This window comes from Lycium ferocissimum, chromosome 5 (genome assembly GCF_029784015.1).
Source record: "Lycium ferocissimum isolate CSIRO_LF1 chromosome 5, AGI_CSIRO_Lferr_CH_V1, whole genome shotgun sequence".
NCBI classification, from domain to species: Eukaryota; Viridiplantae; Streptophyta; class Magnoliopsida; order Solanales; family Solanaceae; genus Lycium; species Lycium ferocissimum.
Genome location: NC_081346.1, coordinates 41,740,235 through 41,812,323, shown reverse-complemented (window position 1 = coordinate 41,812,323; position 72,089 = coordinate 41,740,235).

Genomic DNA, 72,089 nt, shown 5'->3' with positions numbered 1-72,089 from the left:
TGAACCGGGTGATTGGGTTTGGGTACATTTCCGGAAAGAGAGGTTTTCCAACAAGAGAAAGACCAAGTTGATGCCTAGAGGAGATGGTCCATTTGAAGTACTTGAATGGCTCAATGATAATGCATACAAAATTGATCTTCCACCCGAATTCCAAGTTCATAATACCTTCAATGTGTATGACCTCTCTCCTATGGTGGTGCAAGATAATGATCCCTTAAATTCCGAGGACAAATTTCTCTTCAAGAAGGGGAGAATGATACAACCCGAGTGGCATCAAGGCCTTTTACAAGGAGCCAAGCGAGGGAACTTCAAGCTATGCAAGCATTGTTCATGAGGAGGGACGTCTTGAATACATTCTAGAACCTTCCCGGCGATTTCAAGTGTTCATGATAGCATGGGAGGATGATTTGGATAAGAGGGTCGAAGATGGTCATGCTTGCAATATGGCTATTACTTGAAGATTTGCAATTTTGAGTTCTTTCCCAAAAGAAGACACTCAAACAAGGCCGTTACTTCATTAAGGGTAAAAATGTAATAATGTAGTTGTCTTCTTTTGAGCTTTAGTATAAATAGTAGTTTCTTTCATTTGGAAGACTTAGACTATTTTGATTATTGATATTTTGATATTGTAAACACTTTGAGTGTGAGAGCTTGTTTAGCCTTGGATTGAATTCTTGTTGAGAGGATTGGTTATTAGGGGTTCCAAATCCCTCTTGGTCATCCTAAGAATTTGGTGTTCCTTTCGATTCTAATTTAGAGGTCTTAGTTTTCTATAACTTGGGTTGCTAAATTGAGTCTTAAGTTGTGTCAAATTGTCTATCTCTTAATTTTCTTGTATTTCTTGTTGTTTCGTTCTTAATCTTGTATCACCAGAGGATTATGTTGCTCTTAAATCAAGTGTGTAAGATTTACAGCTCAGGGGGAGAATATGCCCCTTTGAGGTTTTTACGGTGGGATCCATGGTTCAATCCTGAGAAGAAACCAGTATTTCGCTTTCGCACGGATCTCTTTCCCTGGACTAACCACAAAACTTTTTGATATGGAATCATTATTTTCAATGGCACAGGCAGTGGGAACTCCTTAGGTAATTGACAAGGCAACAAACAATCAAACTAGACCAAGTTGTGCTCGGGTGAAGGTGGAAATAGATTTACTGACTAAACTACCTAAAAAAATTCACATAAGGTGTGCGGATGAGGATACAGGGGAGGTGAAAGCAAAGTGGCAAAAATGACAACACGATTATCTTCCAAAATATTGCATTCAATGATTGCAGGGTCATGATATACACAATTGCTGGGTAGTTCACCCAGAGTACAGGCCCAAAAAGGAGGAGGAATCCAAAGCTGATGCAACTGGTGATCCAAATGAGAAAGCAGAACCAAAGTTATTTCACCTACCAAACCAAAACACAAATAGCATAATAAGGAAACAAAAAAATAGGTTGCAGACAAATCACATAATACAAAAGGCAAAGGAACAAGTTGTTAGGTTGCACGACCTATTTCCTATCCTATGCAGTATCCAATTTTCGCCTATAGGATGAAACACGTTACTCTACCTGTTCTATGCTAGCGCCTTGCAGAATATAAATTGCAGGTAAGTAAAGAACACAATCATTTTTATGTGGAAACCACCCGACTCACAAGGGCAATAAAAACCACGACCTACACCTCTGCAGGATTTACCCCTAACTCCACTAAAACGGTGAGCCTTTGCAAATTCAAGTTACAGACTCTGTAACCTAGAAACTAACCTCTAATCCCTATCTCACTAATCTCCCTAGACTAGCAAGCAACTTTCAAGTAGATCCCCAACTTGAAGTTGAATTTACAACGTTTTTGTTTCCAAATGTAATGCTTCTAATAAAATGGATAAAGATACAACTCGATAAACAACCTAATACAAAAGTCTAGACTTAAGAACTGGAAAACATTATACCTTGTCAATTATCATATGTGCTGCTTGCTTTTTCAGGCCTTTTACATTGTCTGGAACCTCTGCTTCATCTCAACCAACTATCTAGCATTGTTCAATTACCTTGTCAATTATCATTATATCTAGACTTGGTTTCTTTGCATTGTAGGTTCGCTTTGTCAATCATCAAAACTTCACACATGGCTTTATGCCAATCAATTTCCCCTTTTTGATGATGATAAACACCTGTCTTACACTTATCTTATAAGCAACTGTGTAACCTATTCCAACTATCGCATAACCCAGTATTTAAGCATTACACTTATAGCAAACCAGGTTAGCAATTGAGTGAAAAAGCATAAGCACACAGTTAATTAATCTTCCCCTTTTGGCATCATTAAAATTTCATCCAGAAGCAATTAAGCACTTTTTAATATTAAACTCATGGTCACTGGGGCTATCGTATATACACAAGATAATAACAGTCACTCATTTAAGTCAAAACATTCAAGTCACATGAATGAGGCACAGATTTGTAAGGTATGCAACAGTTAATCAAATCATTTTTATTAACATCAAAAAGTACAACTCTAGTCCCTTGATTACAATTATTTACATCAGATCATTTTGACCAGACATTTTGACCAGACATGGAACTTAGATGCGAAGAATTATTACAAGAAAAGTAATTTTCTAGGCCAAATTCTAGGAAGTCTTATCTAGGAGATGTGGAGGGGTTTTGGCTATACGGATAGTGCCATTGGCAGAACAAGAGCTCATCTCACTTGAGTAACGATTAATTCTAACGCAATTATCATCAAAATCAGTGGAAGGAATGTCATCAATATTTTTTCATGGATCAGAATCAACCAAACTTGCATCTGTTTCTGATAAGATATTGAAATTTATGACCCTCAGAATACCTTCTGGAACTTGCAGCTCAATTTTCAGATCATGCTCCATTCTTTACCCCAAGAATATCCACCATCTTTTTCCACCGATTTTGCCCATGAGGGCCAAGATCTGAAGTTTTCCTTTTTCGTAAATGGTTCTTATTTGTTTCATCCTTCCTTATTTCTCCATTAACCCTTATGTCTTCATCGCTCGTTCTTCCATTAGGCTAACGGTGTCAACCTGAACCGAGCTTGCAATATCAAACAACTCATTTTCTTGAAGAGTTGTTGCTTTACAGATTTTAAGCTTAATCTCCCCTGTTTCAGAGATTTTAGCACATTCCCTCTCTCTATATGCTCCAACTAATTTTATTCCTTCTTTCACCTTCTCTGTGGGTATACTCATGTGTATAATCGGAAGAGGTGGATTAAGGAGAGAGAAGTGGATAGTATATTCTAAGGTTGAGGAGTTTTGTGAGTGTGTGGGAGAAAAGGGTTTATCGGAACTAGAAGAGAATTTCGACATTTTAACATTTTTGATTTGGTTCCGAGGTAAAGGAATAGTGTGAGTGAGATTCAGGCAATTTGAGGTTGGTTTAAGTAGCCGTGATAATGGAGACTAAAGTAATGTGAACGGGCATTTGAAGAGTCTTATTGGGAAGAGCTGATGACTCGATTGTGATATTTTTTTTCCACACGGTCATCATGACTTAATTTTCACTTCTAAACACACACTTAATGACGGCTATAGTTGGCTATGGTAATGACAACAGGTTGTTTGAGTTGTTCCATGATCTAATTATTTAATTGACTACAAGAGAAAGAACACATACCTGAAGTGTTGATGACTAGCCATATGCAATCTTTAATATTAATGTCAGTTCTGTGAAAGTCATTATGTTAGACCCTTTTAGGAGATCATGAACATATTATGGTATAGGACATACAACTAAATGTACAAGACTGAGTAAAATATTTTAATTACTTTGAAAAACCACACAGTCTGAGACAACCTTTCTAGCCAATTTTTAGGGAAGATTTGTGCAGCTTCAGTTATTCTCAATACTAACATATTATACACCACAATTCTTCCTTTTCAATCCTTTTGGTCAATACATTAACTTAATCGACTAAAGAACCTTTTTGCATATTATTACCATCTGTGTACACTACATAACCTGTTGTAGTCCTGTGATGTCCTTCTTTGTTGATGTTCCAGTGGGGATTTGAACATTTTAGCACTTCGCTCGATCAGGTTGAACTACTAGTTCGAGTTGACTGCCTTTGTTCTACTTGATAGAACACGTTATTCAACTTGTTTCATGGCCACATGAGTACTTACCATTTGGATGTGTTCTTCTCTTCCAAGCAGTTTTTTATGCATAAGTGTTCTCTCTGGCTAACTTGGAAGACTGCGAGTATGTTCCTAGGTGTCGACAGTCCTTCCACTATCTCAATCTTGATTGAAGCTCAAGAAGCGGCGAATGCAGAGATTCGACAGCTTAAGGCATAGAATGCCCTTCTGAAAGCTCAATTGGCTGAACAAAAGAGAGAACCAGGTTCCCGTACGGAAGCAGCAGAGGAAATTGAAAGACTGCGGGCAAAGAGGGATCAGTTAAGGGTCAGAGTGGATGTACTTCGATACCAAATGATAAAGGATCAACGCCAATAGTGATAGAGTTGATAAAATCCTTCAAGCATTAAACCGTCCCAGCAATCCTCCCTAGTCCCTATCCTCCCAAACCTGTCATCTTTTCCTCTAAACCCTATTATTGATAACCTTTTTGAGTTTTCCCCTGACTTGTGGCACAATTGCAGTTTAATTATCATATTTCTGCACTGAATTGATTGCTATATGCTTTTATGTTAATCTTTATTAGGCAATCACTCTATTTTATTGCTTTAATTCTGGCTTGCTCACCTCTATTCTGTTCATGTTTTGTTGCCTCAGTGGCTCCGAGTTAATATAAGTGAACTTATTACTAGTTGTACTTTAATTACTTTTCGATGATGCCAAAAAGGGGAAATTTGTTAAATGTAAGGTAAATGGGGGGATGAGCGATGTTGTGATTAAGGGGGAAGGACTGAAAGATTACAGGGGAAGGAATGGTTGGTTTTTGTTTGTGCACTAAGGGGTAACCTGGTCCTCCAGTCTGTATATGAATCATATTGGTAATATGTTGTTATGCTTTAAAACTATTCTATTTCGTAATGGGAATAAGTGGGATTTGGTTCTCAGGAGGAACATTGTTTCTAAGTTTGTCATTATCAAAAAGGGGAAAATTGATAGGACTAGGGGCATTCTACGTTTTGATGATTGTCAAACTGCCGGACAAACAGAGAGAGACTCGTTTGCGATACGTTTTCTCCAGACGCTGTACAAATAACAAGAACAACCGTAAAGTCAGACCGCCTTTGCATCGCACAATGTACAATAGTGTTGGGCCCATGCTTTAAGTCAAACATGGGATGAGTGGTCTCTATCACACCCACATGCTCCTCAATATATATACAACATGTTCCAACATATTGGGTATCACTTGAAAACCTAAACTATTTTGTGCAAACCTTGCCTCCACTAGTTCTCAAGTGCTCTCAAGAACAAAGTCACTTACAAGCTGAAGGACCTAATCCAGACACCAAATTATGTCTATGTTCTTTAAGTTGTTGTGAGTCTTTGTTTTAACTTTAAACCGTAAACCTACTCTTCTCTTTTAAGAAGCTATTTGTAGGTATTTTGAATTCTTAAAGGTTGCTTGTTAGAAGTTTATCTTCACAAGCTTTTGACTGGTACACTAGGCTAGAGTTAGTCTAGGTGTATTAGAGTGTCTTTGACTAGAGTTAGTCAAGTGTTGCTTACAATAGGGGTATTGTAAGGGTTAAGGGATTAAGTGTGTTAATTCCTAGATTGCAAGAGTTGTAATCTGAAGTTGCTCAGTGTAGTGGAGTTGGAAATCCTACGAGGTAGGTCATGATTTTTAATCCCTTGAGCAAGGAATTTTTCACGATAATATCTTGTCTATTTACAGATTGTACTGTTTCAGAGAAATAGTAGATAACCAGGTCCCTCATATACTGTTTGGTGGATGCATAGCCTACATCAAGAATGTTTTCTCCCATAAGTTGGTGCGTGCATGTGAGTGGGTCGTTGGGTGTGTCTTTTATTAGATCAATGATTCGAGCCCTACTGTTTGTCATAGCACGCTCCCTTCTCTTTACTACGTGAATATCAAATTTGTTTTAGTTGAACCGAAACCACCCCAAAAGAGGGGATCTGCCCACTCACATGATTACTTTATTCTTATTTGCATTAGGGAGCTCGTATCTGGTGTCTTGTGATAAGAAGGTGCCATCAAAACTTAAAGGTAAGTTCTATAGAGTAGTCGTTAGACCGTCGTTGTTGTATGAGGTGGAGTGTTGACCAGTGAAGAACTCTCATTTCCAGAAGATGAAAGTTGCGGAAATGAGAATGTTGAGATGGATGTGTGGGCTTACTAGGAGAGATACGATCAGGAATGAAGATATCCTGGATAAAGTAGGAGTGGCCTCCGTGGAGGATAAGATATGGGAGGCAAGGCTGAGATGGTTCGGCCATGTCTAGCGAAGAGACACAGAGGCGTCAGTGAGGAGGTGTGAGAGGTTGGTGATGCAGGGCTGGAGGATAGGTAGAGGTAGGTCGAAGAAGTATTGGGGAGAGATGATTAGGCAAGACATGGCAAGTCTTCAGCTTACCTAGGACATGACCTTAGATAGCAGGATGTGGAGAGATATGAGGGTGTAGAGGTCAAGGATTAGGGTAGAAGGCTAGTAGTGAGTGTTACGATCCGTTTTTAACCTTATGGTAAGAACATCTCATAATTTGGCTATTTGTGTGAAAACAGATTTGACACCCAATTTTTACAGATTAGGAAACCATTTTAAAAAGGTATTACGAAACCTTATTTTTGAAAACCAGAGAAAGGGTAAGGGTTCTGATGATTCCTCAGGGAATGTATTAAGCACCCCAAGAAATCCGCAAATGCGGTTACCAGCGGGTTTAAACATTTTTGTGGCTAAAAGAACAACTTATGTGCAAGAATAAAAGAATAATTTTTAAAAATATTATTTATGTAGTAACAAATACAGATATCGGTATACGTATATGAAAGTATATGCAATTAATTGTTAGTATAAAATGATAAGAAAATAATGCTAAATAGAATAGTGTCAAGTGTAAAATAAAGAAAGAGATGGTGTTAGTATGAATAATGTCAGTATAAAAATAATGCTAGTGTACCATAAAAGTAGTGTTACTATAATCAGTAAAATAATGTTAATATAATTAACAAGATAATGTTAATATAAATAAAAGTAATGATATTAATAAATAAGAATATGTTATTGCAAATAGTAAAGTTGCTTTAGCATATTTGAGCTATCGTGTTAGTATCAATAACATAAGTAAAATGACATTATAAATATTTAATAAATATAAAATAAAGGAATAATAGAGTGTATATAAAATGTATATTGGTGTATATAGAGTAAAGAATGTATAAAAAAGTGTGTAAAAATGTATATCAATATGTATTTGATAAAATAATCTTCAAGAAAAGGGATAGAAGTTAATTTGACTTGTAAAAAATATACCGTTTGTTTTATTTGAAAAGTAATTCAAGAGTGGAGAAAACATTACTTGTACAATAATTAATTTAACAAATGCCCAAATGAATTGTAGCAAAGAGTTGATATAATAGTTATGTATAGAAAAATGAGAGAAAACGTGGTGAGTTTAAAAGAACAAAAATGAATATCTACTTCGAATTGAGAGATGGCCTAATGTTTTGCCTAGCGTCAAAGATGTAAATTTAATCAGGTGTGTATTTAGTTAATCTGGCAATAAAAACATGTTTACGGCCTACGTTTTGCCTAAACGAGTAGTGAACTTGAAATAAACACAAGTAATATGTCACGACCCAACCGGAGGGCCATGACGGGCATCCAAAGCTAACCTACCGAGCACCTCTTGATATACATCTCATAATCATATCTAGGTGGACCACAAAGATAACTCATAAATATCATAATCTGTAAGGGCATGATTCCAAGAGATAAATGCACATCTATATGATCACCATCAACTATGCCCATATATACAAGCCGACAAGGCTGCTAAAATGATGTACAAAATATGAATCGATGAGGTTATGGAACATCTAACTATATACATTTTGTCTACGAGCCTCTATATAGATTGAATAATATCATTAGGACGGGACAGGACCCCATCATGCCTATATATACACAAAAGAATAGTATCAGCTGAACTGTAGCTCCGAAACAAGCGAAGCACTCCTGCACAATCGCTGATGAAGCAGCCTAGGGGTCTGGTCCGTCTCCCTGTCTACCTACGGGCCTGAACGCAATGTCCACAACAGAAAAGGACGTCAGTACGAATAGTGTACCGAGTATGTAAGGCATGAGTAACAAAATAATGGAAAGATAAAGATAGCATAAGATAAAGAGACCACTCTGTGCCTCTGAATGCCTATTAAGGCGGATATCATGCATGCTTAGCTTTAAAAAAAATATTTTCATACATACATATATAATACCGTACCCGGCCATATAGGCTCGGTGTTATCATCATCAGCCCGCGTTCGGGGTAACATCATAACGTACCCACTGCAGTGGTGTGCACATCTACGTGCCGTACTCGGCCGACTATAGCGCGGCTCGGTGTGAGAAAATAGCTACATATATATAAAGCATGCATGAGAGCCCAAATAAAAGCTATAACTCCATCGGAGTGACGTAAGGTCGTTAAACCTCCGATTTTCATTATAGAACTATCATCATCATCGTATCTCACCTTGAAAGAACAATTACCATAAGATGAGATCAACAACAATGAACAAGATCAATAATCATGAAACAAAGTTTAATAATATCATAAGAACATCAAGAACTACAAGCTTTAGTATTTCTAGAAATGGAGTCATCAGGGAGGACATTTGTATATATGTTCATATCGAAGTGATCATGCCATAAGAGAGAAAGGGTTAGCCTTAACATACCTCTTTGTCTCCTGAACTACTTAACGTTTTTCCTCCCAAGCTCGTAAATCTATATTCAAGAGGATTCATACTAGAGTTAAGTCTTGCAAACACTCATAAGTTCAAACTAGAGTAATTAGTGAGCCAGCGGAATTTGGGCAGCACTTCCCCTATTTTATCTGCTTCCACCAAATTTCCAAAAAACTCCCAAACGACAATAACAACATCAACAATACCATAATCAAAAGATTTCATTCAAACTAAACTCAATTCAATCCCAAAACTTCTTTTCATAATCAATCCATAACAACAACTTCAACACAACCCCTTATACACTTGTATACGACGCTTCTTTAACATCATTATTATCCCTCATAACAAGATTATGCTCAACACATGCTAGTAACTATAGCTCAAGTTAATTGACAACTTAAAATATCATCAATTTTATATTTGAACTTTTCCTCTAATTTCTTTTCTTCAAATCTTGACATAATTACCAAATAAACTCGCAAGCATGAAACTAAGACGAAATCTTACCTCAAAATTCCAGAACACTTCAATTCCAAGGTTACTCCACCTTACAAACACTCACCCAAGCACCGTCAAGAAGAGGAGACAAGTGTAAACCTCACTTGGAAACCCTAAACAATTTAATCTTCACCTTGATCTTTGATTTAGGCTTAGAAATATGTTTGAATGTGTTTGGAGAGGTCTCTAGGACTTCGGGTTATGTCTAAAATGATTAAAATGAAAAGGGGTCATCATACTTAAATTCTGAAAATTTCCACCGACTTTGTATTATACGATTCATATAACTTGGTCGTATAACATTATACGGTTCATATAACTTGGTCGTATAATATTATATGGTTTGTCAAATTTGCAATCTGTCAGTTGCATTGGAAAGAAAACTCTTTGAACTTGAATTTACATAGGTTATGCATTCCGTAAATCCTCATATGCTAAGAGATATACCTCCCTCAAGTTGGACCGAAAATCCTCTCTAAAATTCTGTCAAGTTTTCCCAAAGTTTCGACAAACTTATTTTCTTCGATTCGCTTGATCCCGAAACCTTTAGATACTTAGTTAACGCTTGTTAAAAGTCTTCCTTAACCTTATAAAGGTTCCATGGCCTCTTGATGTGGCGTGATTTCACGCCACAATTGATGCTTTCCGGCTGTAAGTTTTACTTGTTTTTAAGCAAGTCTACGTGATTTTACGTGGTTTTTGTTATGTTTCAGGTAATACGAGGTCCCTAGAGCCTAAGTGTGGAAAACAAGCAAAAAAAGGGGAAAAAAAAGTTGATCACCGGAAAGAACCGGGAGATTCTGAAATTTTGTTGGAAAATTACTCTGCGCGTTCGCGCAGGTAAACCACGCGTTCGCGCCCACGCGCGCCAGTGACACTGCGCGTTCGCGCCAGTAGTCCATGCGTTCGCGCTGAAGTAAGAAGGGTGATGCTGACGTCATCCACGCATTCGCGCAGAAACATGGCGCGTTCGCGCTGAAGGTTTTCCGGCCCGGTCCGATAAGTAACTTGGATTTTGACGATTTTTTCTACTACGGTTCATTTAAAAAGCCAACTCGGGAAGATTGTAAAATTATCTTTGGCATAAAACACAAGTTTGGAGGCTAGGGTTCCTACTATATTTTCTTTCTTTTATTCAATCCTTGTTTATGGGAATTTCTCGGTGACAATTAAGATTGAAACTCTTGTTGTGCTTATTTATTGATCGACATTACTCTTAATCAAGTAAGTTCTTGTTATTTTAATTATTCTTGATCTTGAACGTTTCTCAAGGGAGTAGCTAACCCTAGGACTCGCCCATTTACTTCGTTTGAAATTCGGAAGAGGAAGAACGGGGTTGGGATAGAATAATTAACATGAATTTGGGGCGTTAACCCCCATCTAATGGAAATTGACCTAGGAATAGGCGATACCACTTGTAGCCACATTCGGGTGTTCTTAATGCTCCTAATTGCTTGAGGGATCTTCAATTGGGTAGTCTAGTTAATCTTCGGGAGAAGTTAATTTAGAGTCATTATCCGAGGCTAATTAACATAAGCTTGCTATTATTTATACTTCGTAAAATATATTGGATCGTTACTTGAGAAGTAGTTTCCTTTATTCCATTCTTGTGGCCATTGATCAATTTACTTGCTTTTTAGATTATAATTTATATTTTCGTATTTTATCAAAACCTTATCAAAAACCACCATTGATGCGTTCGGTCTAGCTATTGTTAGTGACAATTCCTGATCTGCTTAAATTGCCTAGATATTGTTCTCTGTGAGATTCGACCCCAACCTTGTTGGGTTACTATATTTGACAACGTCCGCGTTATACCATTAATAGGTGTAATTTGAGCTTATCAAATTTTGACGCCGTTCCCGGGGAACAATTAACATATTTTGGCTAATTTAGGAAATAAGCTATCTTGCTTTGAACCGAACTTGTGAATATTTTGTATAGTTGTTTTCTGTGTTTTATTTTATTTTTAGAAAAAAAAAATGGCATCTTTCCATGAAAACTTGTTTAGTAGTGACTTTTATTGTGAGCATGGCCAAATTGGTGAGTTCAAACTCATGATGGAGTGTCTGCTAGGTGAGGGTAATGAAAATCAAAAAGCCTTGGAAGAATACTTGGAAACTAGTCTCCAACTTGGTTTGATGACAAACGAAGAAAATCCTCCATGGGCAAATCATTATGAACTCCCCAATGCTCAAGATGAAAAGGTAAATCATGAAGACGAGTTTATTGGGAATGCCAAAGAAAAAAATAAATTGGAGTCGACCATTGTTCTGAAAAAGATGGTTGGTGTTGACTCCAATCCGGGGGAAAAAGAGGATGTCGTGATTCAAGAAGTTCAAGAGACTTATATTTTGCAATTTGAAAATTTAAGAAGGCCTCACTTGAAAGCCAAGAAATGTAAGATGAAAAATATTTTGCTTGGCTTGTTCATCTACTTACCACCTCCTGCTGCTCGTGGTCACAAACTTGAATCCAAGTTGGGTGCCCAATTCATAAGCTCCAAATGGCGAGAAAAGTGGTAAAGTTGGTAACCGTCGTGCCGCGACGTTAAATTAAGCGCTTGGTGGGAGGCAACCCATCAGTTATAAATTTTTAGAATAGTTTCTTCCATTATATATTTTTTTTTACTGCACTATATGTGACAAAAAAAAAAAAAAGGAGGCTTCATATACCTCTACGCGAACGCGTATCATCATACGCGAACGCGCTGAACAAAAGGAAATAAAAAAAAGTTGTTCAGCGCGAACGCGCTACATGTACACGCGAACGCGCCAATACGTTAGTCCCCGGTAACGAAACGTTTAAAACAGAATCCAAGGGGGTATAACCCCCCATTTCCCTCCCTTTCCTCCCATCCTTCTCTCAAACTCAACTTCAAATCTTAAAGATTTCTTCAAGTTGCAACCACAAGGTATGTGATTCTCTCATTCTCTTGTTCATAGGGTTGATTTTATCATCTTTTCATGTTAGAATTTGTGAAAGAAAAGTTTACTTTCACTTATTTAAGCATTAAAGTTTGATGACATTGTTGAATTTCTTGTCATGTATCCGCATCAGATTCGACTGAGGGGGCGCCTGCTCCTGCTCCAGCTATACCACTCTTGCCACCGCTGCAAGAGGCCGCCAGGCCTTTTCAGTATATCTCCACCCAGGTCCATGGGATGGACACTCGGATTCAGCAGCTAGTGACTAGTCTCCCTGCTGGCCCATATGGAGAGGGCACGTCTACAGCTCCTTCTGGTTCTGATGGTCCGACATTAGCAGGTGTAGTGGAGGAGCTGAAGCATATAAAGGAAAAACAGGGTAAGATAGAGAGGCGGCAGAAAAAGGCAAGAGAGCACGCCAAAAAGCAAAGCAAGTTTTTGAACAAGATGATGAGTATTCTGAGGAGTGTATGCGGAGCACAGAATGAGGAGGAGGAAAATGAGGAAGAGTTTGTCCTGCCAGAGCCCAGCAGCTCCAGCTCCGAGGGTGAGCAGAGGTGACTATAGCACTCAGTGCTAGCAGGTATGCCTCAGATTTTTTTTGTATGCTTATGTGATGCAGTGAGGACACTGCAAAAAAAATTTTTTAGTTGGGGGTGGCTATCTGGTATTGTTGTATTGTAAATATGTGTTTAGGACCCCCTCGCTTTTCTTTGCCAGAGTTCTTTTCCTGAGGGGTGTTATTTTTGTTGAAACTGGTATGTTTAGGATGTTGCTTAGGTTGAATAGAGTAGCTTTGACTTATTTGGTGTTACTCTGAATCGATGGCATGTTGCTATGGTTTGTTGGAAATTTTGAACCCCTCGAAATTTGAAAAATGCATACTTAAGATAGTCATTGGTTGACATATTTGATTCTTTATATGACATTATGATTATTAGGGTATTGTGTGTGAGGAATGACTACTTAGGAGGTCACAAGTGTAAAAATAATTGTCCTGATGCCAATGTGTGTGTGAGTTGTTAGTTTGGCTCTGTTTATGCATGTTTAATCTAGAACTTGCCCGGTTGGTCTTGTTTGAAATCCGAAGGTTAGTTTGGGTGTGAGATGATCTTAGGCTTTCCTTGCGTAAAAAGTCTCTTTGCCTAAATACGCCACTACCAAAAGTAAAAGTATCACTAGTTTCCTTTTTGAGCCTTTTGACTTTTTCTTGGCTAGCCAAGTATGAAACCTTACCCTTTGTACAATTAATCCATCTTCGCACCCGTTCCCTCCTTGATACTGCTAGATAAGATAAGGCAAAATGCCTAACGTTGGGGGTGAATTAACTGTGAAGTAGATGTTAAAAACATAAGTTGGGGGTGGTGGAGTTTGCTAGTGGAGATTCGATGTGGTAGTTGCATATATATCTGGAAAAAAAAAACATAAAATTGTAACACAAAAAGATTTGTAAGTCGGTTAGGAATAAAATCACATCGAGGCCGAAAACTTGAAAGGAAATAAAGGGGTTGGAAAGAAAAGAGGTGAATTAAGGTGAAGAGATGTGTAGTGTTCAAGGAGGGTGAGTCACTAATATCCAAGAAGTATCCTACCCGTCCCTAAGCCTACATTACAAGCCAAAACTAGCCCTAATGAGATCACAATCGAGCGAGCCTAGGATGAAGACATAGAAAATAAGGGCAAGCCTATGGTATTTGCATGCGTAGATATGAATTTCTTTGTGAGTGTGAGTATTGTTCTTGTCTCTTTCTGTCTTCGTCCCATTCGTTGTATATATGTGTCTTTCGGGACACTCTTTTGATGTATGTGAGGGCATAAGGATAAGAATTGAGCAAAATAGAGTGACCACCTAAAGTAGCGTTTGTGCGCATCATGATATGTTCGATAATGTAATGTCATGCATTGAAGCTTCAGTGTTAGTCATAGCGTTCTTGAGCTGTGTATGTTGCTTTATACGAGAAAATTGGGGTGGTCATTGGAAGAAAAACATGCATGCCGGTAGTTCAGAGTTAACACCAATGTAGACATTGTTATTCTGTGATATCTAGGTGTTAGATTGAGTCGTTGTGTTGTATGGCTTGCTTGAGGACAAGCAAATACTTTAAGTTGGGGGTGTTGATGTGGCGTGATTTTACGCCACAATTGATGCTTTCCGGCTGTAAGTTTTACTTGTTTTTAAGCAAGTCTACGTGATTTTACGTGGTTTTTGTCATGTTTCAGGTAATACGAGGTCCCTAGAGCAGAAGTGTGGAAAACAAGCAAAAAAAAGAGAAAAAAAGTTGATCCCGGAAAGAAGCGGAGATTACGGAAATTTTGTTGGAAAATTACTGCGCGCGTTCGCGCGGGTAAACCACGCGTTCGCGCCCACGCGCGCCGGCTGACCGCGCGCGTTCGCGCCCGATGGTCCATGCGTTCGCGGGAAGTAAGAAGGGTGATGCGGCGTCATCCACGCATTCGCGCGAGAAGCATGGCGCGTTCGCGCGGAAGGTTTTCCGGCCCGGTCCGAGCGAGAACTTGGTTTTGACGATTTTTTCTACTACGGCTCATTTTAAAAAAACCGGGAAGATTGTAAAATTATCTTTGGCATAAAACACAAGTTTGGAGGCTAGGGTTCCTACTATATTTTCTTTCTTTTATTCAATCCTTGTTTATGGGAATTTCTCGGTGACAATTAAGATTGAAACTCTTGTTGTGCTTATTTATTGATCGACATTACTCTTAATCAAGTAAGTTCTTGTTATTTTAATTATTCTTGATCTTGAACGTTTCTCAAGGGAGTAGCTAACCCTAGGACTCGCCCATTTACTTCGTTTGAAATTCGGAAGAGGAAGAACGGGGTTGGGATAGAATAATTAACATGAATTTGGGGCGTTAACCCCCATCTAATGGAAATTGACCTAGGAATAGGCGATACCACTTGTAGCCACATTCGGGTGTTCTTAATGCTCCTAATTGCTTGAGGGATCTTCAATTGGGTAGTCTAGTTAATCTTCGGGAGAAGTTAATTTAGAGTCATTATCCGAGGCTAATTAACATAAGCTTGCTATTATTTATACTTCGTGAAATATATTGGATCGTTACTTGAGAAGTAGTTTCCTTTATTCCATTCTTGTGGCCATTGATCAATTTACTTGCTTTTTAGATTAGAATTTATATTTTCGTATTTTATCAAAACCTTATCAAAAACCACCATTGATGCGTTCGGTCTAGCTATTGTTAGTGACAATTCCTGATCTACTTAAATTGCCTACATATTGTTCTCTGTGGGATTCGACCCCAACCTTGTTGGGTTACTATATTTGACAACGTCTGCGTTATACCATTAATGGGTGTAATTTGAGCGTATCACCTCTCCGTCTTACGCTAGTTTACCTCACAACCAACGCAAAAATTTGCGAGGTGTAACATCATATATATACTGTCCATATCCTTGGCCGTATAACATTACACGACCAGCATCCTGGCTGTATAAAATTATACGGTCTGTATAGTTGGCCGTATAATACCACCTGCAAAACTGCCTTCTCTGGAAATTTTTAAAATTTTACAAAAACAACTTTTGACGAACCTTCCCACTTCGATTCACTTATTCTCCAATCCCTCTGTAACTCACCAAACATGAATTTAAACACTTATAAACATAAGTTAAGCATGTCCAACCTTATATATCCTTGAAACAAATCCATGTGTCCAAAACTAAGACACCAACGTACTACGAATCTCAATGCACAAAACTACAAGGTGTAACATAATATTCTCCGCCCGACATCCCGAAAATCTAGTGTTCACTATACTATGAGTTTGTGTTTTGTACAATTTTAAAAGATATAGAAAGTAAATACAAACAGTGGTTCAATGAAGTTCTTCCGATTCTTTACGGGCGTCATCTTTTTTTGGGACCACATCCTTGATAAAATTAATATATATATATATCCGTCTTTTAAAAATGAAGGCCTCAAAAATTGACGATTATTTTTTCATTGGCCATAAAGTGTAGAATTCCGTTCATTATCAGTGCAATAAAAATGTGTTGAAGAGCAAAATGGTCAGAAACAACTCGAATGATATAGCCCACAGCTAAGCGGGTCACCATAACAACTAAAGCGGAAACCATGGAGTTCATCGTAGGAGGAAGAGCGGAGACAATGACGAGATAAAGTAAATTATAAAGAATTTATGTGTATGTAATGTAGTATCTGTAATATCATATATGTATACATATATAATGTGTGCATGTATAAAGAACGTGTGTTTGTTTGAAGAAAAGGAGAGAATAAAGGGGATTAAGGGGAGGGGATGGCCTGCCATGAGAGAAAAGGGATAGCAAGAGTAAAAAGAAATTTCAGATTAAGAGAGAGGAGAGTCCCATTTTTTGTGTTCTCTCCCATTTTTATGGGCTGCCGACTGCTTGATCCTTAAAATAGAAAATTAGACCACAGGTTTGATGGTCGACAATTCTAAAGGTTCTAATTAATTTTTATTCGTTGAAAACTGTCACATGGAAAGGAAAGAAAAATGGTAATGCTAATAAATGTTTATGCAGAGTAAAAGCGAGTTGCAAAAGAAAGGAAAATAAGGAGTTAGAAAAAAGAGGAAGAAATAAAAGAGAGTATTCAAGAAGTGGGAATAAGGGGAGGGCCTCATAGTGAAGGAAAATGATGACACCCCTTTTTTAGAAATCCATGCGTGCGTGTATATAGAGGAAAAAGAAAACATTGTAGAGTCAATACTCAATAGTGGTCTAAAGAAAGCCAAAAAAATATGAAAACATGCTCCTTATTTTTGGGAGTGAAAGAAGGGATTTAACAAAAAGGAAGACTTTGAGCGGTAATTGGATAATTGCACCGGGTAATCTGCACAAGACGAATTTTAAAATATATCTAAATTAACTCTGTTTGCGATAAACTCTTTCTGCTTTTCTGTACCGACGGACTGTATTAAAATATAACTAATATACAACAACAACATACCTAATGAATCCCACAATGTGGGGTCTGGGGAGGGTAGAGTGTACGCAGACCTTACCCCTACCTTAGGTAGGGAGGCTATTTCTGGAAGACCCTCGGCTCAAGAAAAGGCATAGGAAAGGTTAGATACGGGCAAACAATTCAAAGCAATTATGAAAATGAAAACAACGAAAGTGAATAAGCCATAATAAACCATTTTGTGCAAACAGATACTCGTAGAAATCAAGGGACAAGAAACTAAAGATCAATGCAGCTACTCGCAAGAAAGGATAAACGTGACTACCTACTAGCCTTCTACCCTGATCTGAGTCCTCCATACCCTCCTCTTTAAGGTCATGTCCTCGGTAAGCTGGAGATGCGCCATGTCCCGTTTAATCACCTCTCCCTAATACTTCTTCGGCCTACCTCTACCTCTTCTGAAACCGTCCATAGCCAGCCTCTCGCACCTCCGCCTTTGGGGCATTTGCGTCTCTCCGCATCACATGCCCAAACCATCTTAGCCTCGCTTCCCGCATCTTGTCCTCCATCGAGGCTACTCCTACTTTATCTCGAATAACTTCATTCCTTATCCTATCGCTCCTAGTGTTCCCACACATCCATCGCAGCATTCTCATTTTCGCCACTTTCATCTTCTGAGCGTGAGACTTCTTAACTGGCCAACACTCTGCCCCATACAACATAGTCGGTCTAACCACCACTTTGTAGAACTTGCCTTTAAGTTTTGGTGGCACCTTCTTGTCGTACAACAATCCGGAGGCAAGCCTCCATTTCATCCACCTTGCATCAATACGATGTGTGACGTCATCATCAATCTCCCCATTTCCTTGTATAATAGACCCAAGATACTTGAAATTATCTATCTTCTGTATGACCTGGGTGCCAAGCTTCACTTTCACGTCAGCCTCATGCACTACATCACTGAACTTGCACTCCAAGTACTCCGTCTTGGTCCTACTCAACTTGAACCCTTTAGACTCTAGGGTTTGTCTCCAAACCTCCAGCTTAGCGTTAACTCCGTTGTGAGTCTCGTCAATTAGGACTATGTCATCTGCGAATAACATACACCATGGCACCTCACCTTAAATTTGCCGCGTCAATCCATCCAATACCAAGAAAAATAAAAATAGGCTAAAAGCTCATCCTTGGTGCAACCCCATCATAACTGGGAAGTGCTCCGAGTTTCCTCCCATAGTCTTTATCCTGGTCTTGGCCCCATCATACATGTCCTTGATCGCCCTAATGTATGCCACAGGGACACCTCTATCCTCCAAGCATCTCCATAGAACCTCTCTTGGCACTTTGTCGTATGCCTTTTCTTGGTCGATGAACACCATGTGCAAGTCCCTCTTCCTCTCCCTATACTGCTCCACCAATCTCCGTACAAGATGAATAGCTTCTGTAGTAGAGCGCCCCGGCATGAATCCGAACTGGTTCTCTGAAATAGACACATCTCTCCGCACCCTCATCTCCACCACCCTTTCCCACACTTTCATAGTGTGGCTTAGCAGCTTGATCCCTCTATAGTTGCTGCAACTTTGAATGTCGCCCTTGTTTTTGTACAATGGAACCATTGTACTGCATCGCCATTCTTTGGGTATCTTAGCCGTCTTAAAGATGACATTAAATAACCGAGTCAACCACTCCAAACCTGCCCTGCCTGAAGTCTTCTAAAATTCCCCAGGAATCTCGTCGGTCTCTGTCGCTCTTCCCCTACTCATCCTACGAATAGCACCCTTAGCTTCCTCTATATTTATACTCCTACAATATCCAAAATCACGACACCTCTCGGAGTACTCCTAATCTCCTAACATAATGTCTCTGTCCCCTTCGTCGTTCAAGAGTTTATGGAAGTATGACTGCCATCTCTGTCCTAATGAGAGTGTCCTCAGCACTCTGCCATCCATCGGTCCTTGATTCACTTCACCTAATCCAAGTCACGCGCCCTCCTCTCCATCGTCTTGGCTAGTCGATACAACTTCTTATCCCCGCCTTTGTCCTCTAGTTCTGCATAAAGGTGTTCAAAAGCTGTTGTTTTTGCCACTGTAATTGCTAACTTTGCCTCTTTCCTCGCCCTCTTATACAATTTCCTATTCATCCGCTTCTCTTCATCATTCTTGATGTCTACCAACTTCGCATACGCTACCTTCTGTTCTTTCACCTTCTCTTGAAGTTCTCCATTCCACCACCGGTCCCCTCGGTGCCGGCAACGGCTACCCTTCGAGACCGCCAACACCTCTCTAGCTGTTTCTCTAATGCAACTGGCCATCCTATCCCATATGTCGGTCGCCTCCCTACTACTCTCCCAAGCTCCCATAGCCCTTAACTTCTCCCCCATCTCCAGTGCACCTGTCATGGTCAAACTCTCTCATTTGATCCTAAGCCTACCATCCACAACCTTCTATCTCTTCCTCATCTTGATCTCCAAGTCCATCACCAAGAGTTTATGCTGGGTCGTTAGGCTCTCACTCAGAATCACCTTGTAATCTTTACAGAGACCTCTATCGCCCTTCCTAAGGAGTAAAAACTCTATTTGCGTCTTAGCCACCGAACTACGAAAGGTTACCAAGTGCTCCTCCTTCTTCGGAAACTCGAATTGGCTACCGTAAGGCCGAAAGGCTTTCCAAACCAACGGTAACTCCTCCGTTTCGTCCCCCGAAACCATAACCTCCATGCACATCGTCATATCCTCGCGAAATTGACCCGATGTGTCCGTTGAAATCTCCTCCTATGAATATCTTTTCAGTGGGCGGTATACCTCCCACCACCTCGTCCAAATCCTCCCAAAAACGTCTCTTCTCCCAAGCCCGCTTGAGGCGCGTAAGCACTAATAATGTGCAAAATAAACCCTCCAACGACCAACTTAATCATCATCATCCTATCATTGACCCTCTTAACCCCTATCACCTAGTCTCTTAAGTCACTATCTACTAAAATGCCTACCCCATTCCTATCCCTCGACCTACCTGAGAACCATAACTTATACTTGTCCACTTCTTTAGCCCTGGATCCTACCCATTTAGTCTTCTGGACACAAGCTATGTTAATCCTCCTCTTCTTAAGAATCTTAACTAGTTCGATGGACTTCCCCGATAAAGTCCTAATATTCCAAGACCCTACTCGCAGACTAGAAACTCCCTTAACCCACCTACCCCCTCCAACCCTCACCCTCATCCGAGAACATGACCCTAGTCTACCATCGCCTACCAAAGCCAGTAAAGCAAATAAAAACTACTCAAATAGGCAAGAATCAATACTAAAAAATAAGTTAGCAATAATCTAAATGAAAGTCTAAATACTACGATAAGAACGATATAGGTAATGCAAGAATGCAAATTACCTACAAGGATAAAAAACAGAGAATTAAGAGATGCAACCGGAGGTACCAACTCCAGTTAGACAGAACCTGCTCACGCCGTTTCCTTTGTTCACGTCGGAGTCACTATTCACGTCGGAATCACTGTTCACGCCATAAACTCAAATCTGCCAAAACTGCTCACGTTGTTTCACTGTTCACCCCGGAGTCACTGTTCACATCGGAATCACTGTTCACGCCGGAATCAGTGTTAACGTGTAAACTCGAATCTGCAGGAACTGGATTCGCGGGCCCCAAGAGGCGAAAAAAAGAGCGGGGAACACAAGAAAGAAGAAAGAAGAAAGGAGAAAGGAGAAAGGAGAGAAGATAGGAGAAGAAGATTTAGGGGGATATAGGGCTGTCACAAACCCTAGGAGAGAGAGAACTTACCTGTAGCGGCCTCCGGGAGGCTATTGGCCGGAGTTGGGGGTGGGGGTGGGCGGGGGTAGGGGATGGAAAGAGGCCTGTTGGGTTTTGTTAGAGAGAGAGAGAGAGAGAGAGAGAGAGAGAGAGAGAGAAATATAGAAGTGCAATCCTTTCCTTGGTCTAAAAAAGGTATAACTAATATACGTATAAAATATAAATAAAATGTGATTGATACTTGAAATTTGTACGGTGTTGTAAAGAATTAAATATTGATTATTTACTGAAATAAAATTGTTGTGTTGTGCTGTGTATGTGACTGTGAAAAAGTAATAATTATTGAAATTAAATTAATGACAACAAATTGATAAAAATTCTAATATTTACAAAACTAAGGATAATTATCAATAAATTGTGTTAAAAATTGAAAAATGTGTAAAAAGTGCTATTTCGTGCTTTTTCACGATCAAGGCACAAAAATAAGGATAATTATGAATAAATTGCTGAAAAATGCAAAAATGTGTAAAAAGTGTTATTTTGTGTTTTTTTTTTTTAACAATCAGGCTTCCTGAGATGTTATTTTTAAATATGGTGAGCCAAAATTTGGTGTCAATAGTTGTCCCTCTTTGACCGGAGATGATGCAAGAGTCTTCGGGAAAAGAAGTTGACACAGTGGCCAATTTTGGCTCGGCTTTGACAAAGATTTTTTCAAAAGCTCTTGCGGCCTATCTCTTGTTCTTGAGTTGGATGAAAGGTAAAGTAATTTAATGGCAAATGAATATTATCCATGATAGGATGAAAGGTAAAGTGCTCTGATGGCAACTGAAGATTATCCACGATAGGATGAAAAATATAGTGAAAGATTTTGAACGCTGTGAACGAGCCCATAAGGCTCCTACTTATCTCATCGGGATGAGAACAGGTCGAACGTAGTTCCAGAGGCGATCTCAAAGTTTGACACTCTCCTTGAAATAATGTATCAATTGAATTTTTTGAGAATCTTTTAGGATTCTCGAAAAATTCTGTCCCAGTGTCACTACATTGCGGACTCTCATATTTGATCTTGGAATTTTTGAGATCTTCTCAAAAATTCTGTCCCAGTTTCTTCCTAAGGGAGAGTGAAGATTTTGGGTGACGTGATCGAGCCCATGAGGCGCCTACGTATCCCTCAAAAACAGGAATCAGGTCGTGCGTAGTTAAAAAATGCTACCGGGGAATGGAAATCAAATTCTGAATTGTATGCCAAGACTCTGTGGGACAGAGGATTTCGAACCTGTAGCATGATTTTTGGTGCAAGAGAGTGATCAGAGTTTGGAAAATCGTGATGCCTATATCCTGCAAGGTTTTTGTTGTTTTTCCTCACTGGAAAGGGTTGAAAATAATGGGAAAATGGGAAAGAGAAAATCACGTCTTGACTTCAGTTGGTACCAACAATTAGTACTGTGCATAAGAATTCCCACTATTCGCTATCTGTCTAACCGAGACTGACTCCGGGGTAATGCTTATAGCTTCAGATGATACCTCAGACATACCTTGGTATCGACAAGATCTGTTCGTCTTGATTCAAGCAAAGGTTTTGAACTAGACTTATTCTTACGTTTCAAATGCCCTCGCTAGAAAGAAAGTCCCTTCCTCACATATTTCAGTATTTTAAATTTGGGGACGTCTAAATAAGTGCACTCACACTCAGAAAAGTTGTTCAATGCATGCAATTGAGATACCATAGGCTTGACCTTTATGTAAGTATCCACTAATATGAGAACACTTGGAATAGGATCACGTAGGGCTTGATATCGGCTTGTAATGTAGGCTTGGGAATAGGTAGGATATCGTTTGGGTAAAGAGTGACTAATCTTTCCCGCGTTTCACTGTATATGTGCTTGATACTTGATATGCTTTAATGCTGACTTGTTTCGCCTTGTTGTCCCTTTCTTTTATATGGGCTTCTTTTGAATCATTCGTTTAAAGCTTCTCCCCCTTTTTCGGAGTTATTTCCTCATTCATCTTTTTTTTTTTTTCGAATTTATCCTTCTGTTGACATTGTCGGGGTTTTTGGCTCCTTCATTGTGTGAAGTCGTTCTTTGTTTTTTTATGGGACTTTCGCAACTTTTGCCTTTGACTTGTTCGAACTAGATCTTCGTCTGTAATTTACACATTTCTAGTGCGCTTAGGGAAGTCGGGCCAAAAGAGGGATAGTGCGTGTAAGCACTCAGAAAGGTATGGGCTAAGATGTGGTTGTCAAAGAAAAGGCTTTAGGCTTAAAGGGGGAGTGCTAGGGATAATGTTATTTGAAAGGCTGGAAAGGCTCAATCGGGTCAAAGAAAGCCTACGATCCTTTCCTACAACAAGTGTTACTCAGGATTTCGCCTCAATAGACATTCAGGCCAAGTTCTAGATCACAATCTGATGCCATTGAACTTAAACTAAATCTCACCACACAGGGCAAATGAAAAAATGAGGTCGGTTTTGTTCTTATCTTAGATGCATGCAAGAGAATATTTTCAAGTGTCACAAAAGTACGAATGAGAGGTATTAAAAGAATCTATGGTTTACCATGAAGCCAGTCATCTCCATCATACCAATTGCTTCTTGTTTTTCCTATGGACACTCCTAACTGTGCTGGTACCAACCAAGTCAACGATATGATTCTAAACATATTTTTCTTATTTTGAATAAAGAGTGTCGAACCCAAAGGGTTGCTTACGTATCTCATCGAAATGAGAATCAGGTGTGCGTAGTTCGTGCCGATAAAGTATAAAATGTCTGATCGAAAAAGAATTCATCCTTTGAAAAAATTCACCCATGACTGGTTAATAAAAGTAAAAATAGACCATATGACAATTGATGACTGTCTCGATAGGACGAATACAATGTAAAATATTGTCCATGATAGGACGAATGCAAAGTAAAACTGATTGTCCACGATAGGACGAATGATGATTGTTCACAATAGGACGAATGCAATGACCCTCTCTGCATGCAGATTATTGTCCATGATATGACGAATGATGATTGTCCACGATAGAGCGAATGGTGGTTGTCCATGATAGGACGAATGCAATGACCCTCTCGGCATGCAAATGATTGTCCACGATAGGACGAATGATGATTGTCCACGATAGGACTAATGGTGGTTGTCCATGATAGGATGAATGCAACGGCCCTCTCGGCATGCAAATGATTGTCCACGATAGGACGAATGATGATTGTCCAAAATAGAACGAATGGTGGTTGTCCATGATAGGACGAATGCAATGGCCCTCTCGGCATACAAATGATTTTCCATGATAGGACGAATGCAAAATAAATTTGTGTCCACGATATGATGAATGATAATTGTCTACGATAGGACGAATGCAATGGCCCTCTCAGCATGCACATGATAGTCCACGATAGGACGAATGCAATAACCCTCTCGGCATGCAAATGATGGTCCACGATAGGACGAATACAATGGCCTTCTTTGCATGCAAATTATTGTCCACGATAGGACGAATGCAAAGTAAAATGTGTCCACGATAGGACAAATGATGGTTGTCCAAGATAGGAGGAATGCAGTGATTGTCCATGATAGGACGAATGCAATGGCCCTCTCGGCATGCAAATGATTGTCCACGATAGGACGAATGATGATTTTCCATGATAGGGCGAATGGTGGTTGTCCATGATAGGATGAATGCAATGGCCCTCTCAGCATACAAATGATTGTCCACGATAGGACGAATGCAAAGTAAAATTGTGTCCAGGATGGGACGAATGATAATTGTCCATGATAGGATGAATGCAATGGCCCTCTGGGCATGCAATGATGGTCCACGATAGGACGAATGCAATAGCCCTCTCAGCATGCAAATGATGGTCCACGATAGGACGACTGCAATGGCCCTCTCGGCATGCAAATGATGGTCCACGATAGGACGAATGCAATGGCCTTCTTAGTATGCAAATTATTGTCCACGATAGGATGAATGCAAGGTAAAATGTGTCCATGATAGGACAAATGATGGTTTTCCAAGATAGGACGAATGCAGTAATTGTCCATGAAATGACTAATGCAATGGCCCTCTCAGTATGCGAATGATGGTCCATGATAGGACAAATTCAAAGTAACATGTGTCCATGATAGGACGAATGCAATGGCCCTCTTGGCGACAGGTGTTATCCTCGACTGGATGAATGTAAAAGGTAGGTAAGCAGAATTGTCCCTTTCTAAGGTGGACAAACTGAATGTGTCCCTTTCTGAGGTGGATGAGTTAGACATATCCCTTTCTAAGGTAGACAAACGGAATGTGTCCCTTTCTGAGGTGGATGAGTTGGACGTGTCCCTTTCTAAGGTGGAAAAGTCGAGTACATCCCTTTTTAAGGTGGACAAGGTGGTGTGTCCCTTTCTAAGGTGGACGGGATATGTCCCTTTCTAAGGTGGACAAACGAAATGTGTCCCTTTCTGAGGTGGATGAGTTGGACGTGTCCCTTTCTAAGGTAGAAAAGTCGAGTACATCCCTTTCTAAGATGGATGAGGTAGATATGTCCCTTTGGCGGGTATGTTCTACTTGAAGGGTTGCCAACGTATCACACCATGTGGTGAGAATCAGACACGCGTAGTTCATGAAGATATGTTAGAAGAAGTACGATCTAAAGGAATCTTTTTCTAAAAAGACTATGTAAAGAAAAAATGAATATCAATTAAATTTACAAAATACAAAAGTATAGACAAACTCGGAGCGGTGCCTCATTGAATCTAGTGTCAGCTGACTTTGAAATCAAAGGAATGTCTCCCAATTATTTTGGGAACTACTCTTTGTTATGCTCTTTGTCGGAACATCTCCGGAGACTATGTATTATTGTGACCGCCCCTGACTGTTTGCACGGACGGTCTTCCGGCAAAAAAAAAAAAGCAATGGGTGAAAGTAGGAAAGTCACAAAGAATATCAAAATGGAGGAGTAACGTGACATGGTCAAAGACTCCCCAGATTGGTCTGTTCAAACCGGTGGGTGATGCTTCGTAAGGTCCGAGCTGTAATGTTCGGGAGCGGTATACCCTGAAAAGTTTAGGAAAAATGTGAGAGTCACTCTAACATGTAAGATGAGAGGAACTAGAGTTAGGCCATGTGGCTAATGAATTGTTCGACCGGATATCAATACTCCGGTGAGTTCTGAGAACGACGTTGTCTCTCCTGAAAAAGGAGAAATTTGACTTATGTTTTGTGAAAAGGATTGTGTGGTCCTCACGAGTCAATCATTTTTTTACTTTTGGAAATTGTTTAAATAAGGGAAAATAAAAAGGAAAAACACGTTAGTATGTGAAAATAATGAATAAAGAGACAACAAATAAAGTCCTATAGCGGATACAATATGAATCAATTTATAAAATAATCAAGTAATTCAAATAAAAGCGCGTCCTAAACATGTGCCCTTTATGCCAAAGGTAAGCCTAGCGAGTTTGAAGGATGTACGTGCCGTAGTGAGACGTTCCGTTTGCCCCCAAAAAGTATGATAATACATGTATTAAAATGAATAGGAGATGAAAAATTAAAGGTAAAATGTACGAACGTCACTCCCACGCGGGGGAAGTCCTAAACTACTACATAGTGGGAGATTATTCATTCTCTGACTTCTCAGTATTTCTGAACGCCTTTCGGATAAAGCAGCAGTTTATGAAACCTTCTTTTGATAATATCTACAAAACAAAGAAATGGTTAAAAAATTCCTAACCCCTAGGACATAAGGTTCGCCTAATTTGGCATGTACATCCTTCAAATCTATCAAATAGGTGGATGAATGTCTTTAGGTTATAGACCATTGCGACATAAGGTGGTCTGCTAATGGACTAAATACACCTGGGGTATTAAGTCAACTTAGGTCAATGGACCTAAAAATAGGTTTTGGCTTTGCTCTACCTTAGGTTGACTAGAGTGGGCTTTGAAAAGATCGATACCCGAGCGGACAGCTCGGAGCGGAACAATGATGACTGTTGGCCTGCCCACAACCAACTACCCGTCAGGGTGTCCCGGAAAAAAGGTTATATAGTGAAAGACAGCTGTGAACCCGCATAATTGCTTTGAATGTGAGAATATAATAATGTCGTTTGGCGGAATTTGTGTCATGAATGCAATGACAACGTACATATAAATAAACACACAATGAATAATAAGCAAATAAATAGCTATGAATGTTATGATATCGTACATATGACTAAACAACTAAAGAATAATTAATCAAAAAATGCTAAGTAAGAAAAAAGAATTATAGCCACAAAATGTAGGAAAAACCCTTTTGGTTAGAACCTAAAAATATCCCCAGCGGAGTCGCCATCTGTTACGATCCATTTTTAACCTTATGGTAAGAACGTCACATAATTTGGCTATTTGTGTGAAAACAGAGTCGCCACCCAATTTTTACGGAATTAGAAAGCCATTTTAAAAAGGTATTACGAAACCTTATTTTTGAAAACCAGAGAAAGGGTAAGGGTTCTGATGATTCCTCAGGGAATGTATTAAGCACCCCAAGAAATCCGCAAATGCGGTTACCAGCGGGTTTAAACATTTTTGTGGCTAAAAGAACAACTTATGTGCAAGAATAAAAGAATAATTTTTAAAAATATTATTTATGTAGTAACAAAAACAGATATCGGTATACGTATATGAAAGTATATGCAATTAAATGTTAGTATAAAATGATAAGAAAACAATGCTAAATAGAATAGTGTCAAGTGTAAAATAAAGAAAGAGATGATGTTAGTATGAATAATGCTAGTGTACCATAAAAGTAATGTTACTATAATCAGTAAAATAATGTTAATATAATTAGCAAGATAATGTTAATATAAATAAAAGTAATGATAGTAATAAATAAGAATATGTTATTGCAAATAGTAAAGTTGCTTTAGCATATTTGACCTATCGTGTTAGTATCGATAAGTAAAATGACATTATAAATATTTTAATAAATATAAAATAAAGGAATAATAGAGTGTATATAAAATGTAGAGAAAATTGTCGAATACCCCCTCAACATTTACTCGGATTAATTATGACGCACCCAACCTTTACGGGTGACCTATTACCCCCTAGTCTTATTTTTTTTCAGTATTTTAGTGACTTTTAAGTGGGTATTATTTAGTGACCCCCATTTTTTTTAACTAACGTGTAGTACACACATTTTTTAAAATTCCAAATCAGCATTTTACACTCCTTTTTGCGTTTACCCCCTTAAACTTAAACCAAAAAATAATTTCACTCCTTTTTCTCTCTCATCGATTTTCAATCCATCTTCCACTATTTACCTTGATAATTTTCAAGCGATCTTCCACCATTTACACTAATTCGCGTAATACTTAGTGATTTCTAGGGTCGTTTTTGCATTCTCAAGTTTGGGTGAAGTTTGTTTTGCTGAAGAAAGGTATCAGTCGCGATTTTGCAGGTTACGATTTTTTCCTTTTGTGTATTTTTTAGTGTATTTCTCTACTGATGTAGTTTGCTTGCTAGGGTTTTGACACATCAAATTATTTGCTCGCATTCTAGGGTTTTGAATCGGGTTGTTTGTAAATTTAGGGTTCTTTTAGTAGAATAACGTAAATGAACGAGTAACTAGGGGTTTGTTACTAATTGCTGCTGATTTTGTTAAAAATCATATCTTTCCCTTTGATGTTTCTTGTGTTAAGTATTGTTGCTTTGTAATTTGGGGGTTTTGTTAAGTACTGTTTCTTTGTAACTTTGAGTTATGGCTGGCTTTATTTATGTTACTTTGAGATGGTTTTATGGTGGGGTATTTGATTTAAGTAGTGGTGTACCAAGATATGAGGGTGGTAATTGTACAAAATTCTTAGATGTTGATGTTGATATGTTGTCATATTTTGAGCTTAGGGATTATATAAAGGAATTAGGATATAGTCCAAGTTGTGGTTTTAAGGTGAAGCCCCCTAATAGTGACATTCTTGTAGATATACTTACTGACAAGGATATTTTTGACCTTTCCCTAAGTTTGAAAGATGGGGACATTGTGGAGATTTATGTATACCACATGGTAGATGAACCACATGTGACCCCATTGCCTTTGGAATAGATTGTTCCTAACAACCAAACAAAAAGTGATGCTTTTAATAAGTTGATAAGGGTATCCAATGTGAACCAAATGGTTCTTAAAGTAACCTTAATGAGAACCCAGCCACTGAAAATACACCACTTGAAACTGCAGCCACTACTACTTCTTTCTCTCAATTTTCCACTAATTCTTCAACCCCACAAACAGAAGCTGCTGAAAATTCACCCCAACAAACTAAACCTGCAGATGGTGAAAATGCAAAGCAAGTAAGTAGTGACCATGTTGATGAGGAATCTGACTCAACAGATTCTGATGTAGTATCTGACCATGTGGCAATATTTGATGGTCCAGATGGTGATAATGGATCTGATGTACATGAGGAAGTTAGAACATTTAGGGCTAAGGAGGGCTTATAAAAGAAGGACTAGAAGAGAGAAAAAGAGGCAACCTAACCCTGATGATGTACCTTTAGGTGAAGTTGAACAAGACATAGGATTTGATGAAAAAGAACCTAACAATAGAGGCTTGGAAGGAAGGGTAGGTGGTGATGAACCCTTTTACTTTAGTTCTGATGCATATAGTTGTACATCTGATGAGGATGATGTTGAGGAGGGGGTAACCTTGAAACCTAGAAGGGAAAGTAAATACATAAGGTTTGACCCTACATGTAAGAAGGTAGTTTGGCAGCTTGGTATGATTTTTCAGAGTGTTAATGAGTTTAGAGATACTGTGACTAGATATTCACTTCAGAGGCATATTCAGTTAGATAAGTTTTGTTATATCCCGTATTTCGTACATTGGGACAATCCGGATTAACTATGGAAAGTTAGGGACAAAACCATTCCGGGATACAAAGTCGGGACTTTTGACCTTCGATTTGATTTTGAGACATAAGTTGTTCATGAATTTGTTGGTATGGAACAATTAGGAAAATTTGGGACCAAAATTGTAGTATTGGAAAGTTGAAAATCATGCAAAAATTGGCCCTTGGCCGTGTGGCTTGTTGGATGGTCCCACACATTTTGTGTCCAATTTTAATTGCTCCAACACATATGTGTGGGACATAGACACTTGTGTGAATCATGTGGGAGCTTAAAAGATGACTTCTAAGTCATCTCTCCTCATTTCTACACTTAGAAAAAAAACAAGACCTTGGATGACCATTAGAGAGGCTCTCGGCCAAGAAAAAAAAATTGAAGTCCAATTTGAGCCATCCCAAAAATATTTCTTTGATGCAAATCCACTAATTGGAGGTCCCTAAGTAACGTGGAAGTGTTGTTCGGGTCATCAAACCATCCGTTGTGTAGATCGCAAACCCTAGCCTATTTGTGAAGTTGAAGAAGAAAGGTAAGATTTAATCTTGTTTTATGTGTTATAAAGGTTGTATGCATGTTGTGGTATGTTAAAATGGATGAAAATCATGAAATATGGCATGTTGGAGTTGAAGCGGTGTGTATGAGGTTTGGCCGTGTGATGTGTGTGTTGTGTTTAAGTGATGAGTTAAGTTCTATGTAGCATGTTTAGTTGTGTAGTGTGAAGAAATGAATAAGGATCATCAATATGTGTATGTGGGTATGTGGCCGAATGTAACCTCTTATGTGTGGCAAAGAATGAATTAATATCTCTTATTGTTTTAGTTGTTGTCGTTATGAATTCTATGTTGGAAATGAGAGTTTAATGATTCGAATTGATGTTGTAAGTGTTGCGGGCTGATTTGAAGGTCATTGTGCATTTGATGTAATTTGTATATTTATGAGAATGACATTGTTAGAGGGAGAATTGTTGGTGCAAATCATGATTTGAAAGTAAGGAATGGGTTATAGTGGTGTTCTCGGGTTTGGGGCTATTTTCGGGTAAATTGGAGCAATTGTTGGATTGTTGGAAATGTTGTATGAATTGTTTATAATGTTCTTGAATATTTTTGATATGGGTTCGGGTTGGTATTTGAATGTATGAGCGTTGATGATTGGCTTGAAGGTAAGCCGTTGAATTGAATATAATGAACGTTGTTAAATGAGGTAAAAGAGGGCTATTTGTGTTATATTGCTTTTTGGATTGATTATTGATGTTGCTAGTTTGGTGTTGTGTTGTTGATTTGGCCGAGTTAAATTCTCGGGGTTGGTCTATTTACAGGGGAAATGCTGCCCAAATTTCCGTAGAATTATGTGTTAATTTGGAAATGAACTCTTAAATACTTATAGTTGACATTGGCATTTATTGATGTTATGTAGACCTCGGGGAGTCCGAGACATAGGTTGGAGTTTGGATTAGCTTGGAAAGCAGACGAGGTATGTAAAGCTTACCTTCCTTCTTTTGGCATGTCTTAGATAAGGCTAAGTTATGATATGTTATGAGCTTCGGGGGTAATTCTATTCTTAAAAATCCGAGCACATTTATGAGTCATATTCGCTTTTGATGTTGGAATCCTTATGTGGACAAGCTATGGTTTATATGTCTTTGTATGATTGATTTTCAAAGAGTTGCATAAAAGTTGATTTTCTAAAAGAGTTTCGTTCCTAAACGATCCCGAAAACTACGAACGTCCGTAACTTTCACAGACAGAACCGGATCGCTTCGATATGCTCAAAAATGATTCCATGATGTATGATGACTATGTTTTCCATAGGCGGGCCCGACTCGGGTCGACACCCCTCCGTGGGCCCCGCGACTTTCTTTATGTACTTTGACGATTTTTGAAAGGATATGATATGACTATTATTCCGATTTCAAGTACGATCAGGTTACTTATCTTTCGAGTTTGCAATAATGATTCGATAACATATGATGACTATGATTTTCGTAGGCGGGTCCGGATTGAGTGGACGCTCGTCCGTGAGTCCCGCGATCTTCTCGTAAAATTCGACGGCTTTTGAAAGAATTCGATATGACCATCTTCCCGACCCCCGAGTATGATTACTTATTTTTTCCGTGAGTCCGAAATAAGGATTTTATGTATGTGATTTTGATATGTTCCCGAGTGACGTTCGGGCGAAAATACGATTTGACCTCTTGTTTTGGTAGATAAACGATGGTTCGTTTAGATTAACCTACTAAGTCTTTGAAAATGTTTTAAACTGTATTTGGCTACTTATGATTCTGCTCGTGCATTCTGTATGTGGTGTTACCGCTGGATTCTTGACCGCGGTATGTGATGTGATGTTGCCGCTGGATTCTTGGCTGCGGTATGTGATGTTGCCGCTGGATTCTTGGTCGCGGTATATGTATGTGTGATATTGACCGCTGGGTACTTGACCGCGGTATGTGTATATGTGATTTCGACGATCTGGATTATGATCATTCGGTTAATGTCGGTTCCTATGATATGTTTGATTTTCCGTATGTATGAGGCGTAAATGTTTTTTCAAAAAGAAAGCTAAGCATTTTGGCATCCGGATATGCATTTAATTTACGTATACGTTCGGTTATAACTCGTATTTGCTTTTGTATCTTTTAGCTTTGCATACTCGGTACATATTCCGTTCGACCCCTTTTCTTCGGGGTCTGCGTCTCATGCCCGCAGGTACAGACGTACAGTTCGGTGATCCGCCCGTCTAGGACACCTATCCTGCTGTTGGAGAGCTCCCTTTATTCCGGAGCCTACATTTTGGTATATATTCTCCCGTTGTGTATGTATTTGTGTATTCAGGGGTACGGCGGGGCCCTGTCCCGTCATATGATTCTGTTGTTCTGTTTAGAGGTCTGTGGACATAGATGTGGGTTATGTACAGTTTGTTCGGATGCGTTGGGTAAGTTGTGTTTGGGCGGCCCATCCGCCGTGGCGGCCTTGTCGGCTGCGTGTATGTATGTTTTGATACGTTGTGTATATTATGATAGCCTTGCCGGCTTCCGGGATATATGTATGTTTATATTTGAGGCAGTTGAGACAGCGCTTGATATTTGTACACGTATAAGCTATCTATATGTGATTCTGTTTGATAAATGTGTTTGGGTGCCCAGCTCGGGCACTAGTCGCGGCATACAGGGTTGGGTCGTGACAAGTTTGTCAATGAGCCTTCAAGGGTGAGGGTCACATGTAGGGATGGTTGTCTTTGGTTAATTTATGCTAAACTGGACAATTCAACCAAGAATTTTCAAATCAAAACATACTATCCTAAACATAAATGTGTTCGGACAACAAGGAACTATATGTGCAATTCTAAGTACCTAGCCGTACTTACAAAGATAGAATTCTTCGAACAACCAAACATCGAAATTTGCAAACTCCAAGAGGCAATTAGGAAGGAACTTGGTGTACACGTTGGCAGGTCCACTGTTAGGAGAGCTAGAGCTAAGGTTTTACTAGAGATCATGGGTGATCATGTAGAAGAGTTTGGAAGAATACTTGATTACAGAGATGAAGTGTTGAGAACAAATCCTGGAAGTACTTGAGTGGTGAAAGTGTCTACTACAGAATTTGCTGAAGATGGTAAGCCTTGCTTCTTAGGTTTCAACATTTGTTTCGATGCCTTGAAAAGGTCATTTTTGAGTGGTTGTAGAAAATGCATTGGGTTAGATAGTACATTTCTTAAAGGGTTGTAGCAAAGGGCAAGCTAGTTCTTGTGGCTAAGGATGGCAACAACCGGATGTTGCCAATTCTTTGAGGCGCTTTGTGGACTATGAGAACAAAACCACATGGACATGGTTTATGAAAATATTGATTGAAGACTTGAACTTAGGGGATGGGACTGGTTACACAGTCATTTCAGATATGCAGAAGGTACTAAACTCTTGATTTATATTGTTTATGTTGTTACACTTTCTTTGATTTAAACTGTTCGTTTTCAGGGGCTTGTTGCCACTATAAATGTTACACCTCAGAAAATTTTCCGTTGATGCTCGGTGAATAGACTACCGAAGAGCACGAAGTATACGGTATTTCAATAAGTAAGGAATGGCATTTAACGACCCTAATTAAGATTCCAAAGACATTCGAGATAAGGGAAGAAAGTTTGCCAAGAGAAGACAAGGCATACGATAGGTATCGGAAAGGATTTACAAGTAGCAAGTTAATGATGACTTAATGATATCTTGGAGAAGAGTTATAACGTCCTTTAGATTGTTAATGAGGCGCTAAATAAGTGTCAAAAAGGTTCCATAAGGATTGGAGATCAAACGAGACGACGGGAACAACTTCGGAGAAACTGTGGATTACACGGCCACTTCCACGGACCGTGCAATATTATACGGACCGTGGAAGGGTCCGTATAACTCCCAGCAGAGATGGTGGCTGGCTGGTGTTGAACCAAGACCAGTTCCACGGACCATAAAATGTTCCACGGACCGTGTAAGTGTCCGTGGAAGTCCTGACGGGCTGAACTATTCCAAGTCTATAAAGGTGATCTCACCTTCATTATTTTCATTCTAACACTTACCCACTTCTCTCTAAAGTCTCTAGAACATTCCATACATTTCATGAACAAGAATCCAAGGAAATCAAGGTTCTTATCATCAAACCAAGTGAATCAAGTGTAAGAAACTCATCAAAGATCATCCAAGGCAAGGAATCCAAGTGAAGGTGAAATTAGGGTTTTGCTCAAAGTGAAGTGTTACCACTCAAGGTTCATTCGTACATCATCTAAGGTAAGTTTTATGGCATTTCCATTCTTTTTAAGGTATTGAGAAGTTGAAACACTTGGATTGCAAAAAGGATATAGAAATGGATCATGAATGTGGGAATAGGGTCGCTTTTGAATAGATGTTTGGAATGAGTTATGATTCTTGATACATTATGATTATAATCATGTTATAAATGATATTGAGAGTATGGAATGGGCGTTGTATATGAATTAACTTAATGGTGTGATATGACCATGAACGTGGATGATTGGAAGTGAATTGAAAAATAAGGATAATATAGGTGAATAGAGGCTATTGTGATGATGTTGTGAATGTTATTATTGATGTTTGGGAGTTGATATATGATATGGAGGAAGTCATATAAATAAAGGAGATCTTTGTCCGATTTTCTCTAGATTTAGTCATGTATGCTAAGTTATCGATTATCTAATATTAGTATGCACTCTAATGAAGGTAGAAACGTGAGCACTGAAGAAGAGCGTGCAAGTGATAGGATAAGTTGAATGAAGAGGTATGTAAGGCTAACCCTTCTTTCATAAGGCATGGTTCTTTGGCCAATTATCTATCCTTCTATGAGCCTACGATACTCTCCAATGATCCTATCTCTAAAAGCTACTAAGCTTATGATTCTCAATATGATACGATTGTACTAAGTTCCTTATATGACGAGTAATCCTTCAAGGATAGATGTGATGAACAACGATAGTAATAATGCTAAAGATGCTTATATGTATGTGTGCCTATATATGGCTATTATGAAACCCCAAGCTTGTATATATCTATATATGATGATGCGCGCGCACCACTGCCATTGTGTACAGATAACCCTGAGCCTTGGTAGGGCTAGGTATGTATAACCCTGAGCCTGGGTAGGGCCAAGTATGTGAAACACCGAACCTTCGTGGTCGGGTATGCTATATAAATACTATGTATATGACATCAATATGAGTACGAATATGCTAAGTACATGTAAATGTTATGTAAAGGCTATGTATATGCAATGTATATGAGGTGTAAATGATATGAATACGAGTATGAACGAAAACATGAATACAAATACGAAAATAGATACAAAAGGTAAATGAGTACGGATATGTAGACGGATATGGATATGGGTGTATGTACACACATACGCCATAGGAATGGAATGTTCCTATGAAAGGCAAGTAAGTGCTACGACGATGATACTATTATCTCCCATCTTATGCTATTTCATATGTCGTCTATTATGTTTTCATATTGATGTTGATCATGCTTTACATACTCGTACATTCTTAAATGCGACGTCCTTTTGTTTGTGGACGCCGCGCGTCATGCCGCGGTGGCCGGGAGACGGAACTTGATCCATAGCTATATTTCTCGGGGACTACATAGCGGAGCTCCATTTCATTCGGAGCTACGGCTTTTTGGTATAGATTCTTTTGTGTACATATTTATGGGCACGGCGGGGTCCTGTCCCGCCTATATGATATGACGTATTCTTCTTAGAGGCTCGTAGACATGTGTATATGGTTAGGTATGTTTGGCCTTGTCGGCCTATATTTTGGGATATGGATATGTTAGCCTTGTCGGCTTATATACACTTATTTGAGCGTAGTTGTTAATGTTGATATAAATGAATTGTCGCCTAATGAGATTTGAATGATGATGAATGAAAAGTATGATTTAGCCATGTGGCTCGCCTAGATGAAATGTGAAAGTATGTTAAGAGGTGCCCAGGTGGGTTAGCACCTGGTGCCCGTCGCGGCCCTCCGGTTGGGTCGTGACAAAAGTGGTATCAGAGCAGTTCAGTCCTAGGGTGTGTCTACGAGCCGTGTCTAGTAGAGTCTTGGTTATGGGTGTGTTGCGCGCCACACTTATAAACAAGAGGCTGCGGGCATTTTAGGAATGAATGACATTCTTTCTTCATAAGAATCGTGCGATAGAGCTGTGATACAAGAATTTCTTGTCCCTTAACCGTGTGTTGTGTATTTCAGAAATGCCTGTAAAGAAAAAGGCTACAGTAGCCCAAAAGGGCAAGACGGTGACAGAAAAGCGGGCTGAAAGAGCGCCGCCACCGGTAGTAGAGGAAAGTGAGTCCCGAGTGCGGCTTAATCTCGGTCCTCCCGTTCGGTACCTATATTAGAGGAGCGTGAGGGAGCCTCGCCCGGCCCCTCCGGCACCTCCCGGTTCCTCTGTAGGATGCTTCGAGCTAAGATGTAAAAGAGGCCATTCATTTGCTTACTCAATGGTTGCGCCGGACTCGACGGTAAAGTACGGGGCAAGGTGATAGGGGCTGTTAGTGCAAGGGCCGTGATTTTATTAGTTTGAACCCTCACGAATTCTTTAGATCAAAGCCGGATGAGGACCCTCGAAATTTCATTGATGGTATGTTGAGGACGCTTCGGTTGATGCGTCACGACCCAACCCCGTAGGCCGTGACTAGTGCCGTCCGGCACCCAAACACTTCCTCAGATAATATCAAACACATCCAGGTATATAACAGAAGCCGACAAGGCTGAGTTTCAAATTTATATAATTTCTAGAAGAATTTCGGCAGAGTTTCCTTTGTTTTACGGACTATCCAAAATAACCCTGCGCACAGAAAATACCAACAAAGGCCACACAGGGCCAGCAGAACAACATATATACATATGCGGGCCGACGGGGTACGCTGCGGCGAATGGAATCGCCCAAACACAACATATACAAACACAATTGTACGGAAGTAGGCACAACCCACAAACATGTCCACGGACCTCTAAACGCGACGGACGGAATCGGATGGCGGGACGGGGCCCGCCGTACCCCCCGAACGAATATATACGGATGCACGAACAAATATATACCAAAAATATAAGCTCGGAATGAGAGGAGCACTCCAAATAGCGAGAAGAGGGTGTCCTAAACCGGTGGATCACCAAGCGTGCGTCCGTACTGCGGACATGAAACGCGACCCCGAAGAAAGGGGGTCAGTACGAAATATGTACTGAGTGTGCAAAGCAGAACATGTAGTATACAAATCTGAGTCATGATCGAAATAGAGGTACAGAAAATAAATGCATTTCCAAAATATCAAAATATTACTTTCAAAATACAAGTCATGCATAGGGCACAGAAAATATGGTCGCCCGCCGTCAATGGCGCCATAACACAGCATAACACCGAAAGTTTCAAATCTCCGAATCTCCGTCACATATCATACACGACATATCGCCATACACGACATCACACCAAATATAAGTGGAACCGGCCCTCGAGCGAGGAACTCGGTGAACCATGAACACGGCATAACACCGGAGTATATCATAATGCGCACGACAACGAGCCGGCCGGGACCGCGAACGATATCATAGTAGGCACGAGCGGAGTAGTGAGTAATCATATGCATAAAATCATTATCATAAATCCAAAAGATAAGTAAAATAGTCATATTCGAAATCGGAATAATAATTATTACTTTTTGTTTCAAAAGTTATCGAATTCACATAAAAGGGCGTCGCGGGACCCACGGACGAGTATAGACCCGAACTGAGCCCGCCTATGAAAAACATACTCATTCTATATCATACAAACTCCTACGAAAATTTCAAAGCAATCCGAGCTTTTCTGAGAAAGTTATGGGCGTTTGTAGTTTTAGAATCGTTAAAGAATAAATTCTTTCAAAAAAAAAATCAGCTTTCACATAACCTTTGCAACTTATGAATTCCAAGGATATAAGGATCAATGTTATGGCATATTATCACAAGAATACCAAGGAAACAAATGCGATTCATAAACATGCTCGGAATTGCGAGAATAGAGTTTCCTCGAGGCTCGAATCATAGCCTATTTTAACTAGGGCATGCCAAGGAAAGAAGGTTACTTTACATACCTCAAACGCTCTCCAATAAGACCCAAACTCAAGATAGATCCAATCTACGATTCGGGCTGCCCACGATCTATAACAAGCCATAAAATGCCAAACATTAGCTAAAGACCTTTTGGGCATTAATTTCCAAATTTGCCCTTAATTCTACAGAAAATTGGGCAGCATTTCCCCTGTAAATAGGGCACCCCGAGAATTTAACTCGGCCAAATCAATCAACAACAACAACAATAACCAACCTAGCAACATCAACAACCAATCCGAAAGGCAATACAACAATAATACCTATCTTTTCCATCATTCAACAATCTTTCATAAATTCAATTCGACGACTTAACTTCAAGCTAACATCGACGCTTATACATTCGCATACTAACCCGAACCCATACCAACAATATTTAAAGACATTCTAAGCAATTCATACAACATTTCCAACAATCCAAAATTTTCCCCAAAGCAGCCGAATTCAGCCCCAAACCGAGAATCCCCACTTTTCACATTCCTCATTTTCAAATCATGATTTGTATCCACAATTCACATTCTAACAATGCTACTATCATCAATATACAAAATACATTAAATGTACAATAATCTCCAAATCAGTCCACAACAACTACAACATCAATTTAAGTCATTAGACATTCATTTCCAACATAGAATTCACAACGACGACGACTAAAACATTAAGCGATATTCATTCGTTCATTGTCATATAATATGACCCATTTCGACCAACACTACACATATACATATATGGATGATTCTCAATCGTTCTTCACCTTGCCATGATCATAATATACTAACTAAACATTAATTCCTCACTTCAATACAACACAACACAAACACACACTACACGGCTAGAATACCACACCCACAACTCACTTCCCACATTCCATATTTCATGATTTTCCTCCATTATAAGATACTACAACAAGCATACAACCTTTATAACATACAAAACATAATCAAATCTTACCTTTTCTCTTCAATTTCCAAATAGCTTAGGGTTTCCAAAAGATGAAAAATAATGGGTTGATCACTCCAACGTCGCTTCCACGCTACTTAGGGACCTCAATATAGTGGGTTTACACCAAGGAATTAATTTTGGGAGAGCTAGAAATGGGAGTGGATTTTTTTCCTTGGCTGGCCGAGAGCCTTGATGGGGGAGTTCTTCAACTCCTTTTTTTTTCTAAGTGTGGTGAGAGAGAATGAAGACTAGTAAGTCATCTTTTACCACTTAAATGAATTGTACAATTCCCTTGGCCCACATTAATGTGTTGGATCAATTAAAAGTTGACACAAAATTGGTGTGGGCCACTCCACATTACACGGCCACCATGGAAATTGTGGATGATTTTCAACTTCCAATTTTATCACTTTTGGTCCCAAATTCTCCTAATTATTCCATACCAACAAATTCATGCACAACTTATATCTCAAAATAAAATCGAAGGTCAAAAATCCCGACCTTGTATCCCGGAATAGTTTTGTCCTTAACTTATCATAATTAAATCCGGATTATTCCAATGTACAAAAATACGGGTTCTAACATCCTCCCCCCCTTAAGAACATTCGTCCTCGAATGTTAGACTAACCTTACGGGTCATACAAACAATTTGGGGGAGTTTCTTTCTCGAATACCACAACAATTCATTTATCAAACAACAAAGTCAAGTAGAGAATTTGGATTACCTGTAGGCTCTGAAAATAAATGAGGATACTTCTTCTTCATCTGCTCCTCAGCTTCCCAGGTCACTTCCTCTCGGTTATTATTCCGCCACAGCACTTTAACAGAAGCCACATCTTTGTTCCGCAACTTTCTTTCCTGACGATCCAATATGGCTATAGGCTGCTCCTCATAAGATAGCTCCTCTGTGACCTGAATATCATCTACAGGAAATACTCTGGAGGGATCACCGATACATTTACGAAGCATAGAAACATGAAATACCGGATGTACGGCTCCCAAATCAGTTGCGGATCTAACTCATAGGCAACATTGCCTATCTTACGAATAATGCGATAAGGCCCAATATATCTCGGACCTGAGCTTCCCTTTCTTGCCGAATCTCATAACACCTTTCATAGGTGACACCTTTCGGGAAAACCCAATCGCCAATCGAAACTCCAAAGGTCGACGGCGATTATCCGCATATGATTTCGTCGACTGCGGGGCCAATAATCTCTCTCGAATAAGTTTCACCTTATCCACGGCCTGCTGGACCACATCTGGTCCAATCAACTCAGTCTCCCCAACATCAAACCAACCGATCGGTGACCTACACTTTCTGCCATACAATGCCTCGTAAGGTGCCATCGAATCTTTGGAGTGGTAGGCGTTATTATAAGCAAATTCAACAAGAGGCAAATGATCATCCCGGCTACCTGCGAAATCAATAACACGGGCCCGCAACATATCTTCCAATGTACGAATAGTGCGCTCGGCTTTGTCCGTCGGACGGGGATGGAATGCGTGCGAGACTCACTGCGTCCCCAATCCCTCGAAAGGATCTCCGAAATTAGGCGTAAGGCGGGCACCTCGTCGGAGATAATAGATAAGGGAACTCCGTGAAGTCGCACAATCTCCACGATATAAAGCTCGGCATAATCCTCGTTGAGTAGGTGGTCCGGACCGGAAGAAAATGAGCTGATTTTGTCAACCGATCAACGATAACCCAAATAGAATCATACCTCAGTGGAGTGCGAGGTAAACCTGTAATAAAATCCATATTAATAATCTCCCACTTCCACGTCGGTATCTCCATCTCTCCAATAGCCCACCGGGCTTACGGTGCTCAATCTTAACTGCGGCAATTCGGACACCGAGCGACGAACTCTGCTATATCTCTTTTCATACCATCCCACCAATATAAGCATACGAGATCATGGTACATCTTCGTCGACCACGGGTGAACGAGAATATCGGGCATAATGTGCCTCGCCCATAACTTTTTGTCGCCGCAACCCCGCGCGTCGGTACACACATCTGCCACGTGAAATAACACTCCATCGGGTGAAATCTCAAACGGAGTCTTCTCCGTGCCGGGCTGCATCTGTGCGCCCGAATAGGATCCTCATGTGATGCCGCTTAATATCTTCTGTAATAGAGGACTCAGCAATACCTCGAACAGAAACCCCAACATCTCCAGAATCAGCTAAACGAACCCCAAGACTAGCCAGCTGATGAATATCGCGAACCATTTCTTTCCTTTCCGATGACACGTCTGCTAGGCTACCCATAGACTTGCGACTAAGTGCATACGCTACAACATTAGCTTTCCGGATGGTAGAGAATATCAACATCATAATCTTTCGGCAACTCTAACCACCTCTACTCGTCGCAAGTTCGACTCATGCAGTTAAAGATGTGCGGAGGCTCTTATGATCCGTATAAATATCAACGTGAACCCCATATAAGTAATGTCTCCACATCTTCAAAGCATGAATAACCGCGGCCGACTCCAAATCGTGAGTAGGATAATTCTTTTCATGTTTTACGGCTGCCGGGAAGCATAAGCTATCACCTGCCGTCTTTGCATCAACACACACCCCAAACCAATACCGGAGGCATCACAATAAATCACATACCCATCCGGACCCTCGGGAAGAGTCGGGCCGGAGCGTAGTCAACTTCTCTTTCGAGGCGGAAACACGCTCGCAAGCATCGGACCACCGAAACTTAGCTCCCTTCGAGTCGGCCTTGTCAAAGGCGGCGCGAAATCGAAGCAAATTTCTCTACGAATCTCCCGTAATAACCGGCCAATCCAGAAAGCTACGCACCTCAGTCGGTGTCGTAGGTCGAGGCCAATTCTTTACGGCCTCAATCTTCTGGGTATCCACCCGGACGCCATCGCCCCCAATAATATGTCCCAGAAATGCCACCGAAGATAACCAGAATTCACATTTAGAAAATTTAGCATATAATTTCACGGTGCCGAAGTGTGCCAAGTACCGTCCTCAAAAATGGTGCATGCTGCTTCGACCGAGAATAAACAGAATATCATCGATAAATACGATCACAAACATATCCAGAACGGTCCGAATACCCGATTCATCGGGTCCATAAATGCTTCTTGGGGCATTTGTCGGCCCAAAAGACATCACTCGAATTCATAGTGCCCATATCGGGTCTGAATCTTTGTCTTGGGAATATCGACCTCTCGTACCCGTACACGATGATAGCGACCGCGAGTCTATCTTCGAGAAACACGGCACAGCACCCGCAACCGATCAAACAAATCATCAATCCTGGGGAGGGGATATTTATTCTTAATGGTTACCTTATTCAGCTGCCGGTAATCAATACACATCCGCAGCGATCCGTCTTTCTTTCTCACAAATAATACCGGCGCTCCCCAGGGTGATGTACTAGGCCGAATAAAACCCTTCTCTAATAAATCTCTCAGCTGCTCCTTTAATTCTTTCAATTCTGCAGGTGCCATTCTGTACGGAGGAATAGAGATAGGCTGAGTATCTGGCAATAAATCAATAGCAAACTCTATCTCCCGCTCGGGGGGAAGACCTGGAAGCTCATCGGGAATACATCTAAGAACTCATTAACCATGGGACGACCGAAGAATCGGTGCCCTGCCTCTAAATCATGAACACGGACCGGATGATAAATATACCCCTTTCGATCATTTTCTTGCCTTGAGGTATGAAATAAACTTACCCCTCGGCGATGCTTTATATTACACCGCCCACTCTATGGCCGACTCCCCTGGAAACTAGAAATGGACTATCTTCTTTTGACAGTCGACAGTAGCATAACAAGAAGCTAGCCAATCCATACCCATAATCACGTCGAACTCAGTCATATCTAACTCTACCAGATCGGCCTTAGTGCAGCGGCCACAGATAATCCCGAACAATCTCTATAAATCGGCGGCTATAACGAGAATCCCCCTGGTGTAGCTACCTCAAAAGGCTCTATCGACTCGATTCTATCCCAATTTTATTAGCAACAAGTGGAGAAATATACGATAATGTAGAACCGGGATCAATCAATGCATACACGTCTCGAGAGAAAACCGATAATATACCCGTGACGACATTAGGCGACGCCTCCGGTCTGTCGGTTGGCTAATGCATATATGCGGTTCGAAGGACCGCTAGAACCGAGGAACTCCCACCACGACCCCTGCCTCGGCCGGCGGTCTTGGTGTACCTCGCCCCGCGGGCGCGCGCTACCGAGGATGAAGATGAACCACCGCCGACCCGGTGGGCGGGGTGAGCTGCCCACCACCCCTAACCGGACGGTCTCTCATCGATGGCCACGACGGCCGCAAGTAAAGCACGCACCCGTGGCGCGAAAGCACTCTCCAGGGTCTTTGTCTCCCGCAAGAGGGAACACGGAGGTCCGGGAGGTCTCGTCCGACCGCCGGAGCCTCGTCCAGCGTGAGCCCGAAAGCACGGAGCTCGACGCCCCCGAATAACCGCACCCTCGGATCTCCTGCCGAAAACCGCGGGGTGTGCCCCGTCTTGGGGGGAGGATACTCGCCCTCGCCGAGGGGGCCGCCTCGAAAATCCCCGAATACCGGACGATCTGGCCCTCTCGGGCTGACCCCGTCATCAACTCTCTCGGTGGCGCCCTCGCGTCTATCCTCCATGCCCCGGGCGTGGGCACGTATACGGGCGATATCCATGCGGACCGAGCCGCCAACACCAGCGACTATCAACGAAGAAATCGATCCACCCCCACTATATATCGGTGCATCCGGTCGGTCATGCTAGTTACATATGCGGGCGCATATACGGCCGGTGAATCAAACTCTAAGTGTACTCCCCGGCGGCACCCCGGCTGCCGCCCGCAAGTAAATCGGTCTACCCGGCTCGCCTCGCCTCCGGAGGGCGGAAAATGGGCCGGAAAAGCCTCGGTAAACTCGCCCCGTACGGCCGGAGGGCACCCTCCTCCTACGGACAGCATCCACGACTCATACCGGTTCGTGCTACATCGTGCAACCGGTATGACGCCATCTCAACCGACTCGTCTCGGTAGCACTAATCAACGCGTGGTACGCCGCATCGTCGGATGAACTCATGGTGTCCTCTGCGGGCTTGGACCGAAGAACTTTGGTGGCCCACAAAGTAGAAAATCACGGGCCCGTATTTGTCGCGCGCTGTCCGCACGATCCTCCCCTGCTCACCGGGGACACCGCCCGCTACTAACCGAGTCAATAACGGAGCGCCTCGCGCGGGGTCCCATCATCTACCCCGGGGCCGGGGTGCGGAGGTACGGTGCGGTGCCGCGGGCGGCGGTGGAGCCGCCCCGGTCTTTGCGGTGTGGCCGCTCCAAATCCCTCCGATGCGGCGGCGTAGCGAGAACTAGCCGTCGGAGGCACAATCTCGGCTCGATCGAGCACGAGCCCTAGTAGTCACCCGGGCTCGGGGTGGTCTCCTGCCCTATGTGTAGACTTGCCCTTCTGGGCAGCTGTGGCCTTCCTCGGAGGCATCGCTGAAAACAGAGCATTTCGTCAGAAAAGAGTCATCCTGATAACACAGCTCTATCGCACGATCTAAGATCAGAAGAAAAGACAACATCCTAAATGTCCTGTAGCTTCCTGCTTATAGATGTGGTGCACAACACATCGATAAACAAGACTCTACTAGACACGATCTGTGGACACTCCGAGGACAAACCGCTCTGATACCACTTCTGTCACGACCCAACCCCGTAGGTCGTGACTAGTACCCGATCTGGGCACCCAAAAACACTTCCAAACGATTATATATCACAAGATAATATCGAACACATCCAGGTATATAACAAAAGCCGACAAGGCTGTGTTTCAAATTTATATAATTTCTAGAAAAATTTCGGCAGAGTTTCCTTTGTTTTACGGACTATCCAAAATAACCCTGCGCACAGAAAATACCAACAAAGGCCACACAGGGCCAACAGAACAACATATATACATATGCGGGCCGACGGGGCGCGCGGCGAATGGAATCGCCCAAACACAACATATACAAACACACCGTACGGAAGTAGGCACAACCCACAAACATGTCCACGGACCTCTAAACGCGACGGACGGAATCATATGACGGGACGGGGCCCGCCGTACCCCGAACAAATATATACAAATGCACGAACAAATATATACCAAAAATATAAGCTCGGAATGAGAGAGAACTCCAAATAGCGAGAAGAGGGTGTCTAAACGGGTGGATCACCAAGCGTGCGTACGTACTGCGGGCATGAAACGCAGCCCCCCGAAGAAAGGGGGTCAGTACGAAATATGTACTGAGTATGCAAAGCAGAAAATGTAGTGTACAAATCTGAGTCATGATCGAAATAGAGGTACAGAAAATAAATGCATTTCCAAAATATCAAAATATTACTTTCAAAATACAAGTCATGCATAGGGCACGGAAATATGGTCGCCGCCGTCAATGGCGCCATAACACGGCATAACACCGAGAAAGTTTCAAATCTCCGAATCTCCGTCACATATCATACACGGCATATCGCCATACACGGCATCACACCAAATATAAGTGGAACCGGCCCTCGAGCGAGGAACTCGGTGAACCATGAACACGACGCATAACACCGGAGTATATCATAATGCGCACGACAACGAGAACCGGCCGGGGAGCCGAACGATATCATAGTAGGCACGAGCGGAGTAGTGAGTAATCATATGCATAAAATCATTATCATAAATCCAAAAGATAAGTAAAATAGTCATATTCGAAATCGGAATAATAATTATTACTTTTTGTTTCAAAAGTTATCGAATTCACATAAAAGGGCGTCGCGGGACCCACGGACGAGTATAGACCGAACCGAGCCCGCCTATGAAAAACATACTCATTCTATATCATACAAACTCCTACGAAAATTTCAAAGCAATCGAGCTTTTCTGAGAAAGTTATGGGCGTTTGTAGTTTTAGAATCGTTAAAGAATAAATTCTTTCAAAAAAAAAAATCAGCTTTCACATAACCTTTGCAACTTATGAATTCCAAGGATATAAGGATCAATGTTATGGCATATTAGCACAAGAATACCAAGGAAACAAATGCGAATCATAGACAAGCTCGGATTGCGAGAATAGAGTTTCCTAGAGGCTCGTATCATAGCCTATTTTAACTAAGGCATGCCAAAAGAAAAGGTTACTTTACATACCTCAAACACTCTCCAATATGATCCAAACTCAAGCTAAATCCAACCTACGATTCGGGCTGCCCACGATCTATAAACAAGCCATAAAATGCCAAACATTAGCTAAAGACTTTTTGGGCATTAAATTCCAAATTTGCCCTTAATTCTACAGAAATTTGGGCAGCATTTCCCCTGTAAATAGGACACCCCGAGAATTTAACTCGGCCAAAACAATCAACAACAACAACAATAACCAACCTAGCAACATCAACAACCAATCCGGAAAGCAATACAACAATAATACCTATCTTTTCCATCATTCAACAATCTTTCATAAATTCAATTCGACGACTTAACTTCAAGCTAACATCGACGCTTATACATTCACATACTAACCCGAACCCATACCAACAATATTTAAAGACATTCTAAGCAATTCATACAACATTTCCAACAATCCAAAATTTTCCCCAAAGCAGCCGAATTCAGCCCCAAAACCGAGAACCCCACTTTTCACATTCCTCATTCTCAAATCATGATTTGTATCCACAATTCACATTCTAACAATGCTATTATCATCAATATACAAAATACATTAAATGTACAATAATCTCCAAATCAGTCCACAACAACTACAACATCAATTTAAGTCATTAGACATTCATTTCCAACATAGAATTCACAACGACGACGACTAAAACATTAAGCGATATTCATTCGTTCATTGTCATATAATATGACCCATTTCGACCAACACTACACATATACATATATGGATGATTCTCAATCGTTCTTCACCTTTCCATGATCATAATATACTAACTAAACATTAATTCCTCACTTCAATACAACACAACACACACACACACTACACGGCTGACACCCACACACACACAACTCACTTCCAACATTCATATTTCATGATTTTCCTCCATTTAACATACTACAACATGCATACAACCATTATAACATACAAAACATAATCAAATCTTACCTTTTCTCTTCAATTTCCCAATAGCTTAGGGTTTCCAAAAGATGAAAAATAATGGGTTGATCACTCAACGATGCTTCCACGCTACTTAGGGACCTCAATATAGTGGGTTTACATCAAGGAAATAATTTTGGAAGAGCTAGAAATGGAAGGTGGATTTTTTGAGTTTTGGCCGAGAGTTTGTGGAGAGTTCTTCAACTCCTTTTTTTTTCTAAGTGTTGAGAGAGAATAAAGAAGACTAGTGGTCATCTTTTACCACTTAATATGAATTGTACAATTCCCTTGGCCCACATTAATGTGTTGGATCAATTAAAAGTTGACACAAAATTTGTGTGGGCCACTCCACATTACACGGCCACCATGGAAATTGTGGATGATTTTCAACTTCAATTTTATCACTTTTGGTCCCAAATTCTCCTAATTGCTCCATACCAACAAATTCATGCACAACTTATATCTCAAAATAAAATCGAAGGTCAAAAATCCCGACCTTGTATCCCGGAATAGTTTTGTCCTTAACTTATCATAATTAAATCCGGATTATTCCAATGTACAAAAATACGGGTTCTAACAGATACATGCTTCGGACACCGAATCGGTGGAGCTAGCGTCTTATAGATTGAGGGATGTTGCGGTTCATTGGTATACGGTTTGGATGGCATCACGGGAAGTCAATGCACCTCCTCCGGTATGGCAAGAATTTGTAGATGCATTCCTCCGACATTATTTGCCTCCAGAAGTTCGGCGAGCTAGAGCCAACAAGTTCTTGAATTTGAGGCAAGGAAGCATGAGTGCTCTAGAGCATAGTCTCCGCTTCAATTCCTTGGCTAGGTTTACTTCGGCCATGGTAGCGGATATGGGTGATCGAGTACACTAATTTGTGAAAGGCCTAGGGCCACATTTGATGGATAGGTGCTTGACTGCGTCCCTTTAGGAAAATATGGACATTTCACTCATTCAAGCCCATGCTCAAAATTTAAAAGAAAGCCTACAACAACAAAGAAGTGAGCGTGAGCATGATAGAGGGCATAAAAAGAGAGCTAGATCTTCGGGTCTGATGAGTGAGTATAGAAGCGGGCACAGACAGCAGTTTTTGAGGCATTCAGGCCATTCTATGATTAGTGCACCTCCACAATTTTCAGGCCAGAGATTTGATAGATCTACTTATCCCGGGCCGAGTCAGAGCTTTTCGGGATCTCAGTTTAGAGGTGATTCGGGTCGGCGAGGCCACCGTACCACGATGTTTCCAGTGTGAGAAGTTACATTGGGGTCGGTGCGGATTGGTTTCGAGAGGTTTGCTATTCATGTGGTCGACCGGGCCATATTAAGCGTGATTGCCCCTCGGTTGATGGCGAGGTAGGACCCGGCCTTCGGGGTCGGTGGCGGATCTTCAAGATCTATACGCCCTATTGGGCCGGGTTCACATGCGCCGGTCGGCCATGGTAGAGGCGAGAGGGAGAGTCTCCGGTTCTAGCGGTTCTCAGCACCGTATTTATGCTTTGGCTGGACGCCAAGATCTTGAGTCTTCTCCTGATGTTGTCACAGGTATATTATCGGTACTTTCTCATGATGTATATGCTTTGATAGATTCGGGCTCCACATTGTCATATGTTACTCCATATATTGCGGGTCGGTTTAGAGTCGAACCGGAGTCGATCAAACTTTTTGAGGTGTCTACACCCGTTGGTGAATTGGTAATAGCTAGCCTAGTATATAGAAATTGCGTAATTGTGATTTGTGATCGTCGTACTATGATTGACTTGCATGAGTTAAAAATGGTGGATTTTGATGTTATTATGGGCATGGATTGGTTGGCTTCTTGCTACGCCAATGTTGATTGTAGAATGAAAATGGTTCGATTCCAATTTTCGGGAGAACCAGTTTTAGAATGGAAAGGAAATACGGCGTCACCAAAAGGTAGGTTTATTTCATATCTAAAGGCAAGAAAAATGATTACAAAAGGTTGCATTTATCATCTAGTGCGGGTTCAAGATGTAGAAGCTGAACCGCCGACTCTTCAGTCAGTTCCCGTAGTGAACGAATTTTCGGATGTGTTCCCGGAAGAGCTTCCAGGCCTCCCTCCCGAGCGGGAGATTGATTTTGCTATTGATGTGTTGTCAGACACTAAGCCTATATCTATTCCTCCTTATAGAATAGCTCCCGCAGAATTGAAAGAGTTGAAGGAGCAATTGAAAGACTTGTTTGAGAAAGGCTTTATTAGGCCCAGTTCATCCCCGTGGGGAGCACCCGTATTGTTCGTCCAAAAGAAAGACGGCTCCTTGAGAATGTGCATTGATTATCGGCAATTAAACAAAGTGATGATTAAGAATAAGTATCCTCTTCCGAGGATTGATGACTTGTTTGATCAATTACAAGGTGCCAGATGGTTTTCAAAGATAGATTTGAGATCCGGGTATCATCAGGTGAGAGTTAGAAAGAGAGATATCCCTAAGACAGCCTTCAGAACAAGATATGGCCATTTTGAGTTCCGGGTGATGTCATTTGGGCTAACTAATGCACCGGCAGTGTTTATGGATTTGATGAACGATGTGTTCAGGCCCTTTCTAGATTTATTTGTGATTGTATTCATCGATGACATCTTGGTGTATTCTAGATCCGAGGCAGAACATGCGGATCATTTGCGTACTGTCCTTAGAATTCTTCAAACTCGAGAGTTGTTTGCAAAATTTTCTAAGTGTGAGTTTTGGTTGAACTCAGTGACATTTCTGGGGCACATTGTTTCAGCCGATGGTATTCGGGTAGATAGTCAAAAGATCGAGGCCGTGAAGACTTGGCCAAGGCCCACGACTCCTACGAAGGTTCGTAGCTTTCTGGGCTTAGCAGGATATTACAGGAGATTTGTTAAGGGTTTTTCTTCTATTTCTGCACCACTCACGAAGCTGACCCAGAAATCAGCCAAGTTTCAATGGACAGATGCTTGTGAGCGTAGTTTCCAAGAGCTAAAAGATAGATTGACTTCTGCAACAGTCCTGACACTTCCAGAGGGATTGGAAAGTTATGTTGTTTATTGTGATGCTTCAGGCATTGGGCTAGGATGTGTATTGATGCAACATGGCAAGGTGATTGCGTATGCTTCAAGGCAATTACGGAAACATGAGAAGAATTATCCAACCCATGACCTTGAATTGGCTGCGGTGATTTATGCATTAAAGATGTGGAGAAATTATTTATATGGTGTCCATGTAGATATTTACACAGATCACAAGAGCCTTCAGTATATCTTCAAGTAGAAAGAGTTGAATTTGCGACAATGACGATGGTTGGAGTTGCTAAAAGATTATGATGTTGACATTCTATATCACCCCGGAAAGGCAAATGTTGTGGCTGACGCTCTTAGCCGCAGATCCATGGGAAGTATGTGTGATGTACAGCCAGAGAAAAGAGAAATGGCTCGTGAGCTCCAGCAGTTAGCTAGTCTAGGAGTCCGAGTAGTGGACTCAGGTAGCAGGGGAACTACCATTCAGAATTTAGCAGTTTCGTCGCTAGTAGTGGAAGTGAAAGAGCGACAATACGAAGATCCCATGCTGATGCATTATAGAGATACACTCCCTCAGAAAGAGGAGTCATCATTTGAGATTGCAGGAGACGGAGTTCTCCGATGTCAAGGCAGATTATGTGTTCCTAATTTGGCAGGTTTACGCCACCAAATATTGAGAGAAGCTCATTGTTCCCGTTATTCTATCCACCTCGGAGCAACGAAAATGTATCATGATCTTAAATTCGTGTATTGGTGGAATGGGATGAAGAAGGATATAGCAGAATTTGTAGCTCAGTGTCCCAATTGTCAACAAGTAAAAATTGAGCACCAGAAGCCGAGCGGATTGTTGCAAGGTATAGAAATCCCAACTTGGAAGTGGGAAGTAATTAACATGGATTCTATTACAGGCTTACCCCATTCTCGACGTAAGTATGATTCTATATGGGTGATTGTGGATAGACTCACGAAGTCGCCCTCATTTCTTACCAGTCAGAACGACGTATGTGGCAGAAGATTATGCAAAGCTTTATGTGAAGGAGATAGTGTGACTTCATGGTGTTCCAGTATCTATTATCTCAGACAGAGGAACTCAGTTTACGGCTAATTTCTGGAAGTCCTTCCAAGAGGGTTTGGGGACTCATGTGAGCCTTAGCACGGCATTTCATCCACAGACTGATGGACAAGCTGAACGTACCATTCAGACTCTTGAGGATATGTTACGGGCATGTATGTTAGATTTTGGAGGTAATTGGGATGATCACTTACCACTCATTGAATTTGCTTACAATAATAGTTATCATTCGAATGAAGCTTATAACTAGCATTCAAATAGCACCGTATGAAGCTTTATATGGGCGAAAATGTACATCCCCAATTGGGTGGTTTGAAGTAGGAGAGACTAAATTGATAGGGCCAGACTTGGTCCAGCAAGCCATAGAGAAAGTTAAGCTCATACAAGATTGGTTATTAGCAGCCCAAAGTCGTCAAAAGTCCTATGCGGATAATCGTCGAAGGAACTTAGAGTTCCAAGTTAAAGACTGGGTATTCTTGAAAGTGTCGTCAATGAAGGGCGTTATGAGATTTGGAAAAAAGGGGAAGCTTAGTACCCGATACATTGGGCCTTATGAAATTGTGCGCAAGGTAGGCCAAGTAGCTTACGAATTAGATCTACCTCCTGATTTGGAGTCAGTTCATCCAGTTTTCCATGTCTCGATGCTTCGTAAATGTGTTGGAGATCCTACTAGGATCGTCCCAGTAAATGATGTTCAAGTGACAGAAAAGTTAACTTATGAAGAAATACCCATTGCCATATTAGATAGGCAAGTACGGAAGCTTAGAAACAAAGAAGTGGCCTCAGTTAAAGTTTTAAATAACCGAGAAGAGATGACATGGGAAGCGGAAGAAATTATGAAATCCAAGTATCGCACTTATTTCAGCCCCTGAAAGAGGGCCAAGATGAGACATCAAGATCATAAGGTACGTATGTTTTCCTTTTTAAGCAATGGGTCGTGTGTGGCAAAATTCTATTTGCTATTATGTTGTGGCCCTGTGAGGCATTGTTATTATGAGCTGTTGTGACAGGATGGTAGTGCCATATTATAGGGGAAACTCTGGCGAAATTTTCGTAGAGTTCCCGAGTGCTTAACATTCGAGGACAAATGTTCTTAAGGGGGGAAGAATGTTACACCTCGAAAAAATTTTCGTTGATGCTCGGTGAATAGACTATCGAAGAGCACGAAGTATACGGTATTTCAATAAGTAAGGAATGGCATTTAACGACCCTAATTAAAATTCCAAAGACATTCGAGATGAGGGAAGAAAGTTTGCCAAGAGAAGGCAAGGCATACGATAGGTATCGGAAAGGATTTACAAGTAGCAAGTTAATGATGACTTAATGATATTTTGGAGAAGATTTATAATGTCCTTTAGATTGTTAATGAGGCACTAAATAAGTGTAAAGAAGGTTCCATAAGGATTGGAGATCAAACGAGACGACGGAACAACATCGAGAAGACTAATGGATTACACGGCCACTTCCACGGACCGTGTAACTTTATACGGACCGTGGAAGGGTCCGTATAACTCCCAGCAGAGATGGTGGCTGGCTGGTGTTGAACCACGGACCATAAAATGTTCCACGGACCGTGTTAGTGTCCATGGAAGTCCCGACGGGCTGAACTATTCCAAGTCTATAAAGGTGATCCCAACTTCATTATTTTCATTCTAACACTTCCCCACTTCTCTCTAAAGTCTCTAGAACATTCCATACATTTCATGAACAAGAATCCAAGGGAAATCAAAGGTTCTTATCATCAAACCAAGTGAATCAAGTGTAAGAAACTCATCAAAGATCATCCAAAGCAAGGAATCCAAGTGAAGGTGAAATTAGGGTTTTGCTCAAAGTGAAGTGTTACCACTCAAGGTTCATTCCTACATCATCTAAGGTAAGTTTTATGGTATTTCCATGTTGTTTAAGGTATTGAGAAGTTGAAACACTTGGATTGCAAAAAGGATATAGAAATGGGTCATGAATGTGGGAATAGGGTCACTTTTGAATAGATGTTTGGAATGAGTTATGATTCTTGATACATTATGATTATAATCATGTTATAAATGATATTGAGAGCATGGAATGGGCATTGTATATAAATTAACGTAATGGTGTGATATGACCATGAACGTGGATGATTGGAAGTGAATTGAAAAATAAGGATAATATAGGTGAATAGAGGCTATTGTGATGATGTTGTGAATGTTATTATTGATGTTTGGGAGTTGATATATGATATGGAGGAAGTCGTATAAATAAAGGAGATGTTGTCCGATTTTCTCTAGATTTAGTCATGTATGCTAAGTTATCGATTATCTAATATTAGTATGCACTCTAATTAAGGTAGAAACGTGAGCACTGAAGAAGAGCGTGCAAGTGATAGGATAAGTTGAACGAAGAGGTATGTAAGGCTAACCCTTCTTTCATAAGGCATGGTTCTTTGGCCAATTATCTATCCTTCTATGAGCCTACGATACTCTCCAATGATCCTATCTCTAAAAGCTACTAAGCTTATGATTCTCAATATGATACGATTGTACTAAGTTCCTTATATGACGAGTAATCCTTCAAGGATAGATGTGATGAACGACGATAGTAATAATGCTAAAGATGCTTATATGTATGTGTGCCTATGTATGGCTATTATGAAACCCCAAGCTTATAGGGCCGAGTAGAATATAGTGAATATGTATATATCTATATATGATGATGCGCGTGCACCACTGCAGTTGGGTACGGATAACCCTGAGCCTTAGTAGGGTCAGGTATGTATAACCCTGAGTCTGGGTAGGGCTAGGTATGTGAAACACCGAACCTTCGTGGTCGGGTATGCTATATAAATACTATGTATATGACATCAATATGAGTACGAATATGCTAAGTACATGTAAATGTTATGTAAAGGCTATGTATATGCAATGTATATGAGGTGTAAATGATATGAATACGAGTATGAACGGAAATATGAATACGAATACGAAAATGGATATGAAAGGTAAATGAGTACGGATATGTAGACGGATATGGATATGGGTGTATGTACACAGATACGCCATAGGAATGGAATGTCCCTATGAAAGGCAAGTCAGTGCTACGACGATGATACTATTATCTCCCATCTTATGCTATTTCATATGTCGTCTATTATGTTTTCATATTGATGTTGATCATGCTTTACATACTCAGTACATTCTTCGTACTGACGTCCTTTTGTTTGTGGACGCTGCGTCATGCCCGCAGGTGGCCAGGGAGACAGACTTGATCCATAGCTATATTTCTCAGGGACTACACAGCGGAGCTCCATTTCATTCGGAGTTGCATCTTTTGGTATAGATTCTTTTGTATACATATTTATGGGCACGGCGGGGTCCTATCCCGCCTATATGATATGACGTATTCTTCTTAGAGGCTCGTAGACATGTGTATATGGTTAGGTATGTTTGGCCTTGTCGGCCTATATTTTGGGATATGGATATGTTAGCCTTGTCGGCTTGTATACACTTATTTGGGCATAGTTGTTAATGTTGATATAAATGAATTGTTGCCCAATGAGATTTGAATGATGATGAATGAAAAGTATGATTTAGCCATGTGGCTCACCTAGATGAAGTGTGAAAGTTTGTTAAGAGGTGCCCGGGTGGGTTAGCATCGGGTGCCCGTCGCAGCCCTCCGGTTGGGTCTTGACAATAAAAGAGCTACTACAAGAAGTGGAGCAGAGGCAATGTGCTACACACATCCTTGCAAACTGGTCAAAAGATTGGGGAGGCCTTGAAAAGAGGCTGATTTTTACGGAGATGTGCTAGAAGCACATTTGAGGCAGATTTGAGGAGAAATTTGGACAAATTGGAGCTACTTGGTGGTGAGAAGATTGTTGAGGATTTACTCTACTACAAGGAACACGCTTTACTAAGGTATACTTTAATATCACACCACACACACAGTGTGACATCATTGACAATAATATGGCTGAGAGCTTTAATGCTTAGATCTTTCGCAAGGCACAAGACCATCACAACCGTGCTCGAAGAGATTAGGGTAAAGGTAATGACCAGGATAGGTGTGATGAGGTCTTTTGCAAACACTTGGGTGACAAGAATATCTCCAATGGCATTAAGGACATTGGAAGAAAACATGGGGAAGTCAATGAACTGTAATATTATGTTTAATGGTGAGCATGGGTTTGAGATTAGTGATGGTCCATATTAGCACAGCCTCGTTGATATTGTCAATGAGAAATGTAGTTGTAGGTCATGGCGTACTCAAAGGAATACCATGTCCATATGCCATTTGTGCCATGTTGTACAAGAAGTATGAAACTATTGACTATGTCCATGACTACTACAAAGGCTACTTATCGGTTGAAAACATATTGTCACTACATTCAACCAATGACAAATATGGCAATGTGGCATAGGTGATTAATCCTTCCTATTTCACCACCAATCATAAGAAAAATGCCCCTAATTGGCCCCTAAAAGCAAGAAGAAAGAGGCCACCGAAACAAAAAAACGAAAAAATGCCAAGAACAGGCATGCTGATGACTTGCAGCCAATGTGGAGGTAAAAACCACAATAAAAGAGGCTGTCACAGGGTATGTACATCTTAAAATTTTCTTATCTTTGCACTGCACTATTGAATTTTTATAACTTTGCATTTTACTTGTAGAATGGAACATGGGTCAGTTTCTCGCTTCTCAAAGTAAACATTTCGCATCTCAAACCTTTCTTTCTTCGCTCAAACCACTACTGCTTCTCAAACCTTTGCTGCTTCTCAAACCTTTGATGCTTCTCAAACCTTTGTTGTTTCTCAAACCTTTGATGCTTCTCAAACAACTTCTGCTTCAAACAATGCTGGACCAAGTAGTGTTGTCTCTCAACCTGGACAAGCTGCTACACCAAGGGTTGCTTCAAACAATGCCACAAGGCCAAGGGGAAGACCAAGAAAAGCACCTATGGTACCTGAAATTCCTCTAATACCAAGGGGTAGGCCAAGAAAGGAAAAAAAAATGCTTCTAATACTCCTCCAAGACCAAGGGGAAGGCCAAGAAAAGAACCTGCAGTTACTGCTAGTCCAAAGCCTAAAGGAAAGCCAAGAAAGGTAACAGAGGTTGCTACTAGTCCAAAGCCTAGAGGAAGGCCAAGAAAGGTAACAGAGGTTGTCGCTAGTCAATTGCTCGTTCTCAAAAGAGTTGAAACGAGGGGTCCCCTACTTACCCAAATAAAAGATCAAAAACAGTTGGTATGGGAGTCTTTGTTGACTGAAATGTACATTAACTGAAATGAATTCAGTTATGTTTTATGAAAGATGAAGAAGATCAAGAAATCCAAGAAAACTAAGAAACACAAGATTGAAAATTCAAGAGAAAGAAAGTCCAAGAAGCTCAAGTTTGAAGATCAATTTCTTTCAAGAATGAGAATTCTTGTTTCTTGAATCCTTTTCTAAATAGGTTTCTTGTTTCTTGATTTATATTATAGTAGGATTAAATTTCCTATCATTAGTAGGATCTTTATCCTAGTTCTAGTATGATTTTGGTTTTCTTTATTCTTTTCCTTATAGAATAGGGATTTTACTTTCTTTTTTTTTAGCTATTTCCTTTCTAGAGTAGAATAGGGATTTGTAGTCATCAAAGAAGAGACCCTAGGCCTATATAAAGGGTTCTTATTCTTTGTTAAACACTATTCACATTTTTAGCATAAACCTAATGTTATATCCCGTATTTTTGTACATTGGGACAATTCGGGTTAACTATGATAAGTTAGGGACAAAACCATTCCGGGATATGAAGTCGGGACGTTTGACCTCCGATTTTATTTTTAAGACATAAGTTGTGCAAGAATTTGTTGGCATGAAACACTTAGAAAATTTGGGACCAAAAATGGAATAAATGAAAGTTGGAAATCATGCATTATTTTTCCTTGTGGCTGTGTGGTTATTGAAATGGCCCACACAATTTGTGTTCAATTTTTATTGCTCCAACACATGGTATGGGCCAAGGACACTTGTGCACTTCACATTATAAGCACAAAAGATGATCACTACTTAAGTCATTCATTCATTTCAACACTTAGAAAAAAAAAAGACCAAGAAGTTGAAAAGAAAGAGGGGTTCTCGGCCAAGGAGGAGCAAAAACCAACTTCAATTCAAGCCATCCCAAAATTATTTCCTTGATGTAAACCCACTATTTTGAGGTCCCTAAGTAACGTGGAAGTGTTATTCGGGTCATCCAACCATCCGTTTTCATCCTTGGAAACCCTACACTACTTGTGAAGTGGAAGAAGAAAGGTAAGAATCAATCATGTTTTATGTGTTATAAAGGTTGTATGCATGTTGTAGTATGCTAAAATGGATGAAAATCATGAAATATGGTATGTTGGAATGAAGGTTGTGTATGTAGTATATGGCCGTGTGTGTGTTGTGTTGTGTTGAAGCCATGAATTAATGCCTAGATAGTATGTTGATGGTTGTAGTGTGAAGAAATGAATGAGAATTATCCATATGTGCATGTTGGTATGTTGGCCGAATGTAGGCCATTTATGTGCCAAGAAATGAATTAATGTCGCTTAATGTTTTAGTTGTTGTCGTTATGAATTCTAGGTTGGAAATGAGCGTTTAATGATTCAAGTTTGATGTTGTAATTGTATGGGCTGATTTGGAGGTTATTGTACATTTAATGTAATTTGTATATTGATGAGAATAGCATTGTTAGAATGTGAATTGTTGGTGCAAATCATGATTTGGAAGTGAGAATATGTTATAGTGGTGTCTCGGGTTTGGGGGCTGTTTTCGGGTAGATTGGAGCAATTTTTGGATTGTTGGAAATGTTGTATGAATTGATTGAAATGTCTTTGGATGTTTTTGGTATGGTTTCGGGTTAGTATTTGAATGTATAAGCGTGGATGTTGGCTTGAAGGTAAGCCGTTGAATTGAATTTATAAATATTGTTGAATGATGAAAAAGAGAGCTATTAATGTTGTGTTGCCTTTCGGATTGATTATTGATGTTGCTAGGTTGGTTGTTGTTGTTGTTGTTGTTGATTTAGCCGAGTTAAATTCTCGGGATTGACCTATTTACAGGGGAAATGCTGCCCAAATTTCGTAGAATTAAGGGCGAAATTGGAATTAAATGCCCAAAATGTCTTTGGCTAATGTTTGGCATATTATGGCTTGTTTGTAGACCTTGGGAAGCCGAGACGTAGGTCGTGATTAGCTTGAGTTTGGAGTAGCGTTGGAGAGCGATCGAGGTATGTAAAGCGCAACCCTTTCTCCTTTTTGGCATGCCTTAGTCGTAAATAGGCTATGATACGAGCCTCGAGGAAATTCTACTCTCGCGATCCGACCATGTCTATGATTCTTCTTTGTTTCTTGGTCTTCGTATGCTTGGTATGATGAAATATTGGCTCTTATGTCTTTTGTATGACTACGTTTCAAAAGTTGCATAAAAATTGATTTTTAAAAGACTTTTGTTCCTAAATGATTTCGAAAACTACGAAAGTTCGTAACTTTCACAGACAGAACCGGATCGCCTCGATATGCTCAAAAATGATTCCATGATGTATGATGATTATGTTTTCCATAGGCGGGCCCGACTTGAGTCGACACCTTTCCGTGGGCCCCGCGACTTTTCTTATGTACTTATGACTATTTTTGAAAGGATATGATATGACGATTATTCCGATTTCAAGTACGATTAGTTTACGTGTCTTTTGAGTTGGTAATAATGATTTGATAATATATGATAACTATGATTTTCGTAGGCGGGCCCAGATTGGATTGACGCTCGTCCGTAGGTCCCGCGATCTTCTTCTATAAAAATTCTAATGGCTTTTGAAATAATTCAATATAACTATTTTCCGACCCCCGAGTATGATTACTTATTTATCCGTTAAGTCTGAAATGAGGATTTTTACGCATGTGATTTGGATACGTGGTTACGATTTCTGAAGTTCGGTTTGATATGTTCCGAGTGACACTCGGGGGAATTTGATTTGACTGTTATCTTGGTTTTGAAATAATAGTTCGCTTTGGTGATTTTGTTGAGTTTGCAATAATGAATTGTATGCGTATGGCTACTTACGATTCTCGCTCGTGCGTTTGGTTGTTACATCTTGCCGGATCCGGAGCCGGTTGTTATCGTGCGCACTATTATGAAGTATGATGTGTTTTCGAAGTATGATGTGATACGAAGTATGATGCGACCGGTACGCCGAGCCCCTCTTGGCCGGGTACCGTGTATATATGTTATGATGTGTGACGGAGATGTTCGGAGATATAAAACCTTTCGAAGTATGATGTGTTGTGGCGTCCAGATGGAGTGGCGACCACGTTTACGTCCGCCGGGTGCCATTGCGGACCATTATGTGATATGTGATATGATGTTTGATGATATGATAATCTGATATGATATGATATATGATGGTGTGATGTGATGTATGACTATTATTTTATTTATGGATCGGGCCGTACGTTCCTCGGCACTATTATTTTATTTATGGATCGGGCCGTACGTTCCTCGGCACTATTATTTTATTTATGAATCGGGACGTACGTTCCTCGGCGTTATTATTTTGTTTATGGATCGGGCCGTACGTTCCTCGGCATTCGGTTAACGTCAGTTTATATGATATGTTCTATTTTCTGCATATGTGGGACAGGAATGTTTTTCAAAATAAAGTTAAGCATTTTGGGCATTCTGATGGTTATAATTGCCTTCTGTCTAATCGCTTATGTGTGATTTGTATTTCGGATACAAGTACTTTGGCATTTGGGTTATTATGCTCACGTTCGTACACACTGACTTCGGTTATGACTTCGTTTTTTTGTACTTCTGCTTTGCATACTCGCACATAATCCGTACCGACCCCCTTCACTTCGGGGGCGTTTCATGCCCGCGAGGTACGGATACGCGTTTTGGTGATTCACCGGCGTAGGATTTCCATTTCTCGCGTCGTTCGAGTGCTCCGCTTTGTTACGGAGCCGACATTTTGGGTATATACTCGCTTCCGTGTATATGATTATGTTTATTCGAGGGGTACGGCGGGGCCCTGTCCCGTCATATGATTCTGTTGTTCTGTATTAGAGGTCTGTAGACATAGATGTGGGTTAAGTACAGTTTTGTTCGGATGCGTTATGTGAGTTCTGTTTGGGCGGCCCATCCGCCGTGACAGCCTTGTCGGCTGCGTGTATGTATGCTTTGCTACGCTATGTATATTATGATAGCCTGGCCGGCCTCTGTGCAGTATGTATATTTGTATGCGTCAGTTTGGAGACACGTCTGATACTGATTTATGTACGAGTCGTTTGTATGCCGAATCTGATTAGCGAGCGCGTATGTATGTCACGACCCAGCCCCGTGGGTCGCGGCGGCGCCCTACGCGGACGCCCCGAATCGGACTTTCGTATCAAATCATATATTTTGAACTAGCTCGGATATTACATTCACCATTTCGAGGCGAAGTGGAAATAAATACTATCTTAAGCGGCCTACGCGCGTACAAAAATATCATATCAAACCAAAAAAGGCGGCGGAATGCAAATCGCCGGATATAGGCACACGTACGGACACACGAGGCCATTTAGGCCGCATCCAATACGGGGTAGATTGGCGGAATATACATCGCCACATACATACACGTGTACGTACAAATGGGCCGTTTTGGCCATAGTAGCAAACGGGACCGCCGTAAGACACGGATCATAAACAAACGAACACACACACGACCCGTTACCCACTTATATGACTACGGCTCCCTACAAACCAAAACGGAATCATATGGCGGGACGGGGCCCCGCCGTACCCCAAATAATCAAATATACGGAAGTGTATACATCACGAGAAGATATGTACCAATATATGGACTCGGATCGAAAGGAGCACTCGCAATAGCAAAATGTGTGGCCTACACCGGCGGATCACGAACCTGCGTACTCCGCCGTACGAAACGCGCCCCCCCGAAGAAAAGGGGGGTCGCACGAAGGATGTGCGAGTATGTAAAAAAATGATCTAGAATCCAAACCATACCGAAATGAAAGGTACGAGGAGAGAGAATACCGGATCAAAATATCAAAGTCTGTTTCGAAGGCACGTGTACATAATGCAAATAGAAAATCATGCATAAGGCTCGAAACGTGGTCACCACTCCGGCCGGTGCCACAACACAAACATACTCCGGAAGGTTTCAAATCTCCGTACAGCTCCGAACATAACACATCATCACAACATATCATATCATAAGCCATATCACGGCGATAACTCCATAAGCGGTGGCAAGCCTATGGCGAGGTCTCGGAAATCGTAACACAAAGATATCTGCCGAATTTATCATACGACGCACGATCACAAAGCCGGCCGGGGATCCGGCGAGCGATATCATAATAACGTACACGAGCGGAGTAGTGAGAGACTAATGCAATTTACATGTAAAAACATTTGCAAAACGTAGTATGGTCATATGACGACAAATTAAGCAAACTAGTTTAAATAATTGAGTAATGTGGAATTTGTCTCCCAAAAGTATTTCTGACATCGGATTTGTAGTTCAAAATACATATTAGAACGTACGAAAGTCATTAAAACATCATTCTTTGATATCTATAATCACAGCAAAAACCCCTTTTTAACATCATACCAAATAAGCCGAATAGGACAATCGGAGGGGATTTCGGGGCTAGTGGGCCCACCTCGGTCAAGTCGAAGTGGCATACGTAATTTTACAAACATTAGACTACGGGAAGCATCCATGAAAGTTTCGAGCAAACCGAGTTCGTTTGGGAAAGTTACGGAAGTTTGAACATCTTTCCGACAACAATGAATACGACTCAATTATCGCCGAATGAATAGTACCCAAAATCAAACTCGGATTTCCGTGAGCGAGAATTGCCCCGACACTCGCATCCAAGCCTAATACACCTAAGACATGCCAAAAGGAGGAGAGGGTGAGCTTTGCTTACCTTTTTGCTTCCTATAAAATCACATCTCGAGTTCGCCGAAATCTCAATTTGGTCCATTTACCAATTGTGAGTTATAGCTTCTAAGAATTCAACTTAAATTCATATTGTCTACCGAAATTTCGGCGCATCTCCCCTATAAATTCAACGTCCCCGAGAATCATCTCGGCCCAAAATATCAACAACGACAACCCAACAACACCATCAACATCAACAATCATCACAAAATACATTATGACATAAATAGATCTCCTTTTTCCACATAGTTCAATAATTTCCATCCCAACTTCATACTATCAAACTAATATCAACATTTTCCATATCCATTAACTAATTCAAGATTATTCAAGCATATTTCAATAGCATTCCAAACAATATTCATGGATTCAAGTATTCTTACCAATTCCATATTCTATCCAAAACCTCCACAATTGCAACAAAACTACCAAATCATATTATCTTCTTCCAAAACCAATAACAATAATTCACATTCCAACATCTTACTTTCGCAATTATATATAACTATATAAAGATCACATTAAAATGGCATAATCTTCTACAATCACTTTCAATGCCAACTTAAGCCATTTAATCTCTATTTATATTATAATGATCACAACAATACAACTAACATATTAAACAAAATTAATTCATTTCCATTTCTACACCACACGGCCATACTCCATAATTCCAACTACAACCAAATTTATTCAACTTTCGTCTCCAATATAAATTCCACAAAAATCACAACTAGAATACAACATAAAATTCAACTCATATCACCTATACATTAACACACACACACTACCACATGTTCATATGCACACCCACATTGCAAACTTCCATAGTCCCATAAATTCTACTCATTTCTACATACTACAACATAAACACGCCTTCATAACATAATAAAAAGGAATTAATTCTTACTTCTTCTTTTTCAACTTCTTCACTTGACCAAAGTGCGGAAACGGTGAAACGGATGAATTATCTTCCGAAATAATTGTACTAACGTTGTAGGGTCCTCGAATTAGTAGGAATACCACGAGAAAATAATTTTTGGAATAAGATTTCAAAGGGTGAATTTTTTTTTTCACCATGGCCGAATGGCCTTGTGTTCTTGTTCTTCATCTTTTGTCTTTCTCCTTGTCTAATTTCTCTTGAAGCTGCTTAATGATAAAGACCCCCTTAATATACTTTAGCACATGGAAAATTAATTAATTTATGGGCTTGGCTCTTAGTTGGCCGGCCACTCCTTCTCTTTTGGGCCTTAATTTTCTTTTTTTTTTTTAGCCCAATTGGTTATGAATCTTATTTTGTAATTCCGAAACTAATTTCCAAAATTCTAATTTTGCCCTTGGCCTTCTCCGATGTCTTTGCGCCAACATTTCTTTGAATACCACACATATGTTAAATAGAATAAAAACATAACCTTATTTCCCACAAGTCAAGGTTATTCCAAATTTCCAAGTGCGCAAAAATGCGGGATATAACATCCTCTCCCCCTTTATAACATTCGTCCTCGAATGTTAAATTAGCCTTATTGGGTCTCACAAGCATGGCGGGGGAGTTTCTCTTTTACGAATAGCACGCATCAGTCATCTATCAATCAATATAACGGATTTATAGAATTCAAATTACCGTAAGTATGAGGAACAAGCGAGGATACCTCTTCTTCATTTCCTCCTTTCGCTTCCAGTCGTTTCTTCTATTGTTTCGCCATAAAACCTTAACGAGAGGGTATGTCCCGGGTATACGCAACCTCCTCACTCCGTGTGATTCGTAATGGTTACGTGTTGCTTCTCAAAAGATAATTCCTCCGTCATCTAAATGTCATCCACTCGGAAATATTCCGGGAGGATCACCAACACATTTTCGAACATGGATACACGGAATACGTGATGTACCGCCTCCGATCGTATGGTAAGTCTAGTTCGCATAAGCAACCTCGCCTACCTTCCAAATAATCTCGATACGATCTCTTGTCACACCCCTAATTTTTCGTTGGGGGGCGTGATGGGCACCCGACCCTTTATTTGGCCGGGGCCGCTGACTCACCATAATACTCATAATCACGCTGACTCTCAAACCATGATACAAATACATAATGAAAATTTTTCGAACAATAATGTGCTTTTTGCCTTTCTCGAATCAAAGAAAATCTGTAACATATAGAAACATATCGAAATCATAATACAGTACATCATAACACGACACATAGCCGCGTACATATCCGACATCTTATACCCACGACACCGTCTCGCAAAGTCTCTACGTAACATGATACTATAACATAATACTTTTTGGCTCAGCGCACCGAGCAACCGGAGCTCGCCAATCGGCCGGAACATCTTCTCGCTAATGTCTTCAACTCATGGGTGGCGTACCCGCGCGTTACGAAACGCGACCCCCGAAGAAAGCGGGATCGGTACGAATATGTACTCGAGTATGTAAAGCATGAAATATAGTAAGCGGACCATATCAAGTAGAGAGTCGGAAAAATCATAAGGCTTGCCTTTCGAAAAACAAATCTCTGTCATACATATACATATATCGGTAGATAATCATATCATAATCGTCATCATGTTATCATACATATATACCGTACCGGCCCCCCACCCAGGCTCGGTGAGTAAAATCATATCATTGTACATATATACGTACGCCCTACAGCGAGGGACTCGGTGAGTAAATCATATCATAATCAATGTATGCATGCGTACGTACATATATACATACGTGCCGCCCTCTACAGTGAGGGACTCGGTGAATAACGTACCGGCCGCCCCAGCAAGGACTCGGTATGCCATCCCGCCGCCATCCCATCTCATCACATCATCATATCATCATACACATACATATATACGGCGTGCCGCCCTCTAGTGAGGACTCGGTGAACGATGCAGGTGGTTGCACGAATGCGTACCGGCCGGGACTCGGTGAAGGACATATTGAGCTTGCACGAGCGGAAATGAGAAACCATACGCATATAAAATCATAATCACGGACTCACCGAAGTAATCATAATGAATCGTCGCTCGAACCGGGACAATAGTTATATCAAAAGTTTTTGGACATTGTTCGTAAACATACCGTATATTATAAGACAATGGAGTATCATAAGGATCATAATCATATGTCAAATCAATCGAGGCCTGCCTCGGAATGTTACGGACATTAGTCATTATGGAACTTCCTACGAGCATATCGAAGCGGTCCGAGGCTCTTTGTGGAAGTTACGGATCGTTCGTAGTTTCGGAATCATTTATGAAACAAACTCTTTTTGAAAACAAACTCGTTATGCAATCCTTGAAAATCCATTCATGCGAAAAACATAGAAATCATAGTTTGACTACATTAAGAATATGAGTGTCACGAACAATTATGGATTATAAACATGTTCGGACCGCTTGAGTAGAGTTACCTCGTAATTCATGTCATAACTTAATTTTTAACTAAGACATGCCAAAGAAAGAAGAGCGGGCTTTTACATACCTTAGATTCAAGCTAATCAAATTCAAATCTCGACTCTCCAAGGTCTACACAACGTCAATAAATATCGAATATTAGTCATAAACATCGAAGAATCCAATTCCACGCCATTACTTTTCTACCGAAATTTCGCAAAGATTTCCCCTATAAATTCAACATCCCCGAGAATCCAACTCGGCCAATAATTACAACCACAAGTCCGAGAATATAACTCGGCCACAATATCAACAATAGTACCAACAATCAATACAAAACACATTCTAACGCAAGTAGTCTTCCTTTCTACATAATGCAACAACTTCTACTCCAACTTCATACTTTCAAACCAATATCAACATTTACATATTCATTCCCTAGTTTGCCATAATTTAAACATGATTCAAGAGCATTTTATACAATTTACACAATATTCAACAATTCCACCAATAAACCATACTTCACCCGAAAACTCCATTTTCAACAAGAACGATCCCAACACATTTTTATCTTTCAAATTCATGCACTATACTAACAGTTAACATGTTAACAATGTTGTACCCATAAAATAAGAAACGACATAAACTTACATGACCTCCCATTCGCCCATAATCATTTCTCAATTCTCATTGTCAAACTCTCATTTCCATCATAAAATACATAACGACAACAACTAAATCGGTACATAAAAATGAAGTCGGCGTTTACCTACACATCCAACATATACACGGCCAAGCTCCAACATCCACAACTTCAACTTAAATCATCAAATTCTCATCTACATCATAGAATACATATCAACAACAACTAAAATACTACATAAAAATTGTTTCACCATTTCTACACATAACATACCCACACGACTCACCATGCAACTACCATATTTTCATGGTTTCTACCCATTACTACATACTACAATATAAATGAAGCCTTTATAACACATAAAAAGGGGTTAAATCTTACCTTTTCTTCCTAACTTCTTCACTTGACCAAGGTACGAAATCGACGAAACGAGCGACCTATCTTCCGAAACAATTACACCACGTTGTAAAGGACCCTTGAATTAGTAGGAATACATGAAGAAATAAATTTTTGGGACAAGATTTCATGGGGGTGCCTTTACCCTCTCTTGGCCGAATAGGCCATGGTTTCCCTCTCTCTCTTCTTCTTTTTTTTTTCCAATTTCTTGAATCTTCCAATTGAGCATATGAAGAATTTATTCTTCCATGTGCACATATATAAAAAAAATCATGTGGAACATGGCCCACATTCATGTGCACATGCTCCCTTATTTTACTTTTCTTTCTCCCTTTTCTCTCTCTCTTTTTTTTTTTTTTTGTGTTCATGACAACTAAATTCCCAATTCCAATTTTGCCCTAACCTTTCCACAATATTTCCATAAACTCTTTGTGAATTTCCATTTTTACCTTAACCTTTCTCAATATTTCCACACTAATGACATCCACAATTAATACTCATGAACAACTTGTTGCATTAAATGTGATCGCGACACAGACTTTTGCCCTTTAGCTTCTTGCATCTAGCTCAAATTATCCGAACGTAGGAAATACGGGCTATAACAAGTCCGATATACCGCGGGATCGAGTCCACTCTTTTTACCGAATCTCATCCTACACTTCGCAAGTGACACCTTCGTAAATATCTTACCATCAACTGAATTCTAACGGTTGGCGCGTTTATCCGTATATAATTTCGTCGACTTCCGAGGTCAAGAACCATCCCCGAGTGAGCTTTTATCTTACTAATCGTCATTTAACCATACCTGGTCCGATCAACTTTGTTTCACCCATATCGAACCAACCAGTCGGAGATCTGCATTTTTCTATCATATAAGGTCTCGTATTCGTATGGTGTCATCTGAATGTTGGGACGATAACTATTATTATTATAGGCAAATTTAGTTAACGGTAAATGATCACCTCCACTATCCTTGAGTCAATAACATAGACCCGTGGCATATCTTCTGTTCGAATAGTACGCTACTCCGTCCGTCGCACCGAGGATGAAATGCCGTACTAAGACTCACCGAGTCCCCAATCCTTTCCGGGAATGACCTGCGAGGTTAAACCGAGCACCCTCCTTCGCTATAATAGATACGGAACTCCGTGAAGTCTTGCTACTTCTTTAATATACAACCGGGCATGTCCTCGTAGGAATAAGTAGTCCCGACTAGAAGGAAATGAGTCGATTTTCGATCAATCATCGTCAACAATAATCCAAGCTTAAAATCGTACTCCGCGGAGTGCGCGTAAGCCTATAACAAAATCCATGTTAATCGTTTCTCATTTCCAAACTAAAATTTTCGTTTCTCGTAGCAACCCGCCGAGCTTTTCGATGCTCGATTTTGGACTCTATGGCCGGCTTAGATATTGGCCAACGAACTCTGCACCGTATTGGAATGGCATTCTTGAACTGACGCTATTTTACCTTTTCTATAATCGATGATTCACCACTTCTCGGACAGAAACCCCCAACATTTCCAGAATCATCCAAACGGACTCTAAGGCTGTCTAACCGATGGATTTCACGAACCAATTCCTCCTTTCGTCGCACGCTCTGGTCAAATTGCCCATAGATCGCTACTATGAACGTCTGCCACACCATTCGCTTTTCCAGGGTGGTACGAGTAATATCGACGTCACGATCTCTCAATAATTCAAAACCATCTTCCTTATCACAAATTCACTTATTTCTTTGCTTAAAGTATACTCTGGAGACGATGGTCCGTACAATTATCGCCGTGGACTCCATATAAATAATGCCGCCATAATTTCATGGCGTATCTCCTCGGGTTTCACGTGATTAGTGGTCCATGAACTATTTTCTAGTATCTAACGAACCCCTTTCTTTCTTTCAGAGATTTCCAAACTACCAAGCACTGGTATTCCTATTACGATAATCGTTATTACCCGAAATATTCGTTGAGCCTGATAACCCTCTCCATTACTCTTTAGGAACCTAGCTCGCAGCCATTTTCTTGCCTTTATTACAATTCTTTAAAACATATTACCGCGTACTTATGTACAACATCCGTTTACCCGATAGGGGAAGTAAATCATGACATAAACATATCACAATTCATATTGGCGAAAAGCGTTCTCTTAAGACGTCTTTCATTCTTTCCCTTTATTCTCCAGTACGTAGAGACATTCAAGCTCGGGCCTCAGGTCAATAGATTTCCTTTCTTAACACCTAAAGATATTGTAATACCGTTTTTTAAGTCTAACGTAATACGTTCTCCCCCCTTTTTTTAAGGGGCCGTACTTATACCCTATCCATGCCTTTTCTTTACAATCTATAACTTGATTTGCCCCGCACGAGACCTTAATAAAATCATGAGGCGATGAGAACTCTCGATCACATAGTACAAAATCTTATCTGATAGCTGGTCCTCGAATAACGAAATTAATGTAAAAATTTATTTTTTTGTTTGTAATCATATTCTTCCTCATTGGAAGATTCGGCTAAGTTATCCCCTCTTTCACACCCGTTCCTTATCGTCGTTCCGCTTTCTCGATATTCGCATTTCTTGATATTCACATAATTCATCGTTCCATACCATGGTTTTTCCTTTTGCCCCGCACTATTACATTCGGGCTCCTTTTGCAAATAATTTCGTGCTTTTCCCGCTTTCGGTTTTGAGGCGCTCGCTAATTACGTTTCTTACTTTCAACTTTTTCGACGTTCGATCTCCTTATGTTCTACTCAATTACTCTCTTTTCTTTCCAAATATCGTTGTTTTAGGAATTTTCCAATGTCAACCCGTAAAATCAATATCGCTTTATCTCGTAACATCTATCCCACACCTTTCACTTAGTCTCATAAATTTCCGTCCACTTAATATCTTCCCATATATTACCACACTAGCTATTAGGGTTCACCCATCAATCGACATAGTCATAAAAGGGGAGTCCTACACATAAAATATATATATATATATATATATATATATATATATATATATATTTCTGTCATTTCTTTTACAAGACATTTCCACTCACTTGTTCCAACTAACTCTAATTTCGGAGCTGCGTTGCTCCTTCCTCACCAATCTAATCCGTCGCAACTCACGCGACCTCCTAAAGTTGCTAACCATTCCACATACTCGTTTCCTTTAGATTACCCCAAATTTCCTATTTGTCTCTCATATCTATATTTGTGAAAATTTTTAGTACATTTCCCGGGGTCACCCATCCCGGAATTATACTGGCCTCAAGACGCTAACCTTAAAACTTTAATGCATTTAGGTGCGTTAAAGCGGTATAATACGCATCAGCCCCGCACGACCTTTGTCACGTAATTTAAGATAAGCGGTCTTAACAACTTTCAAAACGTTCTCGTAGCGGGTCCCACCCCGATCTATAGCGGAGTCTTTCACTTTTTCGACTATATAGGTACCATGTCGCCCCTTATCTAAGTCCTCAATACTTACCTTCGTCTATATATCTAATTCTACACAACCCACAAATTTGAATTTTTATTCCACGGATTCCGTCTCCAATTAATCAATGAAAGCCTCGACGAAATGTTATCGTAAGGTCCCCTCCAACCACTGCGTAAGGAAACTAGAGTCCCACAAACTTGACTTGTGAGAATTTCTTAGTACTTAATTCGCATAATTACCTCCATATGCATATATGGGTTGTGAGCGAACCATTAGATTCTCAACTACTTGTCATACGCTTGTATTTTTCCAATAGGGTGAAACTTAATCGTTGGACATGTTTGCCCTTCAACATAGGCTTTTCTAAAGCAAAGTGTGATTGGAACGTATTTTGGTCCGTTTAAATAAATCACGAATTTGTCGGTCATATATACTTTCTCGAAATAAAATTTCCAAAATAAGGGTGGTGCTTCTTACGAATGACATGGGGTGTCCTTTAAACTTTAATCCAACATAATAGATTTACTATCGGTATCGACCTTCAAGACATGTTAAGGACTTATATCTCATTTCCCCTTTTTTTTTTTTTTTTTTTTTTTTTATAATTTTGGAAAAATTTGCGGAGGTTCCTACGTATTTCTTACTATCCCAAAACTCCGCACGCGGGAAATACCAACAATGCCTCACGGGGCCAACATATATACGTACGTATCATATCGTAACATAGCCACACGGGCTAACAATTTCAAGTAAAAGTATAAAAATATCAAGACTTACCTCACATACATAACTCAAACGGCACCGGCACTTTCCTATTTACTTTCCTTTTCAACCTTCAACTTTATATTTCAATCATACTTCAAATGACTCCCCAACATACATCTTTCATACCATTGCTTACCTATGTACTGTATGGCTTCCAATATCATCAATCACTGTCTTCTGTCGATACCGTCCTTCGGCTGAAATCAAAGGTTAGTAGGAAGGAATTCGTTTCCTACGGCTGGCTCTATCGCACGATCTAAGATCCAAAGAAAGGTAACACCCTAAATTTCCTGTAGCCTCTTGTTTATAGATGTGGTGCACGACACACCGATAAACAAGACTCTACGAGACACGGCCTGTAGACATTCCGAGGACAAACCGCTCTGATACCACTTTGTCACGACCCAGCCCCGTGGGCCGCGACTGGCGCCCTACTTGGACGCCCAAACAGACTTTCATATTAAATCATCATATTTTGAACTAGCTCAGATATTACATTCGCCATTTTAAGCAGAAGTGGAAATAAATACTATCTTAAGTGGCCGCGCGTACAAAAATATCATATCAAACCAAAAGGGGCGGAATGCACATCGCCGGATATAGGCACACATACGTACACACGGGCCATTTAGGCCGCATCCAATACGGTAGATTGGCGGAATATACATCGCCGGATACATACACGTGTACAGACAAATGGGCCGTTTTGGCCATAGTAGCAAACGGGACCGCTGTAAGACACAGATCATAAACAAATGAACACACACATGACCCATTACCCGCGTATATGACTACAGGCCTCTACAAACCAAAACGGAATCATATGGCGGGACAGGGCCCCGCCGTACCCCAAATAATCAAATATACAGAAGTGTATACATCCTGAGAAGATATGTACCAATATATGGACTCGG